Source organism: Theropithecus gelada, chromosome 1 (genome assembly GCF_003255815.1).
Source record: "Theropithecus gelada isolate Dixy chromosome 1, Tgel_1.0, whole genome shotgun sequence".
Lineage (NCBI taxonomy): Eukaryota > Metazoa > Chordata > Mammalia > Primates > Cercopithecidae > Theropithecus > Theropithecus gelada.
In genome coordinates, this window is record NC_037668.1 from 56,250,772 (window position 1) to 56,321,593 (window position 70,822).

Here is a 70,822-nt window from a genome sequence, read left to right on the forward strand (position 1 = left end):
AGTAGTCAATGAGATGGGTCATAGGCAAAAATTTGGGTGTATGTTTATGTTTCCAGCGAGAAGATTCATTACTTTAATTAGATTCTCAACTGAGTCCAAGATGTCCCTCTACCAATAAAAGGGAATATTGCAGTAAACAGATGGTTCTAATACACTAAAATAAGTTACCATAAGGAAATATGACCAATATTATGGATGAACAAAGAACAGCACCTTCTTTCTGCCTGGAGGCAGAAATAATGCTTCACTGATCAGGATCTTGAAGGAAGATAGCAATTGGATAGGGAAGATGGCAAGGTCATTTCAGGCAGAAAGAACTGCATGTGCAAAATTACAGGCTCTGGGGAAAAAAAAATTTTTTTTGAGTTCAGAGTATGGTGGCTCATGCTTATAATCCCAACACTTTGGCAGGCCAAGGCAGGAGGATTGCTTGAGGCCAGGAGTTTGACACCAGCCTGGGCAATATAGAGACCCTGTCTCTACAAAAAATAAAAAATTGGCCAGGCATAGTGGTTTGTGCCTGTGGTCCCAGCTGCTCAGGAGGCTGAGGCCCCAGGAGGACGAGGTCGAGGCTACAGTGAGCTGAGATTGTGTCACTGCACTCCATCTTGAGTGACAGAGCAAAATCCTATCTCAAAAAATACACACAAAAAACTAATTTTATATATATATATATATATATATATATATATATATATATATATATATTTTTTTTTTTTTTTTTTAGGAGACGGAGTCTCGCTCTGTTGCCCAGGCTGGAGTGCAGTGGCCGGATCTCAGCTCACTGCAAGCTCCGCCTCCCGGGTTCACGCCATTCTCCGGCCTCAGCCTCCCGAGTAGCTGGGACTACAGGCGCCCGCCACCTCGCCCGGCTAGTTTTTTGTATTTCTTAATAGAGACGGGGTTTCACCGTGTTAGCCAGGATGGTCTCGATCTCCTGACCTCGTGATCCGCCCGTCTCGGCCTCCCAAAGTGCTGGGATTACAGGCTTGAGCCACCGCGCCCGGCCTATTTTTTTTTTTTTTTTTAAGATGGAGTCTCGCTTTGTAGCCCAGGCTGGAGTGCAGTGGTGCAATCTCGGCTCACTGCAACCTCTGCCTCCCGGGTCCCAGTTCAAGCAGTTCTCCTGCCTCAGCCTCCCGAGTAGCTGGGGTTACGGGCATGTGGTACCATGCCCAGTTAATTTTTGCATTTTTAGTAAAGACGGGGTTTCACCATGTTGGCCAGGCTGATCTTGAACTGCTGACCTCATGATCCACCCGCCTAGGCCTCCCAAAATGCTGGGATTACAAGCGTAAGCCACTGCACCTGGCTAATAATAAATCTTTTAAAAAGTTCAGTGTGACTTCAGTGTGACTGGAGTGACTGGAGTTGCCTGGCAATCAATGCTTGAGAAATACACAGGGCTAGAGAGGGACAAGCGTCCTACACTGTGTACACCACAGAAAACCAGCAGAAATTTTTAAGTGTTTTCACATTGTCAGTTGTGTGAGACATATAAACAGTTCTCACCAGTGGTCTCTTCTATTCCTGATATATTAATAGAATGACTTGGGCAATGAAGTCTATTATTCCTGAGAAGAGCTTTGGAAGGCTGGAAAGTTTGTGATTGAAACTCTAGGACCCAGTCCAACCCATGGCAAAATTCTGAAGCATATGTAAAATTTTCCCTTTCCCCTTCCTATGTAGTTTCTCTCTCATTCCACCCCCTACCACAGCCTTCATATATCCAGAACGATCTCTTTGTTTTCCATCAGAGGCCTAAAATGGTAGAAATAGAAGGGGTTATTTTTGGAACTCATCTTCCTTATTTTATGGTCTTGGAAATAGACTCTGAGTGAGGAAATGATTTACTCTCCTGGTTTCCCTTCGATCTCTGTGGTTTGGTGCTGGGTCTTACTCTTCTCCCTTTCTTCTGAAGAAATTTCAAGGACTCCTTTGACTTTAACATCGGTATACCAAAGCCTCTACGATTTGGATTTCCAGCCTATTTTTTCACTCTGAGCCCTAAACTGTTTAACTGCCTATTGTACATTTCTTTGTTGTTTTTTGAAACAGCGTCTCTCTCTGTTGCCCAGACTGGAGTGCAGTAGGATGACCATAGCTCACTGCAGCCTTGACCTCCCGGCTCAAGCGATCCTTACACCTCGGCCTCCAGAGTAGGTGAGACTATAGGTGTGTGCCACTACATCTGGCTAATTTTTTTTTTTTTTTTTTGAGACAGAGTCTCGCTCTGTCTCCCAGGCTGGAATGCAGTGGCCCGATCTTGGCTCACTACAACCTCCACCTCCTGGGTTCAAGCGATTCTCCTGCCTCAGCCTCCTGAGTAGCTGGGACTATAGGCGTCCACCACCACCCCCGGCTAATTTTTGTATTATTATTATTTTTTTTTCAATAGAGACGGGGTTTCACCATATTGGCCAGGCTGGTCTCGAACTCCTGACCTTGTGATCTGCCCGCCTCATCCTCCCAAAGTGCTGGGATTACAGGCTTGAGCCACCACGCCCAGCCATCTGGCTAATTTTTTATCTTATTTAATTTTTTTTTTTTTGTAGAGACAGGGTCTTGCTATGTTACCCAGGCTGGTGTTGAACTTCCAGGCTCAAGCGACCCTCCCATCTTGGCCCCCCAAAGTGCTGGGTTTACAGGCATGAGCCACCATGCCCGGCCTCTACAGAACATTTTGATCTGATATTTTATGTTTTCCTGAAACCCAGCAAGTCCAAAGATAAATTTATGACTTCCCTGCTCCCCAGCAAATCTCCTCCAGCATTCCCCACACCAGAAAACCCATACGTCCCCTGACCAAATGCTCAAATCAAACCACTTATCATCTTTGATACCAACTTCTCCTTCAGGGTCCTCCCTCCCAATCCAATCAACCACCGAGACTCCTCATTTTACCTTCTCAATTTTGTCTACTTCTTTTATTTATTTATGTACTTTGTTTGTTTTGAGACGGAGTCTTGCTCTGTCACTAGGCTGAAGTGCAGTGGTGCGATCTCAGCTCACTGGAACCTTTGCCTTCCAGGTTCAAGTGATTCTCCTGCCTCAGCCTCCCGAGTCGCTGGGACTACAGGCGCATACCACCACACCTAGATAATTTTTGTATTTTTAGTAGAGATGGGGTTTCACCATGTTGGCTAGGATGGTCTCCATCTCTTGACCTTGCGATCCGCCAGCCTCAGCCTCCCAAAGTGCTGGGATTACAGGTGTGAGCCATCCCAACCGGCTTATTTACTTATTTTTTCTACAGACGGAAGGCTCCCTATATTGCCTAGGCTAGTCTCAAACTACTGGCTTCAAATGATCCTCCCACCTTGGCCTCCCAGTGTTGGGATTAGGGGTTTGAGCCACTGCATCTGGACACAATTTTGTCCACTTCTCACTGTCTTCCTTGCCACTACATTAGAGCCTGCCACTATTATTATTATTATTTTTTTGGCCTGAATTTACTGCAATACTTTTGTAACTCCTAAATTACACTCTTCTCCTTAAATCTACTTCCCACACTGCAACCGGAGTAAACTTCTTAAAATGTAAACCAGAGTCTTTTCTACTCCTATTAATGCTTTATTATTATTATTTATTAATTTAATTAATTTTTTTTTTTTTTTTTTTTTTGAGACAGAGTCTCATTCTGTTGCCCAGGCTAGAGTGCAGTGGTGCGATCTTGGTTTACTGCAAGCTCCGCCTCCCATGTTCAAGTGATTCTCCTGCCTCAGCCTCCAGAGTGACTGGGATTACAGGTGCCTGCCACCATGCCCGGCTAATTTTTTGTATTTTTAGTAGAGACGGGGTTTCACCGTGTTAGCTAGGATGGTCTCGATCTCCAGACCTCGTGATTTGCCCGCCTTGGCCTCCCAAAGTGCTGGGATTACAGGCGTGAGCTACTGCGCCTGGCCTTTTTAAAATTTTTTTCTGAGACAGTCTCGCTGTGTTCCCCAGGCTGGAGTGCAGTGGTGTGATCTTGGCTCACTGCAACCTCAGCCTCCCAGGTTCAAGCAATCCTCCTGCCTCAGCCTCCCGAGCAGCTGAGACTACAGGTGCATGCCACCACACCCAACTTATTTTTCTCCTTTCTGCCCAGTTCCCCAGTATTATCTACTGCCACCCTCTCTCTCATGGTGCACCATCATGCTGGCCTCCTTCAGTTCCTCACCAGTGCCAAGTTCCTTCCTTGCTCAGGGCCCTTGCACATGTTGTTCTTTTTTTTTTTTTTTTTTTTTTTTTTTGAGAGAGGAAGTCTTGCTCTTGTCCCCCAGGCTAGAGTGCAATGGCGCGATCTCAGCTCACTGCAACCTCTGCCTCCCGGGTTCAAGCAATTCTCCTGCCTCAGCCTCCCAAGTAGCTGGGATTGCAGGTGTCTGCCACCAGGCCCAGCTAATTTTTTTTGTATTTTTAGTAGAGAGGGGGTTTCACCATGTTGTCCAGGCTGGTCTCGAACTCCTGACCTCAGGTTATTCGCCCACCTCGGCCTCCGAAAGTGCTGGGATTACAGCCCTGATCCACTGTGCCTGGCCAGCACATGTTGTTCTTTTGTTTCCCTTCTCTCCTTGCCTGGCCAGTTTTTCCTCATCCTTCATGTTTTAGCTGAAGCTCATCTCCTCAGGGAAACCTTCCCTGGCTCCTCTGAGGAGGTTATACCTGTCTGTACTTCCTCATTGCACTTTCCACAACTGTAATTTGAATAGCTATTTGCATAGTCTCAGTTTCCCTGGCTAGTCTGCTTCAAGGAGAAATGAACTTTCTCCCCAGCACACTGCCTGGCCCTCAATAAATATTTGTTGAAAGAGAGATTGAATGCTTCATTTACCCAGTGGCAGAGCTGAAACTAGAACCTAAACATTTCCAGTATAGTATTATTTTCTTCAAACCATGAAATGACACCACATATTCCAACTTCCCCTCTCTCTTTCCAGTGATTAAATATATCAGTCTTCTGGGTTCTGTTTCTTTAGGGGCCTGTTAAAAGCCATCATGGTAAACTAATCCAGGTTTAGAGATTACCCTTTTCTCAAGGGTAATTTGCATTTTAACTGGGAACTTCTGGCAAACAGAAAGTCATCCCAAAGGAACTAATCAAAACCCCTGGTACCATAAAGATATTATTGGAGGGAAATAATTTTTACTTAAATCACTTAATGGGATTATAGGAAATGAACTTACACTGTGCCACGCATGCTTTAATGTCAGCTTTTATTTATTTTTTTATTTTTATTTTTATTTTTTATTTTTTGAGACGGAGTCTCGCTCTGTCGCCCAGGCTGGAGTGCAGTGGCCGGATCTCAGCTCACTGCAAGCTCCGCCTCCCGGGTTCCCGCCATTCTCCTGCCTCAGCCTCCTGAGTAGCTGGGACTACAGGCGCCCGCCACCTCGCCCGGCTAATTTTTTTTTTATTTTTTAGTAGAGACGGGGTTTCACCGTGTTAGCCAGGATGGTCTCGATCTCCTGACCTCGTGATCCGCCCGTCTCGGCCTCCCAAAGTGCTGGGATTACAGGCTTGAGCCACCGCGCCCGGCAATGTCAGCTTTTAAAAAAAAATTAATTTTACTTGTTTTGTTTATTTTTTTCAGGCAGAGTCTTGCTCTATCACCCAGGCTGGAGTGCAATTGCGCAATCTCCGCTCACTGCAAGCTCCGCCTCCGGTGTTCAAGTGATTCTCCTACCTCAGCCTCCGGAGTAGCTGGGATTACAGGGGCCCGCCACCATGCTCAGCTAATTTTTGTATTTTTAGCACAGACGGGGTTTCACCGTGTTGGTCAGGCTGGTCTTGAATTCCTGACCTCAGGTGATCTGCCCGCCTCAGCCTCCCAAAATACTGGGATTACAGGTGTGAGCCACCACACCCGGCTGTTTTTTTTTTTTTTGTTAAGTTTATCTTAAAGACAAACCTGTTGGGTAGGTATCATTATCCATTATCCCCTTTATCAAATGAGGGAATCTAAGAAAGGTTTAGTCGTTTACCTAGTATTGCATATCTGGGTGGGGAAACCAGTATTTAGACCCTTTGTCTCCCAGCATATGACTTCTCATCTAATGTTGTTTTTACAATGCCATGTTGCCTCCAAGGGTAAGTATAGGCAACTGCTTACAGTTTATACATAAATCTGGGCCATGGAGCTAAGTGGCTGATTATCTTTTTTTTTTTTTTTGAGACGGAGTCTTGCTCTGTCACCCAGGCTGGAATGCAGTGGCACAATCTCGGCTCACTGCAAGCTCTGCCTCCCAGGTTCATTCTCCTGCCTCAGCCTCCTGAGTAGCTGGGACTACAGGCTCCCGCCACCACGCCTGGCTAATTTTTTGTATTTTTAGTAGAGACAGAGTTTCACCGTGTTAGCCAGGATGGTCTTGATCTCCTGACCTCGTAATCCACCCACCTCGGCCTCCCAAAGTGCTGGGATTACAGGTGTGAGCTACCGCGCCCGGCCTCTTTTTTTTTTTTTTTTTTTTTAAGATGGAGTCTCGCTTTGTTCCCCAGGCTGGGAGTACAGTGGCCCGGTCTTGGCTCACTGCAACCTCGGCCTCCCAGGTTCAAGCGATTCTCCTGCCTCAGCCTCCGATTAGCTGGGACTACAGGCACATGCCACCACGCCTGGCTAATTTTTGTATTTTTAGTAGAGTTGGGGTTTCACCATGTTGGGCAGGATGGTCTCGATATTCTGACCTCATGATCCACCCGCCTTGGTCTCCCAAAGTGCTGAGATTACAAGCGTGAGCCACCACACCTGCCATGGCCGAGTATTTTTAAAAAGAAGTATTACGGCCAGGCGCGGTGGCTCAAGCCTGTAATCCCAGCACTTTGGGAGGCCGAGATGGGCGGATCACGAGGTCAGGAGATCGAGACCATCCTGGCTAACACGGTGAAACCCCGTCTCTACTAAGAAATACAAAAAATAGCCGGGCGAGGTGGCGGGCGCCTGTAGTCCCAGCTACTCGGGAGGCTGAGGCCGGAGAATGGCGTGAACCCGGGAGGCGGAGCTTGCAGTGAGCTGAGATCCGGCCACTGCACTCCAGCCTGGGCTACAGAGCGAGACTCCGTCTCAAAAAAAAAAGAAGTATTACTAGGTTTATTCTATTCCCTTGATGGAATCTGTGCTCCCAGACTTGACATTTTACTGTCTCCATTAAAAGTCCTTCACCTTTGGCGCCTGACCTTATTCATTCCTACCATAAATGTGATTATGAGCGGGGAAAAAAAGTGTTTTGAGCACTTTGACCAAATTATTATGTTAAATCCAAGATGCCATGTTATTTATTTTACTACTGAGACCACCCAAGCCTCCTATATCCATCCAGCGTGTGGATAGTATGAGGTTGACAATTAGTGCATTAGTTACCTGTTTACCACGACATACTTGCAGTAACAAAAGCTATTATATGGGGTTTCCTAGTATCAAGTATTCCTGTATGAGTTGGCTTTGCTTCTGATTGAAAATATTTTTGCCCATCCTTTGCATCTCCCCTAGATTCTGGTTCCCTAACATAGAATCTCTCGTAGGGGTAGAGAGATACCATTATGTTAGTGTCAGATAGACCTGCCTATTTAACAGCTTTGTAAACTTGGGCACATTACTTAACCTTTCTGTTTTTCCAGTCGTAAAAAACCGAAAGACTGATAGCGATTTTGAAGTTGTCGAAAGACTTTAATGTGTTTGAAAATACCTAAAAAAGCCTGACCCACAGCTGGTATTTCAATAATGTTAATTTCCTTGCTTCCCTAAGGTCCTTACGATTCATAGGTTCTCCGGACTCCTTGAAAGTTTTGTGTAGATGCGTGAGGTGTATTTTTCTTGGAAATAAAGTCCACAGTTGAACAGATTATCTTGGGGTCCAGCGATTTCCCCGAAAATAAATTGTAGGTTCTCCTTCCTGCAATGCTAAGGAGTGAACGTCTTTTGCAGGAGACTGGATTCTTTCAGTGAGCGTTTTGCTCTCTGGTACTCTTTCTGTAGTCTGCTAACAGAGGAGGATGACCAAGCCCCTCGCGGGGGGCGGGGGCGAGTCACTCCCGGACAGGGCCCCCAAGAAGTTTCCCTGAGGGCGGTGTGACTCCCCAGGGGTCGGGTTACCTCCCAGATGGGGGTGGGGTATCACTTGCAGCTGGGAGGCAGGTTCATTTTAAGGTCTCGCGGGCTTTGGAGGCCCCTCCCTCACTGAGAAACCGGCTTTTGTCGTTTTTCTGAAGCCAAAGCTAGTCTTTCCAGGTGTTAGTCAAAAACCTCGTGGTGCGACCCTGGTTGTCCCCAACCCCCTAGGCCTTAATCCCGGGGCGGTGGGGGCGGGGAGGCCGTGAGCACAGCTTCCGCTCCTCCAATCCGCCAGAGGGCGCCGCGGCCGGCCTCTCCCTTCCCGGGGTGCTTCGCGCCAGGCCCCTTCCGCGTGGGTGAGTGAATGTGAGAGTCAGCGCTCGCGCCGCGCGCGCCGTCCGCCTCCGCTGTTCGGCGCTCTGCTTTCGGCGGTGAGGGGCGGGCGCGCGCGTAAAAGCATAGAGACGGGCGTTGAGCTCTTGGGCTAGAGCGTCGCCGAGTCGGAGCCGGAGCCTGAGCCGCGCGCTGTGTCTCCGCTGCGTCCGCCGAGGCCCCCGAGTGTCAGGGACAAAAGCCGCCGTCTGCTCCCGCAGCCGGGGCTCATCTGCCACCGCCGCCGCGCTGAGGAGAGTTCGCCGCCGTCGCCGCCCGCGAGGATCTGAGAGCCATGTCGGCCAGCAGCCTCTTGGAGCAGGTACAGGCCCGGCCCGCATGCCTCGGCCATTGTGTGAGGCGAGAAGGAGCCCGACTAGGCCCGGGCCAGCCGCCCCCGGGCAGGCCGAGCCGAGGCGGCGCCTCTCGCGGGCCGGGTTTCGGGCCTCTCAGGCCGGCCGCGCCCGGCGCCTCGCCCTTAGTCTGCTCTTCCCGCTTCTCCTCGGGCCTTGGAGCCCACGGGCCGGGCCGCGCCGCGTTCCCTTCTCTAAGCGGGCCTCGTTTTCCTTCCTTGTTTCCTTCCCCTTCCTTAAAGCCCTGGGTTCCTCGCGTTGCAGCTGGCGCGTCTGCCGCGTTTTCTTCCCTGCCCCGCGGGCCTGGCGCTCTTCCCCGCCTCCCATTTTCAGCCTCTTCCTCACTACCATTCCTGACGCCTCCCCTCGGGCCTGCTCCTTTATTCTCCCTTCGGGCCCTGCCTTAATTTGTTCTTCCTTTTCCATTTCTCCTTTGGACAACTTGCTGCTCGGCGACGTTTCCTTCCCCTGCAGAGACCAAAAGGTCAAGGAAACAAAGGTAAGCCCCGCTCCGCCGGTGGCCCTGGGCCGGGAGGGGGACGCGGGGCGGTGGGGGCGGGGTCTCCGGGAAGCGCCCCGGGCGGAGGACCTTTCGGAAGCCGCTTAGTTCGCAGGTGCCGCACACTTAAGTATTTGACCCTTTCGGTGTGTTCTTGCAGCTGGCGAACAGCTTTTTCGCTAACAAGGAGTAATTCATTAAGGGTGGGGGTGGATTGGGTTTTGAAACGCTCCAGGTCCTTAGTTTCCTGTAGGTCTTAAAAGGCCTTTGTTTTTCATCCTCGTGGATCACTCTCTGGAAGTACTCTCATGTGATGGGGGAGGGGAAGCGGGAGGGAATGGAAATCCAGAGGAGCCAATAAAATGACCTTTTTAGATCAACTTGCTCTGGGTGGAGGGGGACATTTTCACTGGCGACTGTCGCTTCAGCATTCACTCTCATCTCTTACCCTTTTGAAGTTCAATCTTACGTGCTTTGTTAACTAGTAAGGTTTTTCTCTAGTTAGCATATATGGACTAATTTGAGAGGAAGATTATAGGATTCGGACACTCCTAATTGAGTTTTTTTTTTCTTTAGTACAAAATGGATCTGTACATCAAAAGGACGGATTAAACGATGATGATTTTGAACCTTACTTGAGTCCACAGGCAAGGCCCGTGAGTAGTTAACTATTTACATATCTGATCGAAGGGTGTATGTAGTATATTCTTTTTCTGCCTTCTACCAATACATCCCATTTTCTGAGGATTGACTTTCTTTTTTCTTTTTCGAGACTGAGTCTCGCTCTGTCGCCCACGCTAGGGTGTAGTGGCGCAATCTTGGCTCACTCCAACCTCCGCCTCTCGGGTTCAAGCGATTCTCCTGTCTCAGCCTCCTGAGTAGCTGGGGTTACAGGTGTGCACCACCGCTCCCAGCTAGTTTTCCTATTTTTTTTTTTTTTTTAGTAGAGACGGGGTTTCATGTTGGTCTTGAACTCCTGACCTCAGGTGATCCACCTGCCTGGCCTCCCAAACTGCTGGGATTACAGGTGTGAGCCACCACGCCTAGCCGAGGATTCACTTTCTTAATACCTGTATTTTTTCTCTGCCCTCTATTAGGAAATCTCATGCTCTGAGGGTTCACCTCCTTTATACCTATTAATGTGTTACAGAACAGTTACTGAAAATGTCCGAGGCTGTTGAGATTCCCATCTCTGTAATGTCAGCAAACATACTGTATTGAGAACGTAATACTGATTACTGGCAGTAACATGCATGAATAATTATCTTCCTCCTTACCAAGAATGTAGTAGCAGTGCAGAATTTAGGAATTCTTGCAAGTGTTAAATATTCTGAATTTTCACCCCAGAAAACTTTGGATTAGTGTGATAGGGAAAGTTCTAATATAAAATCACCTGGAGGCGGGAAGATCTCTTGAGCCCAGAAGTTTGAAGCTGCAGCGAGCTATCTACGATCATACCTGTGAAAAGCCACTGCACTCCAGCCTGGGTGACAGAACAAGACCTGTTCTCTAAAAAATAGTCACCTGAACTTCATTCAGTGCTGGAGGACTGGATCTCTTTCTTTTCTCTAGTTTATGGGTTCTTAGATTATCAGAACTATTTTGGAGTTAGGAAAATTTTTTTTGAGACGTAGTGTTACTCTTGTCACCCAGGCTGGAGTGCAGTGGTGCAATCTCGGCTCACTGCAACCTCAGCCTACCAGGTGATCTTGCCCGCCTCCCAAGTAGCTGGGACCACCATGCCCGGCTAATTTTTTGTGTTTTTTGTAGAGACGGGGGTTTCACTATGTTGCCCAATCTGGTCTTGAATTCCTAAGCTCAAGAGGTCCGCCCTCCTCGACCTCTCAGAAGTGTTGGGATTACAGGTGTACGCCACCATGCTCGGCTGAGTCAGGAAATTTTTGAGTTGAGCTTCATCTACATCTGTGGAGACTAACTTTTTCACTGAAGGGGGGGAGGTATAGGATTTATAAAATGGAGTGAAAGTTAAAATACTGTTTAGCACAAACGAAGATCAGTAATGTTGGAGGTTTTTGCGGTGTAATCTTTTAGTGTAAAGTTGTATGTAGATTCAAATACTAATATGACCTGCGCATGTAGAAACTTGTTTGATTCAGCAGTTCTTTTGTGTTATTATCTCTGATCCCAAAGACATAGTTACATAGTTGTAACTAATATAACTCCCCAGATTAATAGGCCAAAAGGAAAATTGGCAATATGTCTTCCAAAATGCCCTAAAAGGTCAAGAAGTTTATAAGTTCTGAAGATATGCTGTATGAAATACAGTTAGTAGTCCTGAATAATTGCATGCGCATATATGGATCTGATTATCACATAAAACTTGTAGAATCCCTGTGTAAAATTTTTAACATTAAAAGTATAGAAACCACTTGAGCAAGTGATTGGAAAAAAGTTTTCACAAAACAACAACCAGTTAATCAGGAAAAGTAGGGAAGGAAGTAGAGGAATGAACTATTAATAGGTTCCTGCTATTGAAGTAGTTTGCTTACATAATCATTATAACAGGGAGAGTGGGAGCATTTAGAAACATAATTCTAGGTAGTTCTTGTAAAACATTGTGTAATTCAGATTTTTGAGCTTGAGCATGTGGGAGCCTGCCAGTTCAGGTGTAGACATTCAACTGTATGTTGGCATAACCTATGATATTAAGTGCATTTGATTTTTCTTTCTCAGGTAAGCCAAAGCTTAAATGTCTTTGTTTTAAAAAATTTGAGTAATAATATAAATCTTAGATGAGTAGATGAGGAAGGGTAACCTGAGAATCTAGTTTATTGTCTAGAGTAAGTCATCTACTTTTTTGCCAACTTTTCATTACCCTATTTTGGAATAATACTTCAAGTTTAATCCATTGATTATAGGCCAAATTTCTTACACACATGGATTTGGGTCTGTTAAAAATATTTTTTTTTTTTTTTTTTTGAGGCGGAGTCTTGCTCTGTCGCCCAGGCTGGAGTGGCACGCCCAGGCTGGAGTGGCACGATCTCAGCTCATTGCAAGCTCCGCCTCCTGGGTTCACGCCATTCTCCTGCCTCAACCTCCTGAGTAGCTGGGACTACAGGCACACGTCACCATGCCCGGCTAATTTTTTGTATTTTTAGTAGAGACGGGGTTTCACCATGTTAGCCAGGATGGTCTTGATCTCCTGACCTCATCATCCGCCTGCCTTGGCCTCCCAAAGTGCTGGGATTACAGGTGTGAGCCACCACGCCTGACCTAAAATTTTTTTTTTTTTTTTTGAGACGGAGTCTCGCTGTGTCTCCCAGGCTGGAGTGCAGTGGCGTGATCTCAGCTCACTGCAAGCTCCGCCTCCCGGGTTCACGCCATTCTCCCGCCTCAGCCTCCCAAGTAGCTGGGACTACAGGCGCCCGCCACCACACCCGGCTAGTTTTTTGTATTTTTAGTAGAGACGGGGTTTCACCATGTTAGCCAGGATAGTCTCGATCTCCTGACCTCGTGATCCACCCGCCTCAGCCTCCCAAAGTGCTGGGATTACAGGCTTGAGCCACCGCGCCCGGCCTAAAATTTTTAACCTTACCTTTGTGAGAACTTTTAAATGTGAAAAGGGTATGTGTGAAAAGACTTCACTTTTGTTTTTATGTATTTATGTATGTATGTATGTATGTATGTTTGTATTTATTTATTTTTTGAGACGGAGTCTTGCTCTGTCGCCCAGGCTGCAGTGCAGTGGTGCATTCTGGCTCACTGCAACCTCCATCTCCTGGGTTCAAGCAATTCTCCCACCTTAGCCTCCCGAGTAGCTGGGATTACAGGCGGGTGCTGCCATGCCCGGGTAATTTTTGTATTTTTAGTAGAGACGGAGTTTCATCATGTTGGCCAGGCTGGTCTCCAACTCCTGGCGTCAAGTGATTTGCCCACCTCAGCCTCCCAGAGTGCTGGAATTAGAGGCGTAAGCCACCGTACCCGGCCTGTTTTTATTTATTTGTTTTTTAGACAGTCTGGCTCTGTTGCCCAGGCTGGAGTGCAGTGGTGCCATCTGGGCTCACTGCAACCTCTGCCTCCTGGATTCAAGAGATTCTACTGCCTCAGCCTCCTGAGTAGCTGGGACTATAAGTGTGTGCCACCATGCCTGGCTAATTTTTTGTATTTTTAGTAGAGACTGGGTTTTGTCATGATGGCCAGGCTGGTCTCGAACTGACCTCAAGTCATCCACCCCTCTCTGTCTCCCAAAGTTCTGGGATTACAGGCGGGAGCCACTGCACCCAGCCATTTTTCTCATTTTACATCCTCCGGAAACCACTGTGCATTTCCTTTTCAGGTTATAACTAAGTAGTGGAATCTGTTGATATTCCCAGATAGTTTGCCAAGAGGCTAGCACTATAAACTGGTAGTGAATCTTGCTTTTGGGTTTATGATTGAGAAATGACTACAGACATTTGGGCTAGAACTTGACATTTCCATTTCTTTTTGTTACTATTTTATTATTACCTGGTTCGCGTAGGTAGTTGCTAAAAGGATTACCTCAATATTCAGGACTTAGTTTGTGAAATGCTAAGTTTTCTCTTAGTTGTAGTGCTAAAGCTAAGGCCCATATTCACTGTATCAGCTTAACTTTAAATGTTTAAATGTTTCAATTACTACACCAAAATTTCTTATGATATAAAAAATGCCCTTGTGTTTATAGGAAATCATCTGATGTGCTGCACACACTTTTTTTTTTTGAGATGGAGTTTCACCCTTGTTGCCCACAGGCTGGAGTGCAGTGGTGCAATCTCAGCTCACTGCAACCTCTGCCTCCCGGGTTCAAGTGATTCTCCTGCCTCAGGCCTCCCAAGTAGACAGGGTTTTGTCACGTTGGCCAGGTTGGTCTCGAACTCCTGACCTCAGGTGATCTGCCCGCCTCCGCCTCCCAAAGTGTAGGGATTACAGGTGTGAGCCACCATGCCCAGCCCGCACACTCCTTTTTATAGTATATTTGAATTGTGTAGCTAGGTAGGGGGAGGAAAGAGCCTGATAATAATTCTTTGTGTTTTGATTTGCCTTTTTTTTTTCTTCCACAGAATAATGCATATACTGCCATGTCAGATTCCTACTTACCCAGTTACTACAGTCCCTCCATTGGCTTCTCCTATTCTTTGGGTGAAGCTGCTTGGTCTACTGGGGGTGACACAGCCATGCCCTACTTAACTTCTTATGGACAACTGAGCAACGGAGAGCCCCACTTCCTACCAGATGCAATGTTTGGGCAACCAGGAGCCCTAGGTAGCACTCCATTTCTTGGTCAACATGGTTTTAATTTCTTTCCCAGTGGGATTGACTTCTCAGCATGGGGAAATAACAGTTCTCAGGGACAGTCTACTCAGAGCTCTGGATATAGTAGCAATTATGCTTATGCACCTAGCTCCTTAGGTGGAGCCATGATTGATGGACAGTCAGCTTTTGCCAATGAGACCCTCAATAAGGCTCCTGGCATGAATACTATAGACCAAGGGATGGCAGCACTGAAGTTGGGTAGCACAGAAGTTGCAAGCAATGTTCCAAAAGTTGTAGGTTCTGCTGTTGGTAGTGGGTCCATTACTAGTAACATCGTGGCTTCTAATAGTTTGCCTCCAGCTACCATTGCTCCTCCAAAACCAGCATCTTGGGCTGATATTGCTAGCAAGCCTGCAAAACAGCAACCTAAACTGAAGACGAAGAATGGCATTGCAGGGTCAAGTCTTCCGCCACCCCCGATAAAGCATAACATGGATATTGGAACTTGGGATAACAAGGGTCCCGTTGCAAAAGCCCCCTCACAGGCTTTGGTTCAGAATATAGGTCAGCCAACCCAGGGGTCTCCTCAGCCTGTAGGTCAGCAGGCTAACAATAGCCCACCAGTGGCTCAGGCATCAGTAGGGCAACAGACACAGCCATTGCCTCCACCTCCACCACAGCCTGCCCAGCTTTCAGTCCAGCAACAGGCAGCTCAGCCAACCCGCTGGGTAGCACCTCGGAACCGTGGCAGTGGGTTCGGTCATAATGGGGTGGATGGTAATGGAGTAGGACAGTCTCAGGCTGGTTCTGGATCTACTCCTTCAGAACCCCACCCAGTGTTGGAGAAGCTTCGGTCCATTAATAACTATAACCCCAAAGATTTTGACTGGAATCTGAAACATGGCCGGGTTTTCATCATTAAGAGCTACTCTGAGGACGATATTCACCGTTCCATTAAGTATAATATTTGGTGCAGCACAGAGCATGGTAACAAGAGACTGGATGCTGCTTATCGTTCCATGAACGGGAAAGGCCCCGTTTACTTACTTTTCAGTGTCAACGGCAGTGGACACTTCTGTGGCGTTGCAGAAATGAAATCTGCTGTGGACTACAACACATGTGCAGGTGTGTGGTCCCAGGACAAATGGAAGGGTCGTTTTGATGTCAGGTGGATTTTTGTGAAGGACGTTCCCAATAGCCAACTGCGACACATTCGCCTAGAGAACAACGAGAACAAACCAGTGACCAACTCTAGGGACACTCAGGAAGTGCCTCTGGAAAAAGCTAAGCAGGTGTTGAAAATTATAGCCAGCTACAAGCACACCACTTCCATTTTTGATGACTTCTCACACTATGAGAAACGCCAAGAGGAAGAAGAAAGTGTTAAAAAGGTAACTCACTTAACATTCTTAAGATTTTTGGGGAAGGAGGAATTAGAACAGAAGTATTATATATAGTGAACCATTTTTAAAAACTCTGTAAATGAACACAGTATCACTTAACAGTTCAAGACTTTATAGAAGTATAATTGGTTCTGATACTTGAACCCTAATGTGAAGGTATGTGAGAACATTAGTAGAGGACAGAAATATGAACTTTGAAAGGAAAGCAGAAACAGTACACAATGCAGAAAGAGGTGAATAATGAGTCAAAAGAGATGCAGAGGGGTAATGGAAGTGATAAAACCATAGAAATTAGAAGATTAAGGCTATAATATGGAAGAGAAAAATCGAAATTCCTCTGTTGGGTTAACTTGGCTTCGCTGGGGTTTTGTGGTTATTTTCAAGAGTCAATATATCGTCACCAACTCTTGAAATCACTTCTGTCTTCCCTGTGACAATTGGCGGTGTAAAAGAGTCACTTTCTGATTCCTCTGTAACAAGTGGGAATCTTGGGCAGAATGATGAGGAATGGATTCAAACTAGAGTTGAATTTGAAAGAGTTGGTAGCGTTTGTGAATATTGAGTGAATGTAAACTTTAGCATTATAAAAGGATGATAAAACTGGTTGGAGCAGATAGTCATGTATTATCTGGGATTTATACTTACATTTTTTTTTGATAGGGTCTCACTCTGTTGCCCAGGCTGGAGTGCAGTGGCATGATTTTGGCCCACTCCAGCCTCCACTTTCTGGGCTCAAGTGATCCTCCCATCTCAGCCTCATGAGTAGCTGGGATCACAGGCATGCACCACCATGCCCGGCTAGTTTTTCATATTTTTTGTAGAGCTGGGTTTTACCATGTTGCCCAGGCTGTTCTTGAACTCCTGAGCTCAAGTGATCTGCCCCTGCCTCTTCCCAAAGTGCTGGGATTACAGGTGTGAGCCACTGCAGCTGGCCTAAAATAGGTGAAAAGATTATGGGCAAGGAGAAATTTTTCTTTGAAGATATATTAATGGTTGAGAGAATCCTGAGCTGATGAATCTCAAATATAAAATAAAGTCTAACAAACATTGTTTTCCTTAAATTTGTTAAGAACTCGTAGGGATCTTATATGTGATCTAGGATCTGAGGCATTGTTAGGCGGCTCTATGAGAACTTACTCCTTTTAGCAGTGGAAGAATGGCTCGTCGGTACAATCTTCTTGGAGGTATATAGTTAAAGTAGGGTTAGTTGCTATTTTACCTTCCAATGTGTACAGATTAATAAGAAATGGAGTTATACTTGTCAGTGACTCCTCTCTTCCCCACAATTTAATAGTTGAACTATTAGTCCGGGCATAGTGGCTCACGCCTGTAATCCCAGCACTTTGGGAGGCTAAGGTGGGCAGATCACCTGAGGTCAAGACCAGCCTGACCAACATGGAGAAACCTCATCTCTATTAAAAGTACAGAATTAGCCAGGCATGGTGGCACATGCCTATAATCCCAGCTACTTGGGAGGCTGAGGTAGGAGAATCACTTGAACCCCAAAGGCAGAGGTTGCGGTGAGCCGAGATTGTGCTCTAGCCTGGGAAACAAGAGCTAAACTCCATCTCCCTACCGCCCCCCAAAAAAAACTACCATATTTTGGCCTGGTGTGGTAGCTCATGCTTGCAATCCCAACACTTTGGGAGGCCGAGGCAGGAGGATTGCTTGGGCCCAGGAGTTTAAGACTAGCCTGGGCAGTGTAGTAAGACCCCATCTCTAAAAAAAAAAAAAAAAAAAATTAGCTGGGCATGGTGGCACACACCTGTTCTAGCTACTCTGGAGGCTGAGGAAGGAGGATCACTTGAGCCCAGGAGTTTGAGGCTGTAGTGAGCCATGATTGCATCACTGCACTCCAGCCAGGGCAACAGAGCAAGACTCTGTCTCAAAAATAAATAAAATTTACAGTATTTTATAGAAAAAGTAGTTTATTGGTGCTTTTTGCTAGACATCTGAAGGGCTCTAAAGTGGTCATCAGGCTCCTGATTCTAGAGGGACAAGTAAGGAGGCCATGATCTTTTAGGCATAGCAGATTTATAAATGTGTGAGGGGCATCTAGGTGCTTCGTTTATCCACTTGAAATGTGTACTATCTTATTAGTCTTTCTAATAAAATTCTGTCCTACATCTTGTGATTAAAAGCAGGAAGGAAATGATGAATTTAATGCACAGCATAGTTGTTAAGATAGACTTGTATGTGTGGAGAAATTCGGGTTCATTTTCTTTTCAATTTTGCATTGCTGGGGTCAGATGAAGAAATATGGGTTTACACATGGAGTAGCAGGCTGGGCGTGGGTGGCTCTTGCCTGTAATCCCAGCACATTGGTAGGTAGAGGCGGGCAGATCACTTGAGGTCAGCAGTTTGAGGTCAGCAGTTTGAGGCCAGCATGGTGAAATCCCGTCTCTACTAAAAATGCTAAAAAAGGGCTGGGCGCGGTGGCTCACATCTGTAATCCCAGCACTTTGGGAGGCCGAGGTGGGCAGATCACGAGGTCAGGAGATCAAGACCACCCCGGCTAACACGGTGAAACCCCATCTCTGCTGAAAATACAAAAAATTAGCCGGGCATGGTGATGTGCTCCTGTAGTCCCAGCTACTTGGGAGGCTGAGGTGAGAAAATGGCGTGAACCCGGGAGGCGGAGCTTGCAGTGAGCTGAGATCGTGCCAGTGTACTCCAGCCTGGGTGACAGAGCGAGACTTTGTCTCAAAAAACCAAAAAAAATACTAAAAAAATAAAAAAAATAGCTGGGTGTGGTTTTGGGCACCTGTGATCCCAACTGCTTGGGAGTCTGAGGCAGGATAATTTCTTGAACCCGGGAGGCAGGGGTTGCGGTGAGGTGAGATCACGCCACTGCACTGCAGTCTGGGCGACAGAGGGAGACTGACTGAACCAGTCGCAAATTTGAGTTTTGTTAATTTAGCTTTTGGCCAGGCGCTGTGGCTCACGCCTGTAATCCCAGCACTTTGGGAGGCCGAGGTAGGCGGATCACCTGAGATCAGGAGTTCGAGACCAGCCTGGACAGCGTGTCTACTAAAAATACAAAGATTAGCTGGGCGTAGTGGCGGGTGCCTGTAATCCCAGCTACTCGGGAGGCTGAGACAGGAGAATTGCTTGAACCAGGAAGGCATGAACCAGGAAGGCTTGAACCAGGAAGGCACAGGTTGCAGTGAGCTGAGATTGAGCCACTGCACTCCAGCCTGGTGAAAGAGCAAAACTCCGTCTCAAATCAAAAAATAAAAAAAACCCATTCCATAAAGACTCTTGATAAGCGAGTATCCTAGTTCTCAGCTGGTGAACAAACCACCAAATAAAGGCTTCAGTTATACTTGTGTCAGGTTACTTTTTAGTTTACTCTCTTGTAAGAACTGCTGGGATTGGCTAGGCGTGGTGGCTCACGCCTGTCATCCCAGCACTTTGGGAGGCCGAGGCGGATGGATCACAAGGTCAGGAGATTGAGACCGTCCTGGCTAACATGGTGAAACTGCGTCTCTACGAAAAATACAAAAAATTAGCCGGGCGTGGTGGCAGGCGTCTGTAGTCCCAGCTACTTGGGTGGCTGAGGCAGGAGAATGGCGTGAACCCGGTAGGTGGGGCTTTCAGTGAGCTGAGATTGTGCCACTGCACTCCAGCCTGGGTGACAGAGCGAGACTCTGTCTCGAAAAAAAAAAAAAAAAAAAAAAAAACTGCTGGGATTTCAGGAAGATGCTTCTAAGCCCAGTTACCATTTTAGTTAGTACTGCCTTACTTTTCTGTTGGTTACTATTTTCCTTAACATCTTTACATAACTGATTGTAAACTGTTCTTACAATCTTTATTAGGCTTTAAAGAATAAGCAGATTTTATGAGAATGGGGCTCATAGCTCGTTGAGACAGTGGACTCCCTTAGGTGAAGTGTTTGTGTGTGTATCTTTGTAGTATTTATGAGATTGCAAAAGCTTTCATGCCAAATGGGTGGTAACCCCATAAAGAAGTAGGGAAATACTTAAACTTCATCCTGAAGATGATGTCACAGCTGTTCTACAGTTCCATGATTGGGCAGTATCTTGGCAGAACATGCTGAAGCAGAGCCACAGCCATTTTTGCCTAGTATTATTACTGACTTGTTCTGCATGATCTAATTGAGTAACATAGAACCTTCAAGCATTGGATCTGTCAGCCTTGAAACTTAGAGCAAATTTTAGTGACATGTTTGATAGATGTGACTTTTATTTTTTTAAACAGCAATATACTGTGCTTAAGGTGTGGTTTACCTTGTTGAATGCTACAGATACTGTTGTGAAACCTTTCTGCATTTATTTAGAACCTTTCCCTAGTTAAGTATTCCTCTATGACATCAGTTTTGTTGGCTTCGTAGTATTGTCAGACTTACTATAATTTACCGATCCCTAATTGTTGAATATGTCAACAATCTGTATTTTAATATATTTTTTCTAATTAAAATAACACTACACTGAACATCCTTTTGTATAAATATTTATATTTGTTCCTTAGTAGTTAGATGTGTCAAAGGTATATGGATTTTAAAAATAGTATTTTACCACTATTACCAGAAATTCTTAGTAAAGGGGTAAATGCTTTGTGGTCTTGGCTAAGTTTTATATATATTGCTACATAAATCTTTTTCCTGAAAAGTTGAGGGAATCATTGTGCAACTGTTATCTAGAAGAAGGCAGTGGTTGAGAGCTTTTCTCTTTTTTTTTTTTTTTTCCCTTTGAGATGGGGTCTCGCTCTGTTGCCCAGGCTGGAGTGCAGTGATGTGATCTCAGCCCACTACAACCTTCACCTTCCCAGGTTCAAGCGATTCTTGTGCCTGAGCTTCCCAAGTAGTTGGGACTACAGGCAGGCGCCACCACACCTACCTAATTTTTGTATTTTTAGTAGAGACGGGGTTTCACCATGTTGGCCAGGCTTGTCTGGAACTCTTGACCTCAAGCCATCCACTCTTCTTGGCCTCCCAAAGTGCTGGGATTACAGGTAGTGAGCCACTGCACCCAGCCGCCTTTCTCTTTTGACTCAACTTTGGAATAGTCTGGGAGAAAGGAGAGTTAACTTCCTGAATGAGTGAATTTTTTTTAAAAGAAATTTCATAAAATAATTGGTTTAATTTTTGTTTTGTGTCTAGCCCTTTAACTACAAGTAAAAATAAGGGAAGCAGTCAAGAATAAGGGAAGCAGTCAAGTAGAGAGGACAAAGGACTAATTCTTTTAAAGTCCAGCATCTTGTTAGACTCAATGGATGATGGAGCCCTGGGAGACAAAAATTAATGAAATAGAAAAAAAATAGACTTAATTGGGTACTTGGGTAAATGATTTTTCTGAATAACTACAGAGCAAGTGGAGAGTGAGAGGAGAGTTGAGATACAGAGAAAATGTGATTGTGGTGGCAACAGTTTGAATTTTAGTCTAAAAAAAAAAAAGTCATTGGTATTAAATGGGACCAGATTGACTGTATACCCTTTTGTGCTATTGAATTTTTTTTTTTTTTTTTTTTTTGAGATAGAGTTTCACTTTTGTTGCCCAGGCTGGAGTGCAATGGCGTGATCTCGGCTCACTGCAACCTCCGCCTCCCGGGTTCAAGCGATTTTTCTGCCTCAGCCCTGCGGAGTAGCTAGGAGTACAGGCGGCTGCCTCCATGCCCGGTTAATGTTTGTATTTTTAGTAGAGACGGGGTTTCATCATGTTGGGCAGGCTGGTCTCGAACCCTTGACTTTGTGATCTGCCTGGCTTGGCCTCCAGCCACCGCGCCCAGCCCAAATTTTTTTGAAACTAGATTCTTCATGTCAAAAGACAAAGCTAGGTCCGGCATGGTGACTCACGCCTGTAATCCCAGCACTTTGGGAGACCAAGCCAGGCAGATCACAAAGTCAAGGGTTCGAGACTAGCCTGCCCAACATGGTGAAACCCCGTCTCTACTAAAAATACAAAAAAAATAGCCGAGCGTGGTGGCAGGCGCCTGTAGTCCAGCTACTCAGGAGGCTGAGGCAGGAGAATGGCGTGAATCCAGGAGGCGGAGCTTACAGTGAGCCTACATCGCACCACTGCACTCCAGCCTGGGTGACAGAGCGAGACTCTGTCTCAAAAAAAAAAAAAAAAAAAAGACAAAGCTAGAACCAATGGATAGAAGTTATGGGGAGAAATACTTTTGTAAATGGAAAACTTGCTAAAAACGAAGTTCTTTTTTTTTTTTTTTTGAGACGGAGTCTTGCTGTGTCGCCCAGACTGGAGTGCAGTGGTGTGATCTTGGCTCGCTGCAAGCTCCACCTCCCAGGTTCACGCCATTCTCCCGCCTCAGCCTCTGAGTAGCTGGGACTACAGGCGCCCGCCACCACGCCCAGCTAGTTTTTTGTATTTTTAGTAGAGACGGGGTTTCACCATGTTAGCCAGGATGATCTCGATCTCCTGACCTCGTGATCCACCCGCCTTGGCCTCCCGAAGTGCAGGGATTACAGGCTTGAGCCACCGCGCCCGGCCCGAAGTTCTTAATCACAAGAGAATTTCAGGTAGAAACTAAAAGAGATATGTTATAGAAACTAAACTAGGGATGTTGTAGAGGGGATTCATACATAGGGTAGTCTGGACTAGAGAAACCAAGGTATTAAAGAGGATTAGCTGACTCAATATAACATTTCAGGTTTGTGAAGATGAATTGATCCCATGAAACAGATCTTTTTAGGAAGGTTATTGTTTGTTTCACAGTTTCTGACCTAAATCTTTGTTACACGTAAAATAAGTAAGAACGGACTTGAGGCCAGAAAGCTGTGGATGACAGAAGGGATTGGTGCATTCTCAGTGAATTTTGGTACAGATTGGGTATATGAGTAGTTTTTTAATACATTTACTATGTACATATTAATGAAAAGTTGTTAACTGTACTAAAAGGCTTATTAAAGAAATTTAGAGGCTGGATGGAGTGACTCATGCCTGTAATCCCAGCATTTTGGGAGGCCGAGGTGAACACATCACTTGAGCCTGGGAGTTCAAGACCAGCCTGGGCAACATGGTGAAACCCCGTCTCTCCAAAAAATACAAAAATTAGCCAGGCGCGGTGGCTCATGTCTGTAATCCCAGCTACTTAGGAGGCTGAGGTATGAGAATCGCTTGAACGCGGGAGATGGAGGTTGCAGTGAGCTGAGATCGTGCCACTGCATTCCAGCCTTGATGACAGAGCGAGACTGTCTCAAAAAAAACAAAACAAAACAAAAAACAAAAAAAGAGGCCAGGCAAAAAACAAAACAAAACAAAAAACAAAAAAAGAGGCCGGGCAAGGTAGTTCACACCTGTAATCCCAGCACTTTGGGAGGCTGAGGCGGGCTGATCACCTGAGGTCAGGAGTTCGAGACCAGCCTGGCCAACATGGTGAAACCCTGTGTCTACTAAAAATACAAAAATTAGCTGGGCATGGTGGTGCACGCTTGTAATCCCAGCTACTTGGGAGACTGAGGCAGGAGAATCACTTGAACCCAGGACGGGGAGGTTACAGTGAGCCAAGATTGTGCCATTACACTCCAGCCTGGGCGACAAGAGTGAAAGTCCGTCTCAAAAAGAGAAAGAAATTTAGGAGTGATGATGAAATTTAAGAGTGATTATTTGGGAGAAGTGTTTCCCTTTAAAAAAAATTTAAAATTGGTATGTAATAGTTGTATGTAGTGTTGTTTTGACATCCAGAATACACACTGGACTCTTATTTATTTATTTTTTGGTGGTAGAGACAAGGTTACCCAGGCTGGTCCGAAAACTCAAGTGATCCTCCTGCCCTGGCCTCCCAAAGTGTTGGGATTATAAGCGTGAGCCACCCTGTCTGGCCTTGTTTTTATCCAGGTTTTCTTTTGATGTTGGCGGATGCGCATGAAAAGTTTCTCTTTACAAGGATGTTTGTTTTCCTTATAGCCATCTTTCTTCTGACCCTTTTGTTTATGCATTCAGTCTTTTTTTTTTTTTTTTTTTTTTTTTGAGACGGAGTCTCGCTCTGTCACCCAGGCTGGAGTACAGTGGTGCGATCTCCGCTCACTGCAAGCTCCGCCTCCCGGGTTCGCGCCATTCTCCTGCCTCAGCCTCCCGAGTAGCTGGGACTACAGGCGCCGCCACCTCGCCCGGCCAATTTTTTTGTATTTTAAGTAGAGACGGGGTTTCACCGTGTTAGCCAGGATGGTCTCGATCTCCTGACCTCGTGATCCGCCCGTCTCAGCCTCCCAAAGTGCTGGGATTACAGGCTTGAGCCACCGCGCCCGGCTTTTTTTTTTTTTTTTTTGAGAAATATTTGAAGTGATTACTTTGGCTCAATTTTCAGCATTTAAAAATGCAAGTTTTGGCCGGGTGCAGTGGCTCATGCCAGGAGGTGGAGGTTGCAGTGAGCAGAGATTTTACCACTGCACTCCAGCCTGAGTGACAGAGGGAGACTCTGTCTCAAAAAAAAATCATGTTTCTGTGATATAAAAGATGAAAACATCCTCACTTGAGCTATAAATAATATTAAATCCTTAGGAAGTAAATAACCATGTGATACTGTTGGGTCCTGTTTAGCATCTTACCACCCTGCCACTGTTTTATTGCATCTTCAGATCTAGTGAGTGGGCATCCTGTTTTAAACCAGGAGACAAACATGAGCATTTTTTGTAAAATCCTAAGGCCATCTATGTTTATTTTTGCTTGCAGATAAATATACTTGTCTATCTGCCAAAAGGATTAAGGAAATTTTATTTGTATTACTCATCACCTTCCTTGCTTTGTGAATAGATAAAATGCCTCTTTCTGCAGCCTCCTTAAAGGAGGACTAGAAGAGAATAGATAACATTGAATTTGGATCTTTGAACCATGCCCTCTGTATCTATCTTTCAACAAACGTTTGTGTTAATTGCTAGGATGGAACAGAGAAACAAGGTACCATGTTTACTTCAGAAGCAGAGGGTTTTAGGAGGACAACAAAATGGATACAATATGGGATAAGAGCTGTAATGGGATAAGAGCTGTAATAGAGGAATGAATAAATTTTTGGCATTCTGGAGAAGTGATTAATTACTTTGAGGAAATTAAGAATTCATGGAGGCAATAACATTGGAACCATGCCCAATAAGTAATAATAGAATGATAAGCACTCAGATGGCAGCATAGTGCTTGGCACATAGTACACGCAGAAGCTTAGTTATCTTGTCTAACACTATAATTCTCATATTTCAGATAAAGGAAGAGACTCAGAGGTTGTTTATCCAAAGTCTCATAGCTCGTCTTTAACACAAGTCTCTCCAGCGATGTGTTGGAGCTGGCTAGTTGGAGCCAGCTGTTTAGCTTTCAAGAATACTTTTCTGTACGTTAAATTACATTATAATTACCATTGTATTAGAAGATAATATTCAAATTCATTACTCTTGAGGTTGTTTACAGCTGTTGTATCAATATATAATATGCTGTTGCACACTGATAACACATTGGTAATCTGAAATCAGCTGTGGTGTTTCTTTTTTTTGTTGCTGTTTTTGAGATGGAGTCTCGCTTGTTGCCTTGGAATACAGTGCAGTGGCGTGATCTCAACTCACTGCAACCTCTGCCTTGTGGGTTCAAGTGATTCTCTTGTCTCAGCCTCCCAAGTAGCTGGGACTACAGGCACCTGCCACCACGCCCGGCTAATTTTTGTATTTTTAGTAGAGATGGGGATTTACCATGTTGGCTGGGCTGGTCTCAAACTCCTGACCTCAGGTGATCTGCCTGCCTCGGCCTCCCAAAGTGCTGTGATTACAGGCGTGAGCCATCATGCTCAGCCTAGGCTTTTATTTTATTTATTATTTATTTTTATTTTTATTTAGAGACAGTCTTGCTCTGTCACCCAGGCTGAAGTGCAGTGGTGCAATACCGGCTCACTGCAACCTCCGCCTCCCAAGTTCAAGTAATTCTCACAGGCACCTGCCATCATGCCTGGCTGATTTTCCATTTTTGTAGAGATGGGGTTTCACCATGTTGGCCAGGCTGGTCTTGAACTCCTGACCTCAGGTGATGCGGCCTCTCAAAGTGCTGGGATTACAGGCGTAAGCCACCACGCCCAGTCTGGATTTTATTCTTTACCTGTGTTGTAGTTTAGTTGTAAGGGAGGGTAGTTAATTAGGGAAAAACAGTTTGGAGGATGGGAAGTATGAAATATTTACCAAGCACTGACCTTGTTAGGCACCATGCTAGGAACTTTCGTAGCTTTACTTTAATCTCCATACCAACCTGGGAGGCAATATCCTGTATTTATAGAGAAATGGAAACTTAAGTAAACAACTTATCGAAACATCTATTATGCTTGGTGTGGTGGCTCACGCCTCTAATTCCAACACTTTGGGAGGCCAAGGTTGACAGGTCATTTGAGGCCATGAGTTTGATACCAGCCTGGCCAACGTGGCAAAACACCGTCTCTACTGAAAATGCAAAAAAATTAGTGAGGCATGGTGGTGGGTGCCTGTAGTCCCAGCTACTCGGCAGGCTGAGGCAGGAGAATGGCGTGAATCTGGGAGGCGGAGCTTGCGGAGAGCTGCGATCACACCACTGCACTCCAGCCTGGGTGAAAGAGTGAGACTCTGTCTCAAAAAAAAAAAAAAAAAAAAAATGGCTGGGCGTGGTGGCTCACGCCTGTAATCCCAGCACTTTGGGAGGCTGAGGCGGGCAGATCATGAGGTCAGGAGTTCGAGACCCGGCTGGCCAACATGGTGAAACCCCATCTCTACTAAAAAATACAAAAATTAGCAGGGCGTGGTGGCAGGTGCCTGTAATGTGGAGGCTGGGGCAGGAGAATCACTTGAAACCACAAGGCGGTGGTTGCAATGAGCCGAGATCGCGCCACTGCACTCCAGCCTAGCAATAAGAGCAAAACTTCATCTCAAAAAAAAAAAAAAAAAAATTAGCCGAGAGTGGTGGTGTGTGCCTGTAGTCCCAACTACTCGGGAAACTGAGGGATGAGAATCACTTGAACCTGGGAGGCAGAGGTTACAGTGAGCTGAGATTGTAACACTGCATTCCAGCCTGGGTGACAGAGTGAGACTCCGTCTCAAAAAAAAAAAAAGTATGTGGGAGATGGCTCAGAGACTAAATGAGATACTTTTACAGTATTCTGGGGGAAGAAAAGATGATGAGGGCCTGAACCAGGACAGTGGGAATGGGAAACTGGATGTGAAGAATGTGGTAGACATATTTGCTGACTAGTTTTTCAAAAACTAGAGAGGAGCAGCAGTTTAGGGTTAGGATTTGGGGATGTATTGGCTTTTGGAAATAGTTTCAGGTGCCTGTGATAGTAGCAGCAGCAAGGTGATAGTAGGCAGTTGGGAATCTGGAGCTCAGAGATTGTTGACAGGAATTTGAATTTTCAACCCTCAGGATAGGTAAAGGCATGGAAGTTTATGACTTTTCAAAGATTCTCGTAATAAGAATGACAGTTAACTCTGTACAGTGTCTAGCATATAGTTGTCTTGAATATGTACTTAAATGTATGTTCATTTAATTCTTGTATTCTTGTGAGGTAGATATAACTAGCTCAGTTTTACTGATGAAGACATTAAAACACAGAAAAGAGTAAATAACTTTGCAAAGGGACATGAGATATGAAAGTAGAGCTAGTGTTCTAATTCTGCAGTGTGGTTCTAGAGCCAACACTAGTGAGAGAAAAGGACTATGGAAGAAATGCCCCAGAAATAACAAAATTTGAAAGATAAAGAGGGAGCAAGTGAAAGAGATTGAGAGAGAGTAGTCTTGAGTTTTTAGAAAGAGAACAAGGAATGGGCTATTCAGGTTGAGTATTCCTAATTTGAAAATCTGAAATGCCCCAAAGTCTGAAACTGAGTGCACACATGACACTGAAGAAAATGTTCATTGGAGCATTTCCTATTTTGGATTTTCAGATTAGGGATACTCGACCAGTATGTATCTACGAATATTCAAAAAATCTGAAATCTAAAGCATTTCTTATCCCAAAAATTTCAGATACAGGATACACAGCCTGTATGGAACTTCAAGCAGTAGGGTAGAGTACACTTACTCAGAGGCTACAGAGAGGTAACAGATGACTGCAGATGCCAGTGATGTCTGTTGAATAAAAAGCTGCTTTGCTGTTAGAAAGTTTTGATCTCCATACTTCATTCAAAAGACTCTGCATGTTTCTTTATCTTTCCAACCTCTTTGTACTCGCAGAATCAGTATCTTTCAACCTCTGTGTTCCAAGCCTTAACAAGCTATTATAAAGCTCTTTTGTTTGCCTAGTATGGACTGTTTTGGTAAATTAGACTATATAAAAATGTCTGAAATACAGAGTTGAATATGAAGAATGGCAGCATTCTGATTTTGATGTGGCTAAAGATTAATCCAGGGAGGACTGCTATTTTTCCATGCTTAAACATTTGTGGGACAAGGGCTAGTTGGCAGTGCATTCTGCTTACCTGCAGAAGTAAAGATTACCCCCATAACAGTTTTTAGCATTGGAATTCTTTTTTTCCCTCCAAACGAAACTTTTCTTGGAACCTCATTAACGATTTCTGCATGTTCAGCTTCCTTTCTCCCAGAAGATACCTGAAGCATCTCTCCTATGAAGCATAATTTGAAACACTAGACAATGAATTTTTTTTTTTTTTTTTTTTTTGAGACGGAGTCTCGCTCAGTCGCCCTGGCTGGAGTGCAGTGGCGTGATCTCGGCTCACTGCAAGCTCCACCTCCCAGGTTCACGCCATTCTCCTGCCTCAGTCTCCCAAGTAGCTGGGACTACAGGCACCCACCGCCATGCCCGGCTAACTTTTTGCATTTTTAGTAGAGACAGGGTTTCACCGTGTTAGCCAGGATGGTCTCGATCTCCTGACCTCATGATCCACCCGCCTTGGCCTCCCAAAGTGCTGGGATTACAGGCGTGAGCCACCGTGCCCGGCTCGTCAATGAATTTTTAAAAATGGGAATGATGCATGGAAGATGAGGTAGAGGGATCTGTTTTGAGATGAGAGAAGTAGGGTGAGGATTCAGCAAGTTCAGCATCTCTTCTAAAGATGTTGGGTTATTTAGTCTGGGCGCAAGTTTGGAGGGATGAGGAAGAGTTACCCAGGAGGGAGATAGGGAAGGCTTACGGCATTGACTTTGCCTGCCTGCCTTTAAAGGACAGCATGATGAAGGGCTGTTCTTGTAGTTCCTTAGGAGTTTTATGTAGAGGAGAAAAAAAAGGTCTGTTCTTTGAATTAGGGCAAACGTGTTCTCTTCTGCTTTTTTACATTCATCATTGAAATCCTGTAAGTCTGCACATGAGCAAGGAAAAAGTGGTAGCTCAGATTGTTGCTTCTTTCTCCTACACAAAGCAGGTAACAGTTTAAATATGCATGCTGCTGCCACCTCGTGGACCAAATTCTAGTTCCTGGGCCTAGTAAGTAGTACCCTAATGCTTTTCATCCCTTGCCGAATAAACAGATAGTCCTTTGTTGAACTGATTTAACTCCAGTTTGCTATTGGGAAAAGATACCAAGGAATTACAGTGTATCAAATGAAACATTCTAGGGCAGCATGTATTAAAGTACTAATTGACAGTGTGAGACCAAGTATAGAAGAATAGCTATAAAAAGTGTAGAAAATGAAAGAAATCACCCATAATTCCTGTACTACAACAAACTACTCATCTTGGCGTTTTTTCTTTTCTTTACCTGTGTAATTAGTTTATACAGTTATAATCATCTTGTGTATAGTGTTCATTTCATCCTCTTTTTCTTAGTGCTTTAGGTATAATATTTACACATATTTAGGCATTTGCTGGATATCTATAAGGCACTTGTCATATATCCTCAATCTCTTGTAATAATGCTGTAAAAGAGTGAAGACTCTTCATCTTACAGGTAGAGACCTGAGATTCAATAAGGAAAAACTAGATCACTGCCTAGGAAGTAGAACTGGGATTTGTTCTACCACAAGGCTCTTTCTGTTTTTAGGTCATGCTATATCTTCATACTTATTTAAAATTGCTAATTGGCTGGGAAGGGTGGTTTACACCTGTAAACCACCTAGGATCACTTGAACCTAGGAGTTGGAGACCAGCATGGGCAGCAAATAATAAAAAGAAATTAGCACCTGTGGTCCTAGCTGCCTGGGAGGCTGAGGTGGAAGGATCACTTGAGCCCAGGAGATTGAGGCTGCAGTGAACCAGAATCGTACCACGCACCCTAGTGTGGGCAACGGAGTGAGACCCTGTCTCCAAAAAAATAATAATAATGAAATTGCTAACTGTGTTTTAGTATCTGCTAATGCCTGTAGCCAGTCACCTCTTTGTGGACATATAAAGAGAACGTAATTAGTTGAAACATAAATATTTAAGCACTCAGTTTTAATTTTCCCATCACAAGTATCAAAATGGAGTGAATTAGATCTATTCTATATGACCTCCATGACCATTTGCTGAAGGGTGTGAAAGTTGCTGCTAATTACAGGCAGCAGGAATAAGGAAGAGTGTAAACGATTCTGGATAATGCACAGCGACAGGTTATTGTAAGTAGGACTGTTTTAGTCTACCCCATTGTCATGTTATACATGAACTGCCAGGTTACCTCACTTTGGTGGCAGAGCTAGAATTAGAGCCCAGATAAGTTCTTGGCTAATTCAACGTTATGGCAAAAGTTACTTTAGTTGAGTTTGTGGGCCTGCACAGTGGTGAGGAGAGGGAAGTACGCTGGACCTGGATGTGAGAGCTTCAGTGTATAAATTCCAAAAAATGGTAATGGATTTAAAACAACTTTTGAGTCACCTTGAAAGTTTAAAAAATATATTGATAACCTGGGTTCTACTTACAAACTTAACTAAATTAGAAATTTTATTTAGTAAGCTCTCTAGGTATTTCTTGTAGGATTAGAAATGATTGAAGAGAAGTTTTTCAGTTAGTACAGAAAGTACCCTCTGAGAGTTCTTACTTTGAGATTCTTGTTCTCCTTTACCTACTGAATGAGCATCTTTGGAGGTAAGGCCTTGGAATCTGCATTTTATCATCTCTACAGGTGATTCTCTTGTATTTTAAATTTGCATATATAAAGTTGATACTGGTAGAGCCTGAATTACGGATGTTGTGGTCTTGATAATAAATGTATAGGTACTGGAAAGGCCCAGGGCTCTGGAGGAAGAGTTGGTTTCATATCTGCCACTGTCATGAATACTGAACAAGGAAAATCATCTGAGCCTAAATATCTTTAAAACTTAGGGAAAATACCTAATTGGGTTAATAGGAAGACTAGATATACAATCATGCATCTCTTAGCGATGGGGATATGTTCTGAGAAATGCATTGTCCGGTGATTTTGTCCTGCAAACATTGTGTACTTACAGAAACCTAGATGGTAGAGCCTACTACACACTTAGGCTATATGGTATAGTCTATTGCTCCTGGGCTACCAACCTGTACAGCATGTTACCGTACTGAATAGTATAGGCAGTTGTAACACAATGATAAGTATTTGTGTATCTAAACACAGAAAATGTACATTAAAATACAGTTTAAAGGATATGCAAGGGGACTGGGTACAGTGGTGCACGCCTATAATCCCAGCACTTTGGGAGGCTGAGGTGGGTGGCTTACTTGAGGCCAGGAGTTGGAGACTGGCCTGGCCAACATGGTGAAACCCCATCTCTACTAAAAATACAAAACCTAGCGGGGCGTGTTGGTGTACACCTGTAGTCCCAGCTACTGGGGAGGCTGAGACATGAGAATTGCTTGAACCTGGGAGGCAGAGGTTGCAGTGAGCCGAGATCGTGCCACTGTGCTCCAGCGTGGGCAACAGAGCAAGACTTTTAAAAAAAGAGAAAGAAAAAGAAAAAGTTACGTTTTTAACGTCTTTTTAAAAACTATGGCAAACACATTAGCGTAGACCTACACAGCCTCGGGATCATCAATATCACTGTCTTGACCGCCACATCTTGTTCCATTGGAAAGTCTTCAGAAGCAGTAATACACAGCTGTCATCTCCTATGATAATAGTGCCTTCTTCTGGAATACCTCCTGAAGGACCTGTCAGAGGCTATTTTACAATTAGCCTTTTAATAAGTAGTACATTCTAAAACAATGATTAAAAGTATAGTTATATAGTAAATATATATGCCAATAACATAGGTTTTTTTTTTGTGAGACGGAGTCTTGCTCTGTCGCCCAGGCTGGAGTGCAGTGGTGTGATCTTGGCTTACTGCAGCCTCCACCTCCCAGGTTCAAGCGAATTCTCCTGCATCAGCCTCCCAAGTAGCTGGGACTACAGGCACGTGCCACTACACCCAGCTGATTTTTGTACTTATTGTAGAGACGTGGTTTCACCATGCTGGCCAGGCTGGTCTCAAACTCCTGACCTCAGGTGATCCGCCTGCCTTGGCCTCCCAAAGTGCTGGAATTACAGGTGTGAGCCACCACACTTGGCCGAGTTTGTTATTAAGTATTATTTATTATGCATAATTTTACGTGCTATAGTTTTATACGACTTGCAGTGCAGTAGGTTTGTTTACAGTAGCATTACCACAAACAAGTGAGTAATGTTTTGTGCTACATCCTTAGAGTGGCTTCGACATTGCTAGGTGATGGGAATTTCTCAGCTCCATTGTAGTCTTACTGATCCGTCATTGACTGAAATGTCATTATATCGTGCATGAGTGTGTGTGTGTGTGTGTGTATATTTTTTTTTTTGAGACGGAGTCTCACTCTGTGGGCACACTGGAGTGCAGTGGCATGATCTCGGCTCACTGCAGCCTCCACCTCCTGGATTCAAGCAATTCTCCTGCCTCAGGCTCCCGAGTAGCTGGGGCTACAGGTGCGCGCCACCATGCCTGGCTAATTTTTGTATTTTTAGCAGAGATGGGGTTTCACCATGTTGGCCAGGATGGTCTCGATCTCTTGACCTCGTGATCTGCCCGTCTTGCCCTCCCAAAGTGTTAGGATTACAGGCGTGAGCCACCGTGTCCGGCCTATCTATCTATCTATCTATCTATCTATCTATCTATCTATCTATTTTTTTTTTTTTTGAGAGAAGGCCTCACTGTGTCACCCAGGCTGGAGTGTAGTGGTGTGATCACAACTCATTGCAGCTTTGACCTCCTGGGCTTAAGCATTCTTTTTCTTGCAGCCTTCTGAGTAGCTGGGACCACACGGGTGCTTGCCACTATGCCTGGCTAATTAAAAAAATTTTTTTAATTGGGCGCGGTGGCTCAAGCCTGTAATCCCAGCACTTTGGGAGACCGAGACGGGCAGATCACAAGGTCAGCAGATCGAGACCGAGGTGGCGGGTGTCTGTAGTCCCAGCTACTCAGGAGGCTGAGGCAGGAGAATGGCGTAAACCCGGGAGGCAGAGCTTGCAGTGAGGTGAGATCCGGCCACTGCACTCCAGCCTGGGCGCCTGGGCGACAGAGTGAGACTCTGTCTCAAAAAAAAAAAAAAAAATTTTTTTTTTTGTGGAGATAAGGTTTCACTGTGTTGCCCAGGCTGTTCTTGAATTCCTGGGCTTAAGCGATCCTCCTCCTTTGGCCTCTCAGTGTTAGGATTCTAGGTGTGAGCCACCATGCCCGGCCTAATTTTTAAAAATTTCTGGCCAGGCGTGGTGGCTTAATGCCTATAATCGCAGTACTTGGCCGGGCGCGGTGGATCACGCCTGTAATCCCAGCACTTTGGGAGGCCGAGGCGGGCGGATCACAAGGTCAGGAGATCGAGACCATGGTGAAACCCCGTCTCTACTAAAAATACAAAAAATGAGCCAGGCGCGGTGGCGGGCGCCTGTAGTTCCAGCTACTCGGGAGGCTGAGGCAGGAGAATGGCGTGAACCCAGGAGGCGGAGCTTGCAGTGAGCCAGGATCGCGCCACTGCACTCCAGCTTGGGCGACAGAGCGAGACTCCGTCTCAAAAAAAAAAAAAAATTGCAGTACTTAGGGAGGCCAAGGCAGGTGGATCACCTGAGGTCGGGAGTTCAAGACCAGCCTGACCAACATGGAGAAACCCCGTCTCTACTAAAAATACAAAATTGGCCGGGCGCGGTGGCTCAAGCCTGTAATCCCAGCACTTTGGGAGGCCGAGGCGGGTGGATCACGAGGTCAGGAGATTGAGACCATCCTGGCTAACATGGTGAAACCCCGTCTCTACTAAAAATACAAAAAACTAGCCGGGCGTGGTGGCGGGCGCCTCTAGTCCCAGCTACTCGGAGGCTGAGGCGGGAGAATGGCATGAACCCGGGAGGTGGAGCTTGCAGTGAGCCGAGATCTGGCCACTGCACTCCAGCCTGGGTGACAGAGCGAGACTCCGTCTCAAAAAACAAACAAACAAACAAACAAACAAATAAAAATACAAAATTAGCCGGGTGTGGTGGCACATGCATGTAATCACAGCTTCTCAGGAGGCTGAGGCAGGAGAATCGCTTGAACATGGAAGGTGGAGGTTGCGTTGAGCCGAGATTGCGCCATTGCACTCTAGGCAACAAGAGCAAAACTCTGTCTCAAATTCTAGTAGAGTCACGTTCTCAATATTTTGCCCAGGCTGGTCTGAAACTACTGTTCCCAGCCTCTCAAAGTGCTGGGCTTGTAGGCAGGAGGTACCATAGCCAAAATAGATATTTTGAATGAAATATTACAATTCTGCTTTAAATTGGAGAACTGATGAAAAATACTTTTGTCTCTTTACCTGGGGAAGTTAGCATCTTAATTATATATAACTTGATGTTTCTGCCATTGGATTTATTTAACTCTTATGGCATTGGAGACTATAAAGATTGATTCTATTAAACCTTATCAAACAATGGAAGTAATTTTTGTGTAATCGTATCACTTTTAAAAATACATTTTCCGGCCGGGCGCGGTGGCTCAAGCCTGTAATCTCAGCACTTTGGGAGGCCGAGACGGGCGGATCACGAGGTCGGGAGATCGAGACCATCCTGGCTAACACGGTGAAACCCAGTCTCTACTAAAAAAATACAAAAAAACTAGCCGGGCGAGGTGGCGGGCGCCTGTAGTCCCAGCTACTCGGGAGGCTGAGGCAGGAGAATGGCGTGAACCCGGGAGGCGGAGCTTGCAGTGAGCTGAGATCCGGCCACTGCACTCCAGCCTGGGCTACAGAGCGAGACTCTGTCTCAAAAAAAAAAAAAAAAATNCTGAGGCAGGAGAATGGCGTGAACCCGGGAGGCGGAGCTTGCAGTGAGCTGAGATCCGGCCACTGCACTCCAGCCTGGGCTACAGAGCGAGACTCTGTCTAAAAAAAAAAAAAAAAAATACATTTTCCTAGCCGGCACAGTGGCTCACGCCTGTAATCCCAGCACTTTGGGAGGCCGAGGCGGGCGGATCATGAGGTCAGGAGATGGAGACCATCCTGGCTAACATGGTGAAACCCCGACTGTACTAAAAATACAAAAAATTAGCCGGGCGTGATGGCGGGTACCTGTAGTCCCAGCTACTCAGGAATCTGAGGCAGGACAATGGTGTGAACCCGGGAGGCGGAGCTTGCAGTGAGCGGAGATCGCACCACTGCACTCCAGCCTGGGCAACAGAGTGAGACTCTGTCTAAGCATTTTATATTATCAGCTGGGGTGCTGAACTTTGGGTTTCTTTCAAGGTTCATGGGGGCATAGGAAAAATTAGTTGAGAGCTCTATAGATTTAATTTTGTGGGAGGGATAAACATTTACCAGATTTTAATGTTAATAAAATTATATCCAAGTAAATATGAATATGCCTCAGTTGTGTTTTATGGCCCACTTAAAAGTGAAGGGAGAGGGAGGGATAGAACAGTGCAGTAGTAAGTAGAAAGGTTATTAAGCTTAAATAGAGGAAAGGCAAATAGGCAGATTTACTATATTATGTATATTATATGAAGAGATTGTATATGTGCAGACTTTAACATTGCCACCTTATGGCTCTTTGTATATTTCCTCCAGAGACTGAATTTTCTATTTTATTTTATTTTTCTTTTTTATTTTTGAGACAGAGTCTAGCTCTGCTGGCCAGGTGCGAGTGCAGTGGCACGATCTTGGCTCACCTGGGTTCAAGTGATTGATTCTCCTGCCTTAGCCTCCCGAGTAGCTGGGACTACAGGCGTGTGCCACCATGCTCCCCTAATTTTTGTGTTTTTAGTAGAGATGGGGTTTCACAATGTTGGCCAGTCCTGTCTTGAGCTACTAACCTCAGGTGATCCACCTGCCTCGGCCTCCCAAAATGCTGGGATTACAGGCGTGAGCCACTGTACCGACCGAGTTTTCTATTTTGTAATCATAGATTTAAAGTGAGGAGGGGCTAAGGTAGATGGGTGGATAGAGGTGTGGACATTATTTCTGGTTATTTAAGCCACAGACTAGATCTGTCTGGATTTGTAGTTTCCTAATTCATAGTTAATATTTTTTTTTTTTTTTGGAGGCAGAGTCTTGCTCTGTCACCCAGGCTGGAGTGCAGTGGCGCGATCTTGGCTCACTGCAAGCTCCACCTCCCAGGTTCACACCATTCTCCTGCCTCAGCCTCCCAAGTAGCTGGGACTACAGGTACCCGCCACCACACCCGGCTAATTTTTTTGTATTTTTTGGTAGAGATGGGGTTTCACGGTGTTAGCCAGGATGGTCTCGATGTCCTGACCTCGTGATCCGCCCGCCTTGGCCTCCCAAAGTGCTGGGATTACAGGCTTGAGCCACCGCCCCTGGCCCATAGTTAATATCTTTTTTTTTTTCTGTTGCCCAGGCTGTAGTGCAGTGGCCGGATCTCAGCTCACTGCAAGCTCTGCCTCCCGGGTTTACGCCATTCTTCTGCCTCAGCCTCCCAAGTAGCTGGGACTACAGGCGCCTGCCACCACGCCTGGCTAGTTTTTTGTATTTTTTAGTAGAGACGGGGTTTCACCGTGTTAGCCAGGATGGTCTCGATCTCCTGACCTCGTGATCCACCCGTCTCGGCCTCCCAAAGTGCTGGGATTACAGGTATGAGCCACCGCGCCTGGCCTAGTTAATATCTTTAATGTTTTTATTTGAGACAGAGTTTAGATCTTTTTCTCAGGTTGGACTGAAGTGGCGTGATCTTGGTTCACTGCAACCTCTGCCCCCTGGGTTCAAGAATTCTTCTGCCTCAGCCTCCTGAGTAGCTGGGATTATAGGTGCCTGCCACCAGGCCCGGCTACTTTTTTATTTTTTATTTTTACTTTTTATTTTTGAGATGGAGTCTCGCTCTGCTGCTTAGGCTGGAGTGCAGTGGTGCGATCTCGGCTCAGTGCAACCTCCGCCACCCGGGTTCAAGTGATTTTCCTGCCTCAGCCTCCCTAGTAGCTGGAATTACTGGTATGTGCCACAACTGTGGCTAATTTTGTATTTTTACTGGAGACGGGGTTTCTTCATGTTGATCAGGCTGGTCTCAAACTCCTGACCTCAGGTGATCTGCCTGCCTCTGCCTCCCAAAGTGCTGAGATTACAGGCATGAGCCACTGTGACCGGCCCAATTTTTAATTTTTATTTACTTTTATTTTTATTTTTTTGAGATGTAGTTTTGCTCTGTCACCCAGGCTGGAGTGCATGACGTGATCTTGGCGCACTGCATCCCCTGCCTCCTGGGTTTAAGCAATTCTCTGCCTCAGCCTCCCGAGTAGCTGGGATTACAGAAGCCCACCACCACGCCTGGCTAATTTTTTTTGCATTTTTAGTAGAGACGGAGTTTCACCATGTTGCCCAGGCTGATATTGAACTCCTGACCTCGTGATCCACCCGCCTCGGTCTCTGAAAGTGCTGGGGTTACAGGCATGAGCCACTGCGTCCAGCCCCAATTTTTTTATTTCTAGTAGAGATGGGGTTTTGCCATGTTGGCCATGCTGGTCTCGAACTCTTAACCTCAGGTGATCCACCCTCCTCGTCCTCCCAGAGTGCTAGGATTACAGGCGTGGGCGCCTGTGCCGGGCCTTAATGTTTTTTGTTTGTTTTTTAAGATGAAGTCTCACTATGTTCTCTAGGCTGCAGGTCAGTGGCTATTCACAGGTGTGATCATAGTTCATTACAGACTCAAATTCCTGGGCTCAGATGATTCTGTTGCTTTCAGCCTCCCAAGTAGCTGGGACTGAATAAGGTGTAAGCCCTCTGTGCCTGATTTAAATTCATCTTCATCTGTCACCCAGACTGGAGAGCAGTGGTGCAGTCTCGGCTCACCGCAGCCTCCTGCCTCAGCCTCCCCAGTAGCTGGGACTGCAGGTGTGTGCTAGCACGCTGGTAATTTTTGTACTTTTTTTTGTGGAGATGAAGTTTTGCCACCTTGCCCAGGCTGTTCTCGAACTCTGGCCTTAAGTGATCTACCTGCCTTGGCCTCAAAGTACTGAGATTACAGGCATGAGCCACCGCATGCAGCCTGTAGTTATATAAGCATTGAAGTTTTATTAAGTGTTAAACATAACTTGGTGTACCTTTTTTGCAGAAGAAATAATTTCTTCCCTTCCTCCCAGTTTTATGTTTTGAAATACATTAAAAAAAATTTTTTTTGAGAGACAGGGCCTCTGTCACCCAGGCTGCCAGGCTGGAGTGTAGTGGTGGCATCCTAGCTCACTGTAACCTCCGACTCCTGGGTTCAAGCTCTCCTCCCACCTCAGCCTCCCAAGTAGCTAATCCAAGTAGCTAGGATTATAGGCATGCACCACCACATCCAGCTAAGTTTAAATTTTTTTATTTTATTTTATTTTTTTCGGTAGAGACAGGGTCTCACTATGTTGCTAAAGGCTGGTCTTGAACTCCTGGCCTCAAGCACTTCCCCTGCCTCAGCCTTCCAAAGTGTGAGCAGCAGATGTGAGCTACCATGCTGGGCGTTGAAATAATTTCAGATTTACTCTTCCTCATTTGCCACATTTGCTTTATCATTTGAATGTTTTTGAAAATGTGTGTATATAATGTTTTCCTGAGCCATTTGAGAGTTACGGTCTAGACATCATGTCATCTCTCCTAGGTATTTTGGTGTGTAGTTCCCCAGAACAAAGACATGCAGTTACATAACCACAGTGCATTTATCAAAATCAGGAAATTTAATTGAGACAATGTTGTTACCCACAGATCTTATTCAGACTTTATCAGTTGTCTTAATGTCCTTGATAGCAGTTTTTTTGTGGTCCAGGTTCCAGTCCATGAACATTTGGAGACCATGGTTTCTTGTCTCCTAAGTTGTTATTTGTTGTTTTCATTGTTTTGAGACAGGGGCTCATTCTGTTGCCTGGGCAGAGTGCAGTGGCACGATCATGGCTCACTGCTGCCTTGACCTCCCTGGACTTTAGTCCCAGCAACCTGGGAAATCACTTTAGGTGCATGCCACCACACCCAGCTAATTTGTGTCTGTGTGTATTTGTAATGTAAGACACGGGCTTTGCCATGTTGCCTACGCTGGTCTTGAACTCCTGTGCCCAAGCTATCTGCCAGCTTCCGCCTCCCAAAGTGCTGGGATTACAGGAGTGAGCTACTGCGCCCAGCCCTCCTTAGTCAGTCTTCACTGGTTTGAAGTGAAGTTGTATCCTTCTCAGTGCATCATACTGGGAGGTACAAGATGTCTGTTTATGCCATTACTGATAAAGTTAACTTTGGTCACTTTGGGTAAGGTATTGTCCACCAGGTTCTCCACTTAATTTTTTTTTTTTTTTAATACGTGGGAAAATGGTTTGACACTATGTAAATAACTTGTTTCTCATCAAACCGTCTCCTTTTCTTTTTTTTTTTTTTTTTTTTTTTTTTTTTGAGACGGAGTCTTGCTCTGTCGCCCAGGCTGGAGTGCAGTGGCCGGATCTCAGCTCACTGCAAGCTCCGCCTCCCGGGTTCACGCCATTCTCCTGCCTCAGCCTCCCGAGTAGCTGGGACTACAGGCGCCCGCCACCTCGCCCGGCTAGTTTTTTGTATTTTTTAGTAGAGACGGGGTTTCACCGTGTTAGCCAGGATGGTCTCGATCTCCTGACCTCGTGATCCGCCCGTCTCGGCCTCCCAAAGTGCTGGGATTACAGGCTTGAGCCACCGCGCCCGGCCAAACCGTCTCCTTTTAATTCTAGCATTGATTGATAATTCTTGCTTGATTCAGGTATTACTATGATAGGTGTTCACTTATCATTCATTAATATTATGTAATGCTCAAGTCACAGATTTGGCCAGCGGGAGGTCCTTCAAGAAGGATCCTACTGATGCCCTGGATTCTCACTCTGTTTCCAATCTATACTTTTCCTTCTCTCTCTGTCTCTCTTTTTTTTTTTTTTTTTTTTAAAGATTGGGTCTCATTTTGTCACCCAGGCTGGAGCATAGTGGTGCGATCAGGGCTCACTACAGCTTTGACCTCCTGGGCTTAAGCCATCCTTCCACTTCACCCTCCCAAGTAGCTGGGACCACAGGCACATGCCACCACCATGCCTGGCTAATTAAAATAATTTGTTTTGGTAGAGACAGGGTCGCCATATATTGGCCAGGTTGGTCTTGAACTCCTGGCCTCAAGCAGTCTATCTGCCTTGGCCTCCCAAATTGTTGGGATTACAGGTGTGAGCCACCACTCCTGGCTGTCTTCGTGTTGTTGTGCTAAAATTGAGAAAGTTTGACTTTTGAAGCAGTATTGAACATAGGTATTTGTGAGACTTAAAATTGTACATTATAAAGAGGAACAAATTTGGTGTTTAAAGAATGAGACAATGCTGTAGTAAGTATAATTACATGATGCTGTTTTGAATTTTTTCTTGACAATTTTAAATGCTATTAAGCATGCTGACAACTTAAATATAATAAACATGTTTCTTAGGAAAAAGCGCATCTGTAGTCTTTCTTTTTTTTTTGTGATGGAGTCTCGCGCTGTGTCACCCAGGCTGGAGTGCAGTGGCGCGATCTCGGCTCACTGCAAGCTCCGCCTCCCAGGTTCACGCCATTCTCCTGCCTCAGCCTCCGAGTAGCTGGGACTACAGGCGCCCGCCACCACGCCCGGCTAGTTTTTTGTATTTTTAGTAGAGACGGGGTTTCACCATGTTAGCCAGGATGGTCTCGATCTCCTGACCTCGTGATCCACCCGCCTCGGCCTCCCAAAGTGCTGGGATTACAGGCTTGAGCCACCGCGCCCGGCTGTAGTCTAAGTTTCTAATTCAGTGTTACAATTTGGGAAAAATAATTTATTGTCTGTATTTCTAGGGTTGCATTAAGAGATAATAGGTGGAATTTTGTTTTATTCATTTTTATTTTATTTATTTATTTATTTATTTGAGATGGAGTCTCGCTTTGTCTCCCAGGCTGGAGTGCAGTGGCACTATCTCGGCTCACTGCAAGCTCTGCCTCCCAGGTTCACGCCGTTCTCCTGCTTCAGCCTCCTGAGTAGCTGAGACTACAGGTGCCCGTCACCATGCCCAGCTGATTTTTTGTATTTTTAGTAGAGATGAGGTTTCACCATGTTAGCCGGGATAGTCTCGATCTCCTGACCTCATAATCCGCCCGCCTCGGCCTCCCAAAGTGCTGGGATTACAGGCGTGAACCACCGCACCCAGCTGGAATTTTATTTAAAAGTCAATCTTAGCCTGTTATCCACTTCTTAACTTGTAAGCAGTTTTTGAGTGAAGTTAGTTGAAGACCTGTTCTTTGCTTTCTGCTTTTTGATCTAGTTGGGACTATTACATAAAACAAGACTGAATTTAGTTTGTGGATGTAGATTTAGGGGAAGGACGTTGAAAGCGGTAGTGGTTATGGATGTTTCAAAGAAGGAAGGGATTTTGAGTTGTACCTTGAAGGACAGAAGGAGAAGAGCCAAAAATTACTGCCTTAAAGAGTAAAAAAAGCAAGAGGAATGAGATTTAATCAAGAAATGCATCTGAGTCTAGATTTCCTGAGGCCAAAAGTAGATGCTGATCAGTAATACATGAGAGGTTATGTAAATTGTATCCATCTGGATTATGAAATATAAAACCAGGTGAGTTTAAAATCAACATAAGCAAGATGTTGTTGACTTTATAGCTTACTAGGAGGGTAAGGGTAAATAAAAAATTTTTAAAAATTGACTTTAATCAACTCCAACTTTTATTTTTAAATAAGAGACAAGGTCTCAGCTCTGCCACCCAGGCTGGAGTACAGTGGTGGCATCATCATAGCTAGGACTGCAGGCATGTACCATAAGTGGTAGTTGCTATTTTTAGTAGAAACCATACTGACATCAGAGCCATAGTTACCACAGGGAAAATGGGAGCAAGTGTGTAAGTTCAGGCCTGTGTGCCACTGGCCACTTAATGCTTTTGCATTTAATAGCCATGTGAATCTAGTCATTTACGTGGAAAAAAAATTCTTTAACTAAAAAAAAAAATTAAATTTAAAGATGTAGTTTTTTTTTGTTTTTTGTTTGGTTTTTTTTTTTTTTGCGAGGTAGTTTCGCTCTGTCGCCCAGGCTGGAGTGCAGTGCTGCGGTCTCGGCTCACTGCAACCTCCAGCTCCCGGGTTCAAGTGATTCTCCTGCCTCAGCTTCCCGAGTAGCTGGGACTACAGGCACGTGCCACCACACCCAGCTAATTTTTGTAGTTTTAATTGGGATGGGGTTTCACCATGTTGGCCAGGACGGTCTCCATCTCTTGACCTCATGATCCTCCTGCCTCTCAGTAAAGATGTAGAATTTTAAAAATTCTAAGGCCGGGCACAGTGACTCACGCCTGTAATCCCAGCACTTTGGGAGGCCAAGGCCCAGCGGATCATGAGGTCAGGAGTTCGAGACCAGCCTGACCAACAAAGTGAAACCCCGTCTCTACTAAAAATACAAAAAATTAGCCAGGCATGGTGGCGGCGCCTGTAGTCCCAGCTACTCGGGAAGCCTGCCTCAGGAGAATGGCTTGAACCTGTGAGGTGGAGGTTGTAGTGAGCCAAGATCACGCCATTGCACTCCAGCCTGGGCTACAGAGCGAGACTTCCATCTCAAAAAAAAAAAAAAAAAAAAAATTCTGTACGTGAAGTAATGTGTGAAATGGAAGAATTTATGGTAAGTTTCTGAAAGACAGTGAATTTTTTTTTTTTTTTTTTTGGGAGATAGTCTTGCTGTGTCGCCCAGGCTGGAGTGCAGTGGTGTGATCTCGGCTCACTGCAAGCTCCGCCTCCCGGGTTCACGCCATTCTCCTGCCTCAGCCTCCCGAGTAGCTGGGACTACAGGCGCCCGCCACCACACCCGGCTAATTTTTTGTATTTTTAGTAGAGATGGGGTTTTACCATGTTAGCCAAGATGGTCTCAATCTCCTGACCTCATGATCCGCCTGCCTCTGCCTCCCAAAGTGCTGGGATTACAGGCTTGAGCCACCACGCCCAGCCATAAACAGTGATTCTTAAGAAAATGAGCATTGGGATTTATTTCAGGGAAAACATAAGTATTGTAGTTGGATTACCACCTCCCTAGGGAAAGAGGCCAAATGTGTGGGGTTTTTTTTTTTTTTTCCATCTGTGGACCAAGGGCTTTCTGTATGTCAGCTTATTAATTCTCCATAACCCTGTGAGATACTTATCTTCACTTTACAGAAAAGGAAATTGAGGGCTTATGAGTATGTCCAAGGCCTTGGGACTAGTTTGGGATTTGAATTTAGGTCAGTCTGACTGTTAACACTCTAGTGTACTATGTATGTATGTATACTGCTTTATCTGACCAGTCATGTATGTTTGGGTTACTTCCATCAGGCCCATATTTTGGGGGGGCCTGACAACTAAGTATTAATCTAAACAGTAATTTAATAGGAAAGCATGTAATGAATTTTCAAGTCAAAAATAATTTTGCATTAAGATGTTGAGTGTTTAAAACAAAGTAAAAGCCAGTTTTTCTTTGTGGGGAATGTTCTATTTAGAATAATTAATTTTCTAATAATTCTAAATAATTAAATTTCTGTTGTTATTCTGTGAAGTTTTTAAATTCATAAGCATGTTCAGATAATTTTTAACCATTTCACCTTTTTTCTTATCTCTGTAGGAACGTCAAGGTCGTGGGAAATAAAAGGCAGTTCTACACAGACTGCAGCAACGGTTGCATCTGCATATCCTAAGAGGAAAAAATGACCTTCAAGAGAATTAGGACTTTTTTCTTAATTTCACTGACTTCAGAGACGATTGCAGACTTGCAGTTTAAGTATTGGAATTTCACAAAAGACATAGGACTTAACTGGAAAATGAAAAAAAAAAAAAAAAGAAAAAGAAAAAACTAAACAAAAAATCCCTCTAGGTAGTTTAGGTGAAAAATGTCCCTTTTATTTTGGCTTTGGTTGTGATTTCAGAGCATAATGCTTTGTTTTTTTGTCTTTTTACTATGTTTTTCGGATTTTTAAGTCCGTAAGTGCATACAGTTTTCTCTAATTTTTAAACCCTTTCCTCCTCCCATTTTGACATTTGCACTTGGAGAACACTTGAGTTGTGAAGGTTTTGGGCATCCACCCCAGAAAGTGGGAATTTGATTTTACCCTTCCGAACTGGAAGAACATTTTTATGAAGAATTTTTGTCCGGGAGAATATAACAGTGTTACCCAAGGTTGTGTCTTTAAGGGTGGTTCATTTTCTCTGACCTTTTGTTACTCAGAGTAAAGTACTAGGAGTCCTAAGAAATGTTCTGTTCTTGTACATTATACTGATTAAGTCAGGATTAATTTGATTTCAAAGCTAAGAACAGTGGTAAAAACTCGTTTACAGAAATGCATTTTGGAAGAGAAAAATACTGTAAAACGTGTAGTGAATGTTTCTTCAGTTTCTTGTTCAGCCAATGAGGAAAGGGCATTGCCTTTCTTTTTACCATTAATCACTTCTCAATAAACGTGAGATCCTGTTGAGCATCACTTCTAGTACCATTTAGTATTATTTGAGTCTGCTGTATTTTATGAAATATTTGGAGTATAAGGTATAACAGGTGAGATGGCAACTAATTTTAGAGCGTTTGTGCTGAGAGTAAACACTTCAGGCTTGCTTTGTATTCAGGGCCGGTTAACTAGGACCTCTGCAAAAGCAAGGTGGGCCAATATTCATAATGCTTTATTTCTGGATACTTTGCAGAGAATGTAGAGTCATTGCTAAATCATTTGTTCAACAAATATTAGACTGTTGGGTGCCTGGCACTATGCTTAACTCTGTGGAATTTGGCCAGTTATCTTTGATGCAGAGGAAGTAGAGCCCAGGAAATAAGTGTTCAATTTGAAATATGGTTTTAGACAATATTCCATATGGATGCAGATCCCTGACAATAAAATTTCTGTGGGCTTGGGTCTTTGGGAACCTTGTAACAACTGTAATAGCATTTAATTTCTTCTTTATATTTTCAACAGTTTTAGAGGCTTCTCTATCTTAAAAGATTGTTATCTCTGAAGATGTTCCCATTTTAGGCTGGGCACAGTGGCTCATGCCTGTAATCTCAGGACTTTGGGAGGCTGAGGCAGGTGGATTACTTAAGGTCAGGAATTTGAGACCAGCCTGGCCGACATGGTGAAACCCTCTCTCTACAAAAATTAGCTGGGGGATGGTGGTGCATGCCTGTAATCCCAGCTACTTTGGAGGCTGAGGCAGGAGAATCGCTTGAACCCAGGAGGTGGAGGTTACAGTGAGCCAAGATTGCACCACAGCACTCCAGCCTGGTGACACAGCAAGACTCTGTCTCAAAAAAAAAAAAAAGTTTCCATTTTAGAGTTGCATGTGTGAAAACATCTAAATACTAAGAAAGGATTATAGAAATGGATTTTAATACTGTTGGACAGAGTTGTGCCCTCAAAATTACTGAGTTCTACACAGCCCAGGATAGTAAAGTCAGGAGTGCCAATAAAATTGTTAAATACTGGTTTCTAAATTCCTTCCTTCCTCTCCTTTGTCTCCTTTGTCTCCTTCCTCTCCCCCCTCTCCCCCCTCTCCCCCTTCTCCCCCTTTTCCCCCTTTCTTTTCTTTTTTTTTTTTTTTGAGATGGAGTCTCGCTCTGTCGCCCAGGCTGGAGTGCAGTGGCCGGATCTCAGCTCACTGCAAGCTCTGACTCCCGGGTTTACACCATTCTCCTGCCTCAGCCTCCCGAGTAGCTGGGACTACAGGCGCCCGCCACCTCACCTGGCTAGTTTTTTGTATTTTTTAGTAGAGACGGGGTTTCACCGTATTAGCAAGGATGGTCTCGATCTCCTGACCTCGTGATCCGCCTGTCTCGGCCTCCCAAAGTGCTGGGATTACAGGCTTGAGCCACCGCGCCCGGCCTGAGCCACCACGCCCGGCCCTTCCTTTCTTTCCTTCCCCTCCCTCCCTCCCTTCCTTCCCTTTTTTCCTTCCTTTTTTCCTCTTTCCTTTTCCTCCTTTCTTTCCTTCTCTCCCCTCTCCCTCTCCCTCCTCTTCCCCTCTTTTATTCTCTTCCCCTCTTTTCTTTTCTTTTTTTCGACACGCAGTCTCACTCTCTCCCTGGCTGGATTGCAGTGGTGCGCTCTCGACTCACTGCAACCTCCACCTTCCAGGTTCAAGCGATTGTCCTGCCACAGACTCCCGAGTAGTTGGGATTACAGGTGTGCACCACTACATCCAGATAATTTTTGTACTTCTAGTAGAGACGGGGTTTCACCGTGTTGGCCAGGCTGGTCTCCAACACCCAACCTCAGGTGATCTGCCCACCTTGGCCTCCCAAAGTGCTGGGAATACAGGCGTGAGCCACCGTGCCCAGCCAATAGCACCATTGTTGACATTTGCAGTCAAAAGCTTTTCTTGGCCTGTCAGAGGCACAGTACAATATTCCTAAATATTTCTGGCTGCCATCCTTTTTGAAGCACTTTTACCCCAAATTTTGGGGAATTCCTTGTGTTTTTATCAGTAGGAAGGTGCTAGATTTCCTAGTAATATGTGTGGCACTCATCGTTTTCACTTTCAGCCCAAACTTCTGTGACTTCTAGAGGACTCCCTCGGGCTTCTTTAGTATTGACCTTGAAAAGGGAAAATATCCAGAGAAAAGCAAATTCAAAAGGAATTTTAACTAGATTTTCCTACATAGTATTTCAAGTTGGATATGAGATTATTCGAGATGATTATTTGCAATTTGAAATGTTAGCAACATAGTAGTTCCCAGTCTTTCATAGCAAATGTAGAAAGTACTGTTTCAGCTTTAAGAGTAGACTGAGGCCGGGGGCGGTGGCTCAAGCCTGTAATCCCAGCACTTTGGGAGGCCGAGACGGGTGGATCACGAGGTCAGGAGATCGAGACCATCCTGGCTAACACGGTGAAACCCCGTCTCTACTAAAAAATAAAAAAAAAATTAGCCGGGCGAGGTGGCGGGCGCCTGTAGTCCCAGCTACTCGGGAGGCTGAGGCAGGAGAATGGCGGGAACCCGGGAGGCGGAGCTTGCAGTGAGCTGAGATCTGGCCACTGCACTCCAGCCCGGGCGACAGAGCGAGACTCCGTCTCAAAAAAAATAAAAAATAAAAATACAAAAAAATAAGCCGGGCGTGGTGGCGGGTACCTGTAGTCCCAGCTACTCGGGAGGCTGAGGCAGGAGAATGAACCTGGGAGGCGGAGCTTGCAGTGAGCCAAGATCACGCCACTGCACTCCAGCCTGGGAGACACAGCGAGACTCCGTCTCAAAAAAAAAAAAAAGTAAACTGAAAAGAATTTGGAGCCCCTAACAAGGTTATATACTTAGCCTTCCCTTTTGGATTTGTGTATTTTAGAAAAACCACATTGGCTTTTCCTGTAGTATAAAAAATTAGACTGTTCTTTACTAAAGACTCCAAAATGCAACTAAACCAGTTTTCTTATTGTTAAAGACAACTTTGCCAGTATTTTTAATAGAGACAGGGTTTCACCATGTTGGCTAAGCTGGTCTGGAACTCCTGACCTCAAGCGATCCACCTGCCTCAGCCTCCCAAAGTGCTAGGATTACAGGCGTGAGCCACTGTGCCTGGCACCAGCCTCAGGCTGGGCACGGTGATTCACGTCTGTAATCCCAGCACTTTGGGAGACCGAAGCAGGTGGATCACCTGAGGTCAGGGGTTTGAGACTAGCTTGGCCAACATGGTGAACCCCGTCTCTACTAAATATACAAAAGTTAGCTGGGTGTGGTGATGTGCACCTGTAATCCCAGCTACTCAGGAGGCTGAGGCAGGAGAATTGCTGGAACCTGTGAGGCAGAGGTTGCAGTGAGCTGAGATCACGCCACTGCACTCCATCCTCTGAAAATAAATTTCGCTTTCCCTCAATTTTATTTTAGCTGTATTTGATTGGTTATCTTCTCCTAGCGTGTTCCATTATATAAAACATTTTGAAATAATTTTAGACTTACACAAACAGTATGGAGAGTTACCATACCCTTCACTCAGCTTTTCCCAAATGTTAACATCTTAAATAACCATAGTAAAATTATCAAGACTAGCAAATATTGATGCAGTACTGTTAACTAATTTGAGTTGTGCCAGTTGTTACACTGTCTTTTTTTGGGGTTCAGCATCTAATCAGGATCCCACATTGCACTTAATTGTCTTTAGTCTCTTCTAGCCTGTGACAGTTTTTCAGTCTTCATTTTTTGATAGTTTTGGTGAGTACTGGCCAGTTATTTTATACAGTGCCCTTCCAGTTGGATTTATCTGATCATTTCTCATTATTAGATTGAGGTTATTCTTTGACAAGAATGCCACAAAAGCACTGTGCCTTTTTCAGTGCATTGTATCAGAATACATGATTGTGACATGATTTCATACTGGTGATGTTAACCGTGATCACTTGGTTACAGTGCTGCCAGACTTCTCCACTGGAAAGTTATTAATTTCCTCCTTTGTACTTAATATGTAACTTAGGGAATCAGGTATACTTGGAAACTTTTTTTCTTTTTGGAGACAGTCTTGCTCTGTTGCCCAGGCTGGAGTGCAGTGGCACAATTATGCCTCACTGCAGCCTCAACCTTCCGGCTTCAAGCAATCCTTCCTCGTGTCTGGGACTGCAGGCATGTGCCTCCATGCTTGGCTTATTTTATTTTTAAATAGGGATGAGGTCTTGCTATGTTTGCCAGGCTGGTTTCAAATTGTCCTCCTGCCTCAGCCTCCCAAAGTGCTAGGATTACAGGCATGAGCCAAGGCACCCGGCTGAAACTACCATTCTTTGACCCACTAACTTTGGGCAGCTATGGATTGTTATTGCATGCAACAAGTATTCCTGTGGCATTTGCCAAATGTTGCTTCACGATTTCTATTCCTTCTACATTTATTAATTAGAACTCTGTTGTAAGGAGGTGTCCCTTCTCTATATTCAGTTATATCAGTATGGATTCACTTTTGCTCAAATTGTCTCAGCTGTGGCCATCAGGAGCTCCTTAAAATTGACTCCTTTGTTTTCTTGACATTCTGTCAGTATTTTTGCTGGTCTGGCTTTGTGGCTCATGCCTGTAACCCCAGCACTTTGGGAAGTTGAGGTGGGAGGATTCCTTGAACTCAGGAACTTGAGACCAGCATGTGCAACATATTGAGACCTGGTCTCCACAGAAAGTAAATTAGCCAGGTGTGGTTTGTTCCTGTAGTCCCATCTACTGGGGAGGCTGAAGTGGGAGGATGACTTGATCAGGGGCGTTTGAGGCTGCAGTGAGCTGTGATCACGCAACTGCACTCCAGCCTGACAGCAAGGCCTTGTCTCAGAAAAATTTTCTGGTGTCTGCCCTTCTGGTACTGTAAGATGTACTGTAAGATGTTCCCAGGGAATCTTGTATTTTCCCTGCCCCAATTCCATTTTTTCCAAGGAATTCTGGTTTCTTTTATTGGAGAATGTTTCAAAATTATCGAGGTGGTATTTTGTTTTTCGTTTTTTTGTTTGTTTGAGATACAGAGTCTCACTCTGTCGCCCAGGCTGGAGTGCAGTGGTGCAGTCTCAGCTCACTGCAATCTGTCACCCGGATTCAAGCGATTATCCTGCCTTAGCTTCCCGAGCAGCTGGGATTACAGATGCCTGCCACCGTGCCTGGCTGATTTTTGTAGTTTTAGTAGAGATGGGGTTTCACCTTGTTGGCCACGCTGTTCTCGAACTCCTGACCTTGTTAACCACCTGCTTCAGCTTCCCAAAGTGCTGGGATTACAGGCATGAGACACCGTGCCCGGCCCTATTGAGCTTTTTTAAGGGCAGTTCTTCAAATTGCAATGGATTATTAAACTGGGATTTGTTACCAGTGTAAGTGGAGAATTATTGAGACTAATCAAAACAACCACTTTATTTTGTCCTCACCTTTTAAAACGCTACATGTGAATGAATCCTCTGGAATTACAGAGAGGGCTTCCACTTGACAATACTTCAGCTAGGGTATGGCTCAGTGCTCGTGGGTTTGCATCCTTCCACAATGTCTGTGTGTAGCCTTGTAAATAAAGACCCAAAACGTTAGAAGTCCTCCCTGGAGTGTTTGAAGTCCTGGTTCCCACACCTCCCAAGCAATTTTAGAGGCTTGGAGGTTTCTCTACCAGTGAGAAAGTAAATGGTCTTGTAATAAAGTCTTTGGTCGGGCGCAGTGGCTCACGCCTGTAATCCCAATACTTTGGGAGGCCACGGCGGGTGGATCACCTGAGGCCAGAAGTTCGAGACCAGCCTGGACGATATAGTGAAACCCCGTCTCTACTAATAATACAAAAATTAACTGGCTGTGTTGATGCACACCTGTAATCCCAGCTACTCGGGAGGCTGAAGCAGGAGAATTGCTTGCACCTAGGAGGTGGAGGAGGTTGCAGTGAGCAGAGATCGCGCCATTGCAGTCCAGCCTGGGCGACAAGAGTGAAACTCCATCTCAAAATATGTAACAAAATTAAGTTTCCGTTTTTCATTATGGAGCTAACGTAGTAGCACTTGAATGTTACCACTTGTTTTGACCTTTATTTGAAAGGTGACTTGTGGCCTGCGTGTCATGAATGTTCTGAAAATGAGAGCGGAGGTAAAGGTGTCTCTAGGATTCAGATCTGATAAGTCCACTTGTAATCAGCTTTTTCTGCCTTGGGAAGCAATGCACTTTGTCATGAGCATCGCTCATCGCTAGTGGTTTCTGGGCAGCGGGTGCACCTCCTTACTACAGAGAAGCCTTTGGAACTGTGATGTTTAATTACAGCTGCTGGGTTTGCACGTGGGAAGCTGACGTGCTGTGGTGTAAGCCAGCTGTCTTCGGTGAGTGGAGGGAATTGCAGAAGGTCTCACGCCCTTTAGGGCCCTTGGCTCGGGGTTTCCGGGACAGGCTCTGGAGCTCCGCCTGCGGGGGCCGGGCTTGGCGGCTGGACGGCGCGTGCGCCGTGCCTGCGGACGGAGGAGGGCTGGCCTCTGCCCGGCTGTAGTCAGGTTCCCTCCACGCTTCCCCACCCCGTCGCAGCCTGGTTTTTGTACGCTTTCTTCCTGACAGCGGCTGTGCCACCTCATGGAGCCACGGCTCAAGGTGTTGTCCGCCCTTGCTTCTGCGCCTGCGCGGAAGCGCCCAGTCTCACCTGCCTAGGTGAGCTGGTTCGTCTGAGAGGGAAATGGGGTTTCACACTACCCTGCTAACCGGACAGATGACATTCGTGTCATGTGTAGCTTGTTGCTTTCTTCAGCCTCTTCAATAATGCTCAGACATGAGGCTGGGTAAAGGTTGGAAAGCTGTCAGCCCACCTGCGGACCGTGGGTTCATGTACTCGAAAATGTTGAGGTGCCTCTGAAGGGCAGCTCCCTGAGGAAATTCCCAGTTTTGCTGCCCTCTCCAGGTATGCGTGTGAGTGTACTCATCTGTTGTTTCCATGTGTTAGTCAACCTATCTCACAGTATTTTGTGAGATCCTGTCGCTACTATTGTTGGGCATTGGAGAAAAGAGAAATAAATGAAGATTCTTGTTTTCTCAAAATCCTGTTTAAGGAATATACCAATTACAGTTTGGCGAGCTCTATAAGAGCAGAGCTACCCAGAAAACTGCCCCTCTCTATATTGGCGTTTTTTCTCTAGTGTTTCTTTTTTTTTTTTCTTTTTTTCTTGAGACGCTCTGTCACCCAGGCTGGAGTGCTGTGGCCGGATCTCAGCTCACTGCAAGCTCCGCCTCCCGGGTTTACGCCATTCTCCTGCCTCAGCCTCCCGAGTAGCTGGGACTACAGGCGCCCCCCACCTTGCCCGGCTAGTTGTTTGTATTTTTTTAGTAGAGACGGGGGTTTCACCGTGTGAGCCAGGATGGTCTCGATCTCCTGACCTCGTGATCCGCCCGTCTCGGCCTCCCAAAGTGCTGGGATTACAGGCTTGAGCCACCGCGCCTGGCCGGTTTCCCTAGTGTTTCTTTATCTCAGTGGAAACCACAGGAGCCCTTCGCCTCTTCATCCTCCTCCACAGCTCAGCTATCTCTCATAGGCTGTCTGCGCCTTCACGAGCTGTGTGATGTTGGGCAGGTCAGAGAATTGCTCTATGCACGCATTTTCTCGTCCGAAAAAGGAAATTGCCTCTGAAGCTCCTTGATGGTATGAGTTTTACAGGGATTTAAGTTGACGTTAGTAGTGCTTTTTTTTTTTTTTTTTTTGAGATGGGATCTCTCACTCTGTCGCCCAGGCTGGAGTGCAGTGGCACGATCTTGGCTCACTGCAACCTCTGCCTCCAGGGTTGAAGCGATTCTCCTGCCTCAGCCTCCTGAGTAGCTGGGATTATAGGAGCCCGTCACCATGCCTGGCCAATTTTTGTGTTTTTAGTCAAGACAGCGTTTCACCATGTTGGTAAGGCTGGTCTCTAACTCCTGACCTCAGGTGATCCGTCCACCTCCACCTCCCAAAATGCTGGGATTACAGGCGTGACCCACGGCGCCCGGCCCCAGTAGTGCTTTTCTAATTTAAAACAGACAGACAACACAGTTCAGACAGTTACACATGCAGAATAAAAAGTGTATACAGGCCGGGCACGGTGGCCCACGCCTGTAATCCCAACGCTTTGGGAGGCCGAGGCAGGCTGATCACAAGGTCAGGAGGTCGAGACCATCCTGGCTAACCCCATCTCTACTAAAAATACAAAAAATTAGCCGGGCGTGGTGACGCGCGCTTGTAATCCCAGCTACTCGGGAGGCTGAGGCAGGAGAATCGCTTGAACCCGGGAGGCAGACATTGCAGTGAGCTGAGATCACACCACTGCACATCAGCCTGGGTGACTGAGTGAAACTCTGTTTCAAAATGTTAATTTAAATCCCTGTAAAACTCATACCATCAAGTGGCTTCAGAGGCAATTTCCTTTTTCGGATGAGAAAATGCATGCACAGAGCAATTCTCCGACCTGCCCAATATCACACAGCTCGTGAAGGATGGCGCAGACAGCCTATGACAGCGAGATTCCATCTCAAACAACAACGAAAACTTTGGTATAACATTTCGCTATCTATCCTTATAAACCTTTAAAAAAAAAAAAAACACTTGCTTTATGACATGTAAAATCAGTATATGGACCAGGCACAGTGGCTCACGCTTGTAATCCCAGCACTTTGGGAGGCTAAGGCTGGCGGATTACTTGAGGTCAGGAGTTTGAGACCAGCCCGGCCAACATGGCGAAACCCCATCTCTACTAAAAATACAAAAATCATCCAGGTGTGGTGGTGCACACTTGTAGTCCCAGCTACTGGGGAGGGTGAGATGGGAGAATCACCTGAGCCTGGGAAGGTCAAGGCTGCAGTGAGCCGTGATTGTGCCACTGCACTCCTGCCTGGGTGACAGAGTAAGACCCTGTCTCAAAAAGTAAAATCAGTATATGTAGCATGTTTCTGTTCCTAAATATGCACATGTCTACACAATTAAAAAAAAAAAAAAGAAATACTACCAAACCATCTTCAGGGTTCCCCAACCCCTCTCAAGTTGTGATTCTGTAAGTTCACTGGTTTGCTAAAGAAGGATCCAGAGCTTCTGTGACAACCTCAAATGGCCAGCCTTTTGGGATCCTGAGGTGAGGGGTGCCCAAGGACCCGGGTCTCAGACAGCAATCGCAACTTGGCAGAAGCCCATCCTTCTCACCTTGCTCTTTAGCATTGGAACCCAAACTTTTCTAGATTTCTGCTTTCCTGAAGCCGCTCAGTTGACAAGTTAGGCACTCAGTTTTTAGATGGATGTTATTCCAGATCAAGGCATTTTGATGCGGACCTACAGGATGTGTCCTGGATATATGGTTGAAGAGTAAGTTGACCAGGATTGGATAAGGAGGACAGTGTGGAGGAGCACTGGGGCCACAGCAGGTATCAAAAAGCTCCTGCCTTAGAGGGAAACATTTGTGAGATTGTGATGAGTGCTATAAAGAAACATGGGTATGAGGCTGGAGGGAAGAGCCAGCTAACAGAAGTCCAGAGAGGTGAGAGATGAAGGCAAGTTGGGTAAGGCTTTAAGAAGAAAGCACCCACTTTTAAGAAAAGTGAATTTCATTCTCCCTCACCATGCTTCGTATATCTCTTAGCTTGAATTCCATGGTTTACCATAATCCCCCTTCCTAATTGGTATTCACCATCAACTCCCTGGCCCCTTTCTCTTGCTTCATCAAATTTAATTGACAACCACAACCCCATTTACATCCAACTCTCCACCCACCTGCACCTGTGCAGCTTAGAGTGGCTGGAGAAAATCATTCAACCGGTGTCTCATTTTTAATTCACAAGCATCAGCCTCAGCAGGAAAATCAGCTTTTCCCCCATTGATTCATTCTCCTCTCAAGAGAACCATTTCATACCTTCTCCCTTTCCTCCGGTCTCCAACACTTCCTCTCCCGTCTTTACTTTCAGTTCAACTAAACAGGAAAATGGAAGCAATCAGAACAAAACATCACAGACTCCATTACATCTACCCCCCTCACAGATGCTGCCTTCCCACCTGTTACAGATCAGTATCTCATAAAGCCTGGTCTTGGCCAGCAGCATCAGCACCATTGGAGAACTTGTCAGAAACGCAAGTTATTGGGCCCCAACTCCTGAATCAGAAATCTTGCATCTGTGCTTTAACACGTTCTCCCTAGAGTTTGAGAACCAGTGTCTTTGGACTACGCATGTTTCTGTCTAGAATAAATCCCTCCATTTGTGCATCAAATCTCAGTCTCATCAACTCAAGAAGATGGCTTGGTTGGGTTTGGTGGCTCACAGCTGTAATCCCAGCATTTTGTGAGGCCAGGTGGGAAGATCACTTGAGCCTAGGAGTTCGAGACCAGTCTGGGCAACATAGTGAGATCTCATCTCTACATAAAATAAAAAACCGGGGTGTGGTGATACTGTAGTCCCAGCTACTCCAGAAGCTGAGGCAGAAGGATTGCTTTAACCCGGAGATCAAGACTGCAGTGAGCCATGTTCGCGCCACTGCACTCCAGCCTGGGAGACAGTAAGTCCCTGCCTCAAAAAAACAAAACAAAACAAAAACCCAGAAAAGATGGCTTCATCAAATCTCTCTCCCACATTATAATTTTACCTCTAATGGATCATTTCCATTAACATAGAAACATGCTGTTGTTTCTCCTATTTCTTTTTTCTTTTTCTTTCTGTGCTTTTTTTTTTTTTTTTTTGAGACAGAGTCTTGCTCTGTCACTCTCAGCTTGGAGTACAGTGGCACAATCATGACTCACAGTAGCTTCCACTTCCCAGACTCAGGCGATCCTCACACCTCAGCCTCCTGAGTAGCTGGGACCACAGGCATGCACCACCACACCGGGCTTATTTTTATTTTTTGTAGAGATAGGATCTCTGTATGTTTCCCAGGCTGCTTTCGAACACCTGGGCTCAAGTAATCCTCCTACCTCGGCTTCCCCAAGTGTTGAGATTACAGACATGAGGCACCATGCTCGGCCTGTTTCTCCTATTTCTTCCACCAGTTATTACTGCCCATTTCTCTCTTCCTTTTTGCAGCAAAACCCCAGAGAGGAAGCTGTTACTCACTGGCTCCGTTTCTGTCCTTCCATTTTCTCTTACCCGCTCCAGTTCAGGCTCTCTTCTTCATTCCAGCAGAACTGCTCCTGGCAAGGCCACTATTCCACATTGCTAATTCTCAGTCCTCATCTTCTCTGATCTATAAGCAACCTGTGGCATTGTTGATGCTTTTCTCCTTCCTTCCCTTGGATTCTAGCACAGCATGCCTCTTGATTTTCCTCCTGTTTCACTGGTTGTTCCTGTTTAGTCTCCTTGGCCTGGTTCCTCCTCAGTTCTTTGTCCTTGATGTCAGGGTTTAGTCCTTGACCTTCTGTCTACACTCACCAGATTTTGTCCGGGCCTGTGGCTTTAGTCACTACCCATATGCCGACTACCCCCAAATATAGACAGCCCAGAGCTGTCTCCTGAACTCGTATATTCAACTGTCAACCCAGGCTTTCCCCTGGATGTTGGCAACATCTCAAGCCCAACGCTTTTTTTTTTTTCTTTCCCCGAGACAGTCTCCCTCTGTCTCACTGGAGTGCAGTGGCACAATCTCAGCTCACTGCAACCCACCTCCTGGGTTCAAGCAATTCTCAAGCAATTCTCCTGCCTCAGTCTCCTGAGTAGCTGGGATTACAGGTGCCCATCACCATGCCCAGCTAATTTTTGTATTTTTAGTAGAGACAGGGTTTCACCATATTGACCAGGCTGGTCTTGAACTCCTGACCTCAGGTGGTCTGCCCGCCTTGGCCTCCCAAAGTGCTAGGATTACAGGCGTGAGCCACTGTGCCTGGCCTCAAACCCAACACTTTTAAACTCAAACCTTGTCCTTCCTCATCTGATCCATCTCATTAATAATGAACACATCCTTCCAGTTTCTCAGACCAAATCTTGGGAGTAATGTTTGGCTCCCTTTCTCACATCTCCTACATCAGATTAGTCAGTTATATTTTCTTGGTGACCATGTCTCACTGTAGCAGAACAAGCCACAGACAAAACCCCTCAGACACTGAGTTAAAGAAGGAAGGGCTTTATTCAGTCGGGAGCTTCGGCAAGACTCACATCTCCAACAACTGAGCGTCCTGAGTGAGCAATTCCTGTCTCTTTTAAGGGCTCACAACTCTAAGGGGGTGCGCGTGAGGGGGTCGTGATAGATTGAGCAAGCAGAGGGTAACCGACTGGGGGCTGCATGCACCAGTAATCAGATCGAACAGAACAGGACAGGGATTTTCACAGTGCTTTTCTATACAATGTCTGGAATCTATAGATAACATAACCCATTAGGTCAAGGGTTGCTCTTTAACTACCAGGCTCAGGGCACGGCGCCAGGCTGTCTGCCTACATATTTCATTTCTGCCTTTTAGTTTTTGCTTCTTCTTTCTTTGGAGGCAGAAATTGGGCGTAAGACATGAGGGGTGGTCTCCTCCCTTATCACCATATCCATCCTGGGCCAAGTCACCATCCTCTCATCTGGAAATTGCAGTAATCTCCTGGCTAGTTTCTATTTCCACCTTTGCTTCCTCCCGTCTATTCTCCACACAGCAGCAGAGGGATCCCATAAAATGTGCACCAAATCACGTCGCTTCTCAGCTCACCCTCTCACAGCCCCCATCTCACTCAGAGTAAACGCTAAACCCTTCAATGGCCTACAAAGCCTTGACCATCTGAGGCTCATCCCCAGTCTCTCCTTACCTCCCACTCTTCCTGTCTGCTCCACTCACTGTGGCCTCCAGACATGCAGGCTCCTGCTAGAGAATCTTCTCCCCAGCTGCCTCTTCCCCCAGAATACTCTTCCCTCATATATCTGCAAGGCCCACTTCTTCACCTCCTTCAGGTTTTACAGCAGAGATGAGCTAATCAGTGAGGTCTCATGAGTATCCTCTCTACACTCCCTATCCCCATCCCCCACACTGCCTGCCCCTTTGCTCCAGGGTGGCTATAGGGTGTGGTAAATCTGAGATTCCACCCACCCCAGATCTGTATCTTTCTACCCTGAGGCAGGGAGTCAAGAAAGCCAACAGAAAGCTGCCCAACAATTAAAAAAAAAAAAAAAAAGGAATTTATTGGTAATTATTGGTTCACAGAATTTCAAGATTACAGTTTCTACTCAAATTCCAATTCCTTCTGCTTCACTAAAGTGAAAAAACACTGATGTGGGAGTCAGAAACGTTGGATTCTAGGCCAGGATCCACCACTACAGAGCTCTGTGACCTGTGACAAGCAAGTCATTAGGCTTGGCCTGCTTGGGAAGTGAGGGATCTGGGCTGCATGATCTGTGAGATTAACCTACCTCGCATCAGCATGTCCTGTGAGTTCTGCTTCCAAAATAAATTCCCACATCGCCAGTGTTTCTCCACCCCAATTGCTGTCACCCTACCCATGCGGTGGCATCAGCCTCCTTTCTCATCCTTTCACTGTTTTTTTTTTTTAGATGGAGTCTCGCTCTATCCCCAGGCTGGAGTGCAGTGGTCTGATCTTGGCTCACTGCAACCTCCGCCTCCCAGGTTCAAGTCATTCTCCTGCCTCAGCCTCCCGAGTAGCTGAGATTACAGGTGCCTGCCACCACGCCCTGCTAATTTTTTGTATTTTTAGCAGAGACAGGGTTTCACCATGTTGGCCAGGCTGGTCTCGAACTCCTGACCTCAAGAGATCTACCCACCTTGGCCTCCCAAAGTGCTGGGATTACAGGCATGAGCCACCGTGTCCAGCTGTAGCATTTATTATTATTTATTTATTTATTTATTTATTTATTTATTTTTGAGACAGAGTTTTGCTTTTGTCACCCAGGCTTGAGTGCAGTGGTACGATCTGGGCTCACTGCAACCTCTGCCTCCTGGGTTCAAGTGACTCTCCTGCCTCAGCCTCCGGAGTAACTGGGATTACAAGCATGTTCCACCAGGCCCGGCTAATTTTTGTATTTTTAGTAGAGTGGGATTTCACTATGTTGGCCAGGGTGGTCTCAAACTCCTGACCTCAGATGATCCACCTGCCTTGGCCTCCCAAAGTGCTGGGATTACAGGCATGAGCCACTGCATTTGGCACCATAACATTATTTTAAATCATGTAATATTCATACAATGGATAGTATACAACTGAATAAAAGATATGAATCCATATATTGATATAAAATGCTTTCTAAGATATATTACTAAGTGGAAAAAACCCAAAGTATAGCACAGAGTGTATAAAATACCACCATTTGTATAACAAGAATGAGGAAGAGAATACATTTGCTTGTATATGTATATGTTATATCTGGATGGCTACAGGGGAAACTGATAACATTGCTTGCTCTATGAGGGGGCACTAGGTGGCTGGGGTAAGAGTGGGGAGCTTTTCATTGTGCATTCTTTTGCATTCTGGATGACATTATGTACCACCTATTAACAAGAAATACTTAAAAGTCATGTACTTACTTTGTTTTCTGTCTCCCTACAGAGAACATAAACTTCATGAAAGGATATATACACCATGTGCTTTCTTGTTCACTGTTACATCCTCAGCATTTAACACAATGCCTAGTACCTAATACTTGCTCAATAAGTATCTGCAGAATGAATAAATGAAAGAATGAAGGTCTCTTCCAGCTCTAATGTATTAGTTCTAATCTTAGGACTTCAAGAATGTATGAAATGCATTCCAGGACCCAGCCATTCAGAGGAACTGAGAAAGATGCTGAGTTGTTTTTAGTGTGGTGTATTGTTTTTCTTAGTTGTTATCTTTTTTTTTTTTTTTTTTTTTTTGAGATGGAGTCTCGCTCCCAGGCTGGCGTGCAGTGGCGTGATATTGGCTCACTGCAACCTCTCCCTCTCCGGTTCACGTGATTCTCCTGCCTCAGCCTCCTGAGTAGCTGGGATTACAGGCGCACACCACCACACCCGGCTAATTTTTTTTTTTTTTTTTTTTTGAGATGGAGTCTTGCTCTGTTGCTCAGGCTGGAGTGCAGTGGTGTGATCTCGGCTCACTGCAACCTCTGCCTCCTGGATTCAAGTGATTCTCCTGCCTCAGCCTCCTGAGTAGCTGGGATTACAGGTGCATACCACCACACCTGGCCAATTTGTATAGTTTTTTCAGTAGAGATGGGGTTTCACCATGTTGGTCAGGCTAGACTCGATCTCCTGACCTTGTGATCCACCCATCTTGGCCTCCCAAAGTGCTGGGATTACAGGCATGAGCCATTGTGCCCCTCCTTTTTTGTATTTTTTTTTTTTTAGTAGAGGTTTCACTATGTTGGCCAGACTGGTCTTGAACTCCTGACCTCGTGATCCGCCCGCCTCGGCCTCCCAAAGTGCTGGGATTACAGGTGTGAGTCACCATGCCCAGTCGTTATTATCATTAAGTTTAAAGAAAACATGACAGTGGGCCAGGTGTAGTGACTCACGCCTGTAATCCCAGCACTTTGGGAGGCCGAGGTGGGAGGATTACTTGAGGTCGGGAGTTCAAGATCAGCCTGGCCAACATGGTGATGCTGTCTCTACTATAAATACAAAAATTAGCTGGGCATTGTGGCAAGTGCCTGTAATTCCAGCTACTCAGGAGGCTGAGGCAGAAGAATCTCTTGAACCCAGGAGGTGGAGGTTTCGGTGAGCCGAGATCACATTACTGTACTCCAGCCTGGGCGACAAGAGTCCCCCAAAAAACATCACAGGAGAATGTATAGAGGGTGGATATGGAGGACAGGCCTGGTCACAGATGCACTTCCCAAGTGAGAGCCTCAGTAGCCAAAATAGCAGGGCAATGTCCTGCTCAGACTATACCCCAGTCATGGCTTCTGGGGTGGCAGCTTTAGATATAGGCAAAGCCACCCCATTTCCTGTGGCCTCAAAACATTCAGGATCACAGCTCCCATAACATTCCAGTTCCTAGAGTGTCTTCTGCTCTAAATTCTAAATTCCCTGAGGTCAGGGACTGGGTCTGTCTGGCTCACCAGATAACCTGAGTTTGGCACAGAAGGAACAAAAGAACGAATGAATGAAAGAATAGGAGGAGTTGAGAGGACTCCAGAATAGAGAAAAGCCAGAATCAGGAGCTGTCATACCCCATCTTGCCAGGAGGTGGCAGTACAGCAGTATTTTCTGAGATGGCTGCTCAGCCTGAGCCTTGCAGTCTGGGCATAGACTCCAGTTTTGACACGGGGAGGGAGTGGAGTTAGGTGATTTTTTTTTTTTTTTTTTTTTTTTGAGACGGAGTCTTGCTCTGTCGCCCGGGCTGGAGTGCAGTGGCCGGATCTCAGCTCACTGCAAGCTCCGCCTCCCGGGTTTATGCCATTCTCCTGCCTCAGCCTCCCATTAGGTGATTTTTGACAAATTTATTAAGGGCTTATAAGAGAGGCACAGCTGGGTCAGGGAGACTGCAGCCCCACAGAGCCATCAACGCTATATAGGAAGACAAGCGCTATTCTGGCCCTCAGAAGCCCCGAGGAAGGAGGATTAAGTTTGTTTGAGGCATTTGGGGAAAGTTCACAGAGATGACATTTGAACTGGGTCTAAAAATAAGGAGAATTTATCCAGTTGGAGGACATTCTGGGTAGAGGTAACAGACTCATGGGAAATTGGGGGAATGATGAATTGCCAAGGATGGCTGGGTTATCCTGAGTTTGGTGGGAGATTAATTAAAAAGTTATGTTGAGACCTCACTTCTTGTTTTTTTTTTTTTTTTGAAACAGTCTCCCTCTGTCACCCAGGCTGTGCAGTGGCATGATCTTGGCTCACTGCAGCCTCCGCCTCCCAGATTCAAGTGATTCTGGTGCCTCAGCCTCCCAAGTAGCTGGGATTACAGGCACATGCCACCACGCCTGGCCAATTTTTGTATTTTTAGTAGAGATGGGGTTTCACCATGTTGGCTAGGCTGGTCTCAAACTCTTGACCTCAAGTGATCTGCCTGCCTTGGCCTCCCAAAGTACTAGGATTACAGGCATGAGCCACTGAGCCCAGCCTCACATTTTTAATGAAAGGACAACATTCATTCTTTTTTTTTTTTTTTTTTTTGAGATGAGGTCTGGCTCTGTCACCCAGGTTAAAGTGTAATCGCGTGATCTCAGCTCACTGCAACCTCTGCCTTCCGGGCTCAAGCAATTCTCCCACCTCAGTCTCCCAGGTAGCTGGGATTACAGGCGCCCACCACCACCTCCAGCTATTTTTTTGTGTTTTTTGTAGATATGGGGTTTCATCCTGTTGCCCAGGCTGATCTGGGAATTGTGAACTCAAAGTCATCTGCCCACCTTGGCTTCCCAAAGTACTGGGATTACAAGTGTGAACCACCATGCCTGGTCAATGAAAAGACAATGGTCTTATGAAATTAATGCAATGCATACAGAAGGGGCTGAAGAAAGTTATTGGATTGAGATTTATGTGTCAGGCATATAGGAGAGGCTCAGTACATTTGAGTGAATGAATCATGAATTCTAGGTGGTTTCTTTGCTAAATCATAGGTCTTTGCTGATACTTTAAGAGTGTTTTCAGGCTATGTGTGGTGGCTTGGGCTATAATCCCAGCACTTTGGGAGGCCAAGATGGGGGGACTGCTTGAGGCCAGGAGTTTTGAGACCAGTGTGGGCAACAAAGTGAGACCCCTGACTGTACAAAAATTTAAGAAATTAGTCTGGGCTGGGCACAGTGGCTCATGCCTGTAATCCTAGCACTTTGAGAGGCCAAGGCAGGTGGATCACTTGAGGTCAGGAGTTCGAGACCAGCCTAGTCAACATGGTGAAACCCTCTCTCTACTAAAAATACAAACATTAGCTGGGCATGGTGGTGGGCACCTGCAATCTCAGCTATTCAGGAGTCTGAGGCAGGAGAATCGCATGAACCTGGGAAGAAGAGGTTGCAGTGAGCCAAGGTCGTGCCACTACACTCCAGCCTGGTGACAGAGCAAGACTCCATCTCAAAAAAAGAAAAAAGTTAGTCTGGAGTGGTAGTGCTTGCCCATAGTCTCAGCTGCTCAGGAGGCTGAGGTGAGAGGATCACTTTAACCAAGGAGGTAGAGGCTGTAGTGAACTGTGATCACACCCTGCACTCATGCCTGTATGATAGATCGAGACCCTGTCTCAAAACAAACAAAAACAGCGTGTTTTCAGCTGGCAAGGTGGCTCATGCCTGTAATCCCAGCACTTAGGGAAATGGAGACAGGAGGCAAGAGGATTGCTTGAGGCCAAGAGTTTAAGGCTACAATGAGCTGTGATTGTGCCACTGCACTTATCTGGAGCAAGACCCTGTATCACACACATACACACATACACACACACACACACATAAATGTGTAATCCAGGATTCTTCCCCCTGTGTAAGAAGCTCTTCACAGACAGCTTTTCTTTACCCCAAAGACAAGAAATCCTGACCCCGAAAAGGGAAGGATTGCAATAACCAATAAGATCCCTGGCATCCAGAGCCTTATTATAGGATTCTCAAGTCCTGTCCCCAGAACACAGTCTTCTTTCCCAGGGCTGAGATAATAATAATTATTGCTTTGGCCGGATGCGGTGGCTCATGCCTGTAATCCCAGCACTTTGGGAGGCCTAGGTGGGCAGATCACTTGAGGCCAGGAGTTGAAGACCAGGCTGGCCAACATGGTGAAACCCCGTCTCTACTAAAGATACAAAAAAATTAGCTAGGCATGGTAGCTCACACCTGTAATTGCAGCTACTCGAGAGGCTGAGGCAGGAGAATTGCTTGAACCCGGGAGGCGGAGGTTGCAGTGAGCCAAGATCATACCACTGCACTCCAGCCTGGGTGACAGAGCGAGACTCCGTCTCAAAAAAAAAAAAAAAAAAATCATTGCTTATATTTTTATATTTATTTATTTTTTTGAGACAGAGCCTCGCTCTGTTGCCCAGTCTGGAGAACAGTGGCGCAATCTCCGCTCACTGCAACCTTCGCCTCCCAGGTTCAAGCGATTCTCCTGCCTCAGCCTCTTGAGTAGCTGGGATTACAGACGTGTACCACCACATCTGGCTAATTTCTGTATTTTTAGTAGAGATGGGGTTTCACCATGTTAGTCAGGCTGGTCTTGAGCTCCCGACCTCAGGTGATCTGCCTGCCTCGACCTCCCAAAGTGCTGGGATTACAGGTGTGAGCCACCGTACCTGGCCCTGCTTATATTTTTATACCAACCAGTGTCATCCATCATTTCCATGTGAAGTCCATTGGAAACATTTCAGTCCTCATTTTTAGTTAATTCAGAGGGTGCTTCTTTCTTGAAACATTCTCCTTCCTCCTCATCTGACCCAGTACTCTTCAATTTGCCACCTGCCTCTCTCCTCTTCTTAGTTTCATTTGCCAGGTCCTGTTCCTCTCCTCTTTAGCCAATAAAGGTCCAGTTCCAGGCCCTGGCGTCCTCTGGCTCTAACCTCTCTTCCTGAGTGGTCTCATTCTTCCCTGTGGTTGCAGTTACCATCTGGGTGTCATCAGTACTCGGAGCTCTCTCCATAGCCTTCTATCTGGGCTCCAGTTCACGTATCCAACAACATTCGTGACTTTTTTTTAACTTGGATGTTTCTTAAGATATTTTCATCTCAAGTATACAAAAACTCTCATCTTCCCAGAGAACCTGTTCCTCTCCAGGGTCCCTGTCGTGGTGGATGACTGCATCATCCAGCTTGCTGCTTAAGCCAGAGGCCTGTGTGAGTCACTCTTGACTCAAGTCCTGAGCATCCCATCCCCTCAGTGCCTCCTGAATCTAAGACTCCATTCCCACCACTTCCCTCATCTCAAGCCACCTCTTCTGTAGGCCATTCTCTCTTCAGTAGCCAAAGTGCCTCCTTAAAAATGCAAATGGGGCTGGGTATGGTGGCTCACGCCTGTAATCCCAGCACTTTGGGAGGCCTATTGCACGGCCGGGCGCAGTGGCTCACGCCTGTAATCCCAGCATTTTGGGAGGTTGAGGCGAGCAGATCACCTGTGGTCGGGAGGTCAAGACCAGCCTGACCAACATGGAGAGACCCTGTCTCCACTAAAAATACAAAATTAGCTGGGCATGGAGGCACGCACCTGTAATCACAGCTACTGGGGAGGCTGAGGCAGGAGTATCACTTGAACCCGGCAGGCGGAGGTTGCAGTGAGCCGAGATCATGACATTGCACTCCAGCCTGGGCAACAAGAGCGAAACTCCATCTCAAAACAAAAACAAACAAACAAACGATCAGCAGTTCTGATCCACATTGGTGAATTCATAAGGGAACTATTCATCAAGCATCTAATTTGTGGAGGATCCTGCAGAGGCTGCCATCCAATGGGATCTTGGCTCCCAAGTCTAGTAGAGAGAAGACACGTACATAAGCAAGGAAGCTTTCACATGCAAAGCGTAAAGGGCCTAAGAAAGATTTCGTTTTTCAAAAAAGCCATGGCCGGGTGCGGTGGCTTACACCTGTAATCCCAGCACTTTGGGAGGCTGAGGCAGGTGGATCATCTGAGGTCAGGAGTTTAAGACCAGACTGGCCAACATGGTGAAACTCTGTCTCTACAAAAATACAAAAATTAACTGGGCGGGGTGGTGGGCCCTGTAATCCCAGCTACTCGGGAGGCTGAGGAGGGAGAATCACTTGAACTCAGGATGCAGAGGTTGCAGTGAACCGAGATAGCACCACTGCACTCCAGCCTGGGCTACAGAGTGAGACTCTGTCTCAAAAAAAAAAAAAAAAAAGCCAGGAACTCAAAAATCTGTTTGTTTGCTTGAGACAGGGTCTTGCTCTGTTGCCTACACTGGAATACAATGGCGTGATCATAGCTCATTGCAGCCTCGACCTCCCAGGCTCAAGTAATCCTCCCATCTTAGCCTCCCAAGTAGCTGTGACTACAGGTGCATGCCACCACGCCTGGGTAAGTTTTAATTTTTTGCAGAAATGGGATCTCGCTGTGTTACCCAGGCTGGTCAACTCCTGGACTCAAGCGATCCTCCCTCTTTGGCCTCCCAAATAATTTACGTATAGTAAAGTACACAAACCTTAAGTGTACCATTGGATGAATTTTTGCATATTTTGCACACACCCAAATGCTACTACCCAAATCAAGACAAAGAACATTTCCAACACCCCGGAAAGTTCCCTCCTGCCTCCTCCTAGTCAATACCCTGGAAGAAACCTCTCTTCTGACCTCTGTCACCATAGAGTGTTTTGCCGGTGCTAGAACTTCATAAACGTGGAGTCATATAGTATATACTCTTTTGCTTCTACCCTTTTGGATTCAACATGTTTTTGAGGTTGGGCATGGTGGCTTACACCTGTAATCTCAACACTTTGGGAGGCTGGGGCGGGGCGGGAGGATTGCTTGAGCCCAGGAGTTCACGACCAGCCTGGGCAACACGGTGACACTCCATCTGTACAAAAAATAAAAAATTAGCTGGGAGTGATGATGCATGCCTGTGGTCCCAGCTGCTTGGGAGGGACCCAGGAGTTGTTGGAGGCTGTAGTGAGCTTTGAGGGCACCACTGCACTCCAGCCTGGGTGACAAAGTGAGACCTTGTCTCAAAAAAAAAAAAAAAAAAAGGCCATGTGGCCAGAAGAAACTGCAGGGGGGGGGAAATGGCCACTTTCTCTCCCTTGGTGGCTCAGTAACAGAGGATCTAAACAAAGCACTTAAACTTCCGTTAATGGAGTCAGGAATCATCAGTAAGTGGTTTTGGAGATTATTTGCTATCTGTTTACAATGCAAAAAAAAAAAAAAAAAACAGTTTGGGCTTATATAATTGCAAAAGTCATAGTCAGGGAAGTAATTATCAAGTGTAACATGAGTGTTCTATTTTTGGGCCTCAGTGCTAGCTCTTCTGGCCCTTCATTCCCTTTGGCTAATGTGATTCCGAGTTGTTTTTGCTGGTTCTCTTCTGTTGGAGGTGGCTGGATGATGGGAGGTGATGGTTGGGGGCAATACAGAGTGGAATATGATAAATCGCATTTCTGCTGGGTTTTACCGTTCACAAAGCACCTGTGTAGACAGCATCTCACTTGATAGCAATCCAGGAGGGAGGCAGGGCTACCAGTCACAGTTATTGATTGCAAACAACAGAAAGCAATTCTGGGTGGCTTAAGGAGAGAAGGAATGGATTGGGAAGTTATCAAACTGCTCACTGAGTCAAAGGGAAAACTGGAAAATGAGGGTTAGAAAACAGGCAGGAATCAAAGAAGGCTTGTGTAAGCCCATGTATTTTATAGTGTCTTTGTTCTGCAGCTTAACTATTTTATGGTTAAGTTTGGAAATGATCAAGACAGACTTTTTTTTTTTTTTTTTTTTTTTTTGAGACACAGTTTCACTCTGCCATCTAGGCTGGAGTGCAGTGGCATGATCTCAACTCACTGCAACCTCTGCCTCCCCGGTTCCAACCTCTCGAGTAGCTGGGACTACAGGCATGTCCTACCACGCATGGCTAATGTTTGTATTTTTAATAGAGATGGGGTTTCACCATGTTGGCCAGGCAGATTTTGAACTCCTGACCTCAAGTGATCCGTCCGCCTCGGCCTCCCAAAGTGCTGGGGTTACAGGCATGAGCCACCATTCCGGGCCTCAAGACAGATTTTAAAAATCTTCCTTAAAGGAAGAGATAGCATAGACCTTGATGATAGAAAGTAATTTGACCAGCAGAGAAAGGAGATTTCAGGAGAGAATCATTGGGTGAGTGAAGGCAGAAGGGTCAGAAAGAATGGTGAGAGTACAGCGGGGGTTCACAATCTGTGCAAAGCAGCCGGGGGAGAGACAGCTGGGGAGGTAGGTTGAGGCTACATTGTGCAGAGCGTGCTTCCGGGATAAGTTTGTACTTAAACCCGTGGCAGTAAGGACCCACTGGAGGTTTATGAGTAAGAGAATGAGATTTGCTAGTCACACTTTAGGAATAATAACCTGGTACCTATGAGAGGCGGGAGAAGCCTGCACCGAGGCCACCTGACATAGGGAACAACAGTGTCAGCCATTCCGGAAAGACTGAGGGGAATGGAAACCAAGAAAGTGCTTTGGGGCCTGGGTCCTCGGCAGCCCAGAGGAGGCAGTATCAGGAGTGTGCTGGGGCTGAGGTCAGTCTGAGAAGCGTTAGGGACTGACTGGGCGATGAGGAAGTGGAGTTTCGGACAGATGAGGACAAAGATGTCAAGTGCGCGCTCCCCACCTGCCACTGCCCTCAGCTATTTCTGGGCTTCCCATTTCCCGCCATGGCTGCCCCCTGCCCAGAGCTGAGCTGCCCCTCTGGAGCCCTCTCCTTTAGCCTGGCTTCCCAGCTGCACATGGACTCCTAGCATCTGAAGAGACTTTAGATGAGAACGTGGAGGCTTGGGGAAAGGAAGGGAAGGAACTTGCTGAGGACATGCAACCAGGAGAGACGGTGCCAGTAACGAACCTCCGTCTCCTCTGCCCTATCAGGGCTGTTCTCTCCAACCCTGGTGTACACATGTCATATATATGATGCATAAATAAATATTATTAGGATAAATGAATAATTAATAATTATGTGCACATACATAGTTTATATAAATTATTGATATAAATAAATAAGATAAATATTTATTTATTTATCTTGAGACAGGGTCTCGCTCTGTCACCCAGGCTGGAGTGCAGTGGTGCAGTCTCGGCTCACTGCAACCTCCACCTCCCGGGCTCAAGTGATTCTCCCACTTCAGCCTCCCAAGCAGCTGGGACTACAGGCGGTGCTATCACGCCTGGCTAATTTTTGTGTTTTTTTGTAGAGATGGGGTTTTGCCATGTTACCCCAGGCTGGTCTGGAACTCCTGAGCTCAAGCGATCCACCTGTCTCCACCACCCAAAGTGCTGGGATTACAGGTGTAAGCCACTGCGCCAGCCTAGGGTGTAGTGTTTATATGAGAGTCTCCTTTCTATCTCCCTGCCCTGTATGGCCAGAACCTGGACCCTGGCTAGTTCCTTGCCATTCTCCTAATGCATCTCCCCACCCTGGGACTCTTCCCTTGCTATTCTCACCCTCACATCAGATGAATCTCAGTAAAGTGCAGCTCTGATCATGGTCAAGAAACTTCAGTGGCTCCCCATGGGTTAGAAAGATGCACATAGTTGCCAGGCACGGTGGTTCATGCTTGTAATCCCAGCACTTTGGGAAGCTGAGGTGGGCGGATCACTGGAGGTCAGGAGTTCAAGACCAGCCTGGTCAACATGGCGAAACCCCATGTCTACTAAGAATACAAAAATTAGCCGGGCGTAGTGGTGGGCACCTGTAATCCCAGCTACTTGGGAGGCTGAGACAGAAGAATCACTTGAACCCAGGAGGTGGAGGTTGCAGTGAGCCGAGGTTGTGCCACTGTACTCTAGCCTGGGAAGCAGAGCGAAACTCTGTCTCAAAAAAAAAAAAAAAAAAAAAGAAAGATGCACATAGTCAACCAAGTAGCATTTCAGGCCTCTGCAGTAGGGCCTCAACACCAATTTTGCAATCTCACCGCCAGTCTCTCCCAGCTGGGCAGTCATCAGGCAAGCAGAAGCCGTAACTTGGGGGCACCAAGGAGAAGTGCATGCCACCTCCTGGGTACTTGAAGCCACCTGCCTGGCAAAATGATTTCCCACCCACCCCTGCCATTCATATTCTCCTTAATTTCCCCTTCTTATTCATAATGTAGCAGGGATGGGGGAAAATCCTATCTATTTAATTTATTTATTTACTTTCAGACGGAGTCTCTGTCACCCAGGCTGGAGTATAGTGGCACCATCTTGGCTCACTGCAACCTCCACCTCCCAGGTTCAAGTAATTCTCCTGCCTCAGCCTCCTGAGTAGCTGGGATTACAGGTGCCTGCCACCACGCCCAGCTAAGTTTTTGTAGTTTTAGTAGGGACGGGGTTTCACCATGCTGGCCAGGCTGGTCTCGACCTCCTGACCTCAAGTGATCTGCCTGCCTCAGCCTTTCAAGGTGTTGGGATTACAGGCATGATCCACCGCGTCTGGCAGAAGTCCTATTTTGAAAAGCTGCCTGCAGTGGTAGATTTTGTTATGTATATTCAACTAAAATTTTTTTAAAAAGCTGCCTGGCAGCATTGCCTTTTCTATACGCAACCAGATTCCATCCTGGTGGAAAACTGCCCATTTTGGACAACATACCTACCTGGCCAGGTTATGCAATGCAAGTCCCAGAATTAATGTGGTGGGAGAAATTGAGGTCGAAAGAGCTAAACTGTTTTGTACAGTGAGGTAAACGGCGTCTTTCTGGGTGGAAAGGTTGTTTGGTTATTAGTAGTTTTTGTTGTTTGTTTGTCTTTGTTTGCACATGTTGTTCTGGTTTTTTTTCTCTGGAAGATCCAGGAAATGGAGTGGGGCAGTTTGGGCTCAGCGAAGAAAGGGCAGGAACAGAAGAGCTTGATGTGAGCAGGGAGCCCTCCGCTGACACGAGGGTGGGAGGCTGGGGGGACAGCAGGGGCTCCGAGGAGGGGTTTTTGGATACCAACATTTGAGTTTTCCTGTAAGACGTCAAGCTTCAGCGAGGCATGTTAGCTGGCACCCCTGGAACTGGCCTGTGGCTCGCACTGCCTTGGGGAATGAAGTGAAGAATAGCAGCCCCCTCTCTGGGCGAAGGTGACCAGGTGACCGTGACCGAGAGCCTTGTAGCAGCCTGAAACCTGATTGAGTCCTGGTGAGGAGTTGGGAGGGAGAAAGGTGGGAGCGGATACTGCCTTGTTAACTTTCCCGGACTTAAGAGCAGCTCTGGGTCTGGCAGGCAAATGGCCAGGAGTGAGTTCTCTGGAGAGAAAGACGGGACACTTGGGGCTTCTCTCACTCTTGCTATGGAAAGAGAGAAGAGTGGGAGGAGAGAGAGAGAGAAAGTAGGAGGGAGAGAGAGAGAAAGNGAGAGAGAAAGTAGCAGGGAGAGAGAGAAAGTAGGAGGGAGAGAGAGAAAGTGGGAGGGAGAGAGAGACAGTGGGAGGGAGAGAGAGAGAAAGTGGGAGGGAGAGAGAGAAAGTGGGAGGGAGAGAGAGAAAGTGGGAGGGAGAGAGAGAAAGTGGGAGGGAGAGAGAGAGATGGGCAACTCTTGCAAGTCTCCCTTGGCGCTGTCTTCCTTTTCATGGCAACTTAAAGTGTGAAATGAATCATGTTTCCAAATGCAGTGGACGAACAAGGCCTGCTTCTCTCCTGTCTCTCTCTCATCCCCTCTTAGTGAGGTGGGACCTGCCATCTTGGCCACTTCCGCCAGATTGATGGCAAGGATTTATTTATGTAGGTTGCAAAATGAAAATAACTTTGCTGGATTTTTTTCCCCTGCTTATTGTAAAAGATTTAGACTGAGGCACAAAGATATTTTAAAAAGTAAACAAAATCACATGT

At 45.8% G+C, this 70,822-nt stretch overlaps 2 protein-coding genes across 3 annotated transcripts; one reads left to right on the top strand and one right to left on the bottom strand.

The window, feature by feature from the left end:
• Positions 1-7,621: 7,621 nt before the first annotated feature.
• On the bottom strand, positions 7,622-9,217 carry LOC112620455. Its single transcript, XM_025379073.1, has 2 exons — positions 9,059-9,217; positions 7,622-8,848 (listed from the first exon to the last, which is right to left on the bottom strand). Exons 1-2 carry the CDS (start codon positions 9,179-9,181, stop codon positions 8,255-8,257), a joined length of 717 nt encoding a protein of 238 aa, XP_025234858.1. The 5' UTR covers positions 9,182-9,217; the 3' UTR covers positions 7,622-8,254.
• Positions 8,197-44,592, top strand: YTHDF2 (YTH N6-methyladenosine RNA binding protein 2). 2 transcript variants are annotated; one of them, XM_025379050.1, is made up of 6 exons: positions 8,197-8,386; positions 8,624-8,724; positions 9,230-9,254; positions 9,831-9,910; positions 14,294-15,877; positions 43,740-44,592. In XM_025379050.1, exons 2-6 carry the CDS (start codon positions 8,698-8,700, stop codon positions 43,761-43,763), a joined length of 1,740 nt encoding a protein of 579 aa, XP_025234835.1. In that variant the 5' UTR covers positions 8,197-8,386; positions 8,624-8,697; the 3' UTR covers positions 43,764-44,592. The 2 variants fall into 2 exon arrangements, with proteins under 2 accessions (XP_025234835.1, XP_025234845.1); XM_025379060.1 differs by lacking the exons at positions 8,197-8,386; positions 9,230-9,254 and having other exon boundaries at positions 8,523-8,724.
• Positions 44,593-70,822: the final 26,230 nt, after the last annotated feature.

Excerpts from the sequence above, each read along its gene's own strand:
- YTHDF2 (XM_025379050.1), top strand. The coding sequence starts at position 8,698 with ATGTCGGCCAGCAGCCTCTTGGAGCAG. Across the intron at positions 9,255-9,830 it reads AAAAGGTCAAGGAAACAAAG|TACAAAATGGATCTGTACAT; the intron begins GTAAGCCCCGCT and ends TTTTTTCTTTAG. Across the intron at positions 9,911-14,293 it reads TGAGTCCACAGGCAAGGCCC|AATAATGCATATACTGCCAT; the intron begins GTGAGTAGTTAA and ends TTTCTTCCACAG.
- LOC112620455 (XM_025379073.1), bottom strand. The coding sequence starts at position 9,181 with ATGGAAAAGGAAGAACAAATTAAGGCAGGGCCCGAAGGGAGAATAAAG. Across the intron at positions 8,849-9,058 it reads GAGGCGGGGAAGAGCGCCAG|GCCCGAAACCCGGCCCGCGA; the intron begins GCCCGCGGGGCA and ends CCGGCCTGAGAG.